The following is a 72,089-nucleotide window of genomic DNA, read 5'->3' on the forward strand; positions in this document are numbered from 1 at the left end:
CAAAGGCTCATTATAGATATAGTAGGAGTCAGTGTTGTGAAGTGGAAAGAAGACAAGCATTTCTGGGCAGATGAGTATAGGGTAATATCAACAGCAGCAGGAAATAGTATAACGGGAGATGGTTCAAATGGCTCTGAGCACTATGGGACTTAACATCTATGGTCATCAGTCCCCTAGAACTTAGAACTACTTAAACCTAACTAACCTAAAGACATCACACAACACCCAGTCATCACGAGGCAGAGAAAACCCGGGCGTGGGAAACGAGAACGCTACCGCACGACCACGAGCTGATACGGGAGAAGGATTCGTTATGAATAGGAAGATAGGGCAGAGAGTGTGTTACTGTGAACAGTTCAGTGATAGGGTTGTTCTTATCAGAATCGACAGCAAACCAACACCGACAGCGATAATTCAGGTGTACATGCCGACGTCGCAAGCTGAAGAGATAGAGAAAGTGTATGAGGACATTGTAATACAGTATGTAAAGGGGGATGAAAGCTTTCATGGGGGACTCGTATGAAGTTGTAGGGGAAGGAGGAGAAGAAACGGTTACAGGACAGTATGGGCGTGGGACAAGGAATGAGAGAGGAGAAAGACTAATTGAGTTTTTTAACAAGTTTCAGCTAGTAATAGCGAATACTCTGTTCAAGAATCACAAGAGGAGGAGGTATACTTGGAAAAGGCCGAGTGATACGGGAATATTTCAGGTAGATTACATCATGGTCAGACAGAGATTCCAAAATCAGATAGTGTACTGTAAGACGTACCCAAGAACAGACATAGACTCAGATCACAATATGGTAATGAAGAAGAGTAGGCTGAAGTTTAAGACATTAATCTGGTAGAACCAACTCGGAAAGAAGTGGGATACGGAAGTGCTAAGGAATGACGAGATAAGGTTGAAGGTCTCTAAGGCTATTGATACAGAATAACGAATAACCCAGTATGCAGTACAATTGAAGAGGAATGGACATCTCTAAAAAGGGCCATCATAGAAGATGGGAAGGAAGACAAAGTTACAAAGAAGATAACTGCGAAGAAACCATGGGTAACAGAAAAAATACTTCAGTTGATTGATGAAAGGAGGAAGTAAAAAAATGTTCCCGGAAACTCAAGAATACAGAAACACAAGTAGCTGATGAATGAAATAAATGGGAAATGCAGGAAGCTAATACGAAATGGCTGCAGGAAAAATGTAAACACATCGAGGAAGAAATGTTTGTCGGAAGGACAAACTCAGCATACAGGAAAGTCACAACAGCCTTCGGTGACATTAAAAGCAAGGGTGATAGCATTAAGAATGCACTGGGGATTCCACTGTTAAGTGCAGACGAGAGAGCGGATAGATGGAAAGAATACATTGAAAGCCTCTATGAGGGGGAAGATTTGTCTGATGTGATAGAAGAAGAAACAGGAGCTGATTTAGAAGAGATAGGGGATTAAGTATTAGAATCAGAATTTAAAAGAGCTTAAGAACAAATAAAGCAGAAGGGATAGATAACATTCCATCAGAATTTCTAAATCATTGGGGGAAGTGGCAACAAAACGGCTATTCACGTTGATCTGTAGAATGTATGAGTCTGGCGACTTACCAACTGACTTTCGAAAAAGCATCATGTACACAATTCCGAAGACAGCAAGAGCTGACAAGTGCGAGAATTATCGTACAATCGGATTAACGGCCCATGCATCCAAGTTGGTTACAAGGATAATACAAAGAAGGATGGAAAAAAAATGAGGATACGCTAGATGACGATCAGTTTGGCTTTAGGAAAGGTAAAGGCATGAGAGAGACAATTCTAATGTTGCGGTTAATAATGGAAGCACGACTAAAGAAAAATCAAGACACATAGGGAGAGACGGGACATGTACAATATGTACAACATTGGCTGTTCTATCACATCAGACAAATCTTCCTCCTCATAGAGGCTTTCAATGTATTCTTTCCACCTATTCGCTCTCTCGTCTGCACTTAACAGTGGAATCCCCAGTGCATTCTTAATGTTATCACCCTTGCTTTTAATGTCACCGAAGGCTGTTGTGACTTTCCTGTATGCTGAGTCTGTCCTTCCTGAGGGAATAAGTAGAGTGGTCGACCAAGAACGAAGTGCTCGTATTAAAAAAGAGTGTAAGACAAGGATGAAGCCTTTCTCCCCTACTGTTCATTCTGCACATCGTGGAAGCAATGATGAAAATAAAAGAATGGTTCAGGAATGGAATTAAAATTCAAGTTGAAAGGACATATATGATACGATTCGCTGATGACATTGCTATCTTGAGTGAAAGTGAGGAAGAATTACATGATCTGCTGAATGGAATGAACAGTATAATGAGTGCAGAGTATGGATTGAGCGTAAATCGAAGAAAGACTAAATTAATGAGAAGTAGTAGAAATGAGGACAGCGGGAAACATCAGGATTGATGGTCACGAAGTAGATGAAGTTAAGGAATTCTGCTACCTAGGCAGTAAAAAAACCAATGACGGACGGAGCAAGGAGGGCATCAAAAGCAGACTAGCAATGGAAAAAAAGGGCGTTCCTGGCCAAGAGAAGTCTACTAACATCAAACGTCGGCCTTAATTTGAGGAAGAAATTTCTGAGAATGTATATTGTATGGCAGTGAAACATGTACTGTGGGAAAACAGGAACAGAAGAGAATCGAAGCATTTGAGATGTGGTGCTCCAGACGAATGTGAAAATTAGGTGGACCGATAAGGTAAGGAATGAGGAGGTTCTGCGCAGAGCCGAAGAGGAAAGGAATATGTGGAAAACACTGATAAGAAGAAGGGACAGGGTGATAGGACATCTGTTAAGACATGAGGGAATGACTTCCATGGTATTAGAGCGAGCTGTAGAGGGCAAAAACTGTAGACGAAGACAGATATTGGAATACATCCCGGAAATATTGGAGGACGTACGTTGCAAGTGCTACTCTGAGATGAAGATGTTAGCACAGGAGAGGAATTCGTGGCGGGCCACATCAAACCAGTCAGAACATTGAAATCCATACTTCGCCTTCATGACGACCTGAACTGTACTCGGGACACTTTCAGTGAGGTGCTGAATAAGTGCAGAAGAACGGTAGCCTATTCTTCCTCAAGTCCTCACGAGCATAAACCAAAGAAGTTGGTGATTTTGGATACTGGCAACTGGAGAGAAGTCGATTTTCTAATTCATCGAGGTGGTTTACCTTTGGGTTCACGCATGGTCTCCGGCCAGCCCAGTCATTTCAGGAATGTTACTGAACGCGTACCTTGGCTCACAGGTGCTGCTTTATGACAGCGTTCACTGTCATGCAATTACAACACTGGCCATTAAAGTGATACACCAAGAAGAAATGCAGGTGATAAACGGGAATTCATTGGACAAATATATTACACTAGAACTGACATGTGATTACATTTTCACACAATTTGGGTGCACAGATCCTAAGAAATCAGTACCCAGAACAACAACTCTGGCGGTAATATCGGCCTTGATACGCCTAGGCATTGAGTCAGACAGAGCTTGGATGGCGTGTACAAGTACAGCTACCATGCAGCTTCAACACGATACCATAGTTCATCAAGAGTAGTGGCGTATTGTGACGAGCCAGTTGCTCGGGCACCATTGACCAGACGTTTTCAATTGGTGAGAGATCTAGAGAAGTGCTGGCCAGGGCAGTAGTCGAACATTTTCTGTATCCTGAAAGGCCCGTACAGGACCTGCAACATGCGGTCGTGAATTATCTTGCTGAAATGTAGGGTTTCGCAGGGATCGAATGAAGGGTAGAGCCACGGGTCGTAGCACATCTGAAATGTAACGACCACTGTTCAAAGTGCCGTCAATACGAACAAGAGGTGACCGAGACGTGTAACCAATGGTACCCCATACCATCACGCCGGGTGATACGCCAGTATGGCGATGACGAACACACGCTTCCAATGTGCGTTAACCGCGATGTCGCCAAACGCGGATGCGACCATCATGATGCTGTAAACAGAACCTGGATTCATCCGAGAAAATGACGTTTTGCCAATCGTGCACCCAGGTTCGTCGTTGAGTACACCATCGCAGGCGCTCCTGTCTTTGATGCAGCGTCAGGGGTAACCGCAGCCATGGTCTCCATGCTGCTGCAAACGTCGTCGAACTGTTCGTGCAGATGGTTGTTGTCTTGCAAACGTCCCCATCTGTTGACTCAGGGATCGAGACGTGGCTGCACGATCCGTTACAGACACGCGGATAAGATGCCTGTCATCTCGACTGGTAGTGATACGTGGCCGTTGGGATCCAGCACGGCGTTCCGTATTACCCTCCTGAACCTACCGACTCAATAGTCTGCTAACAGTCATTGGATCTCGACCAAGGCGAGCAGCAATATCGCGATACGATAAACCGCAATCGCGATGGGCTACAATCCGACCTTTATCAAAGTCGGAAACGTGATGGTAAGCATTTCTCCTCCTTACACGAGGCATCACAACAACGTTTCACCAGGCAACGCCGATCAACTGCTGTTTGTGTATGAGAAATCGGTAGGAAACTTTCCTCATGTCAGCACGTTGTAGGTGTCGCCACCGGCACCAACCTTGTGTGAATGCTCTGAAAAGTTAATCAATTGCATATCATAGCATCTTCTTCCTGTCGGTTATATTTCGCGTCTGTAGCACGTAATCTTCGTGGTGTAGCAATTTTAATGGCCAGCAGTGTACAACCATCGTTACCGACCTGCTCCTCTACTATAAGCAGTGGACAAGGCTGTAAGATGTGCTCACTTCCTTCCGCATTTAGCGTTTTATATGCAGCAATAAGGGGACTACACGCTAATCACGAAAAAATACTCCCTCACCGTAATATCAACCCCTCTGTGTTTGACTTTGGTATTACAGTTGATGGCAGGTAACGTCCTCCAGGAATTCACAATACCTTCGGACTGCCACAGGATGTACCTCCACCAATTCTTCCATCGCTCCAAATCACTCGTTTACAGTCGTCCCCTGTCCAGTAACGTCGCTCTTTACAGCACCTCAAACGTCACGTATCACTGACTGTAGAAATGTGTGGCTTATGAGGAGCTGCCCGACCATTGCACCCCGGTCTATGCACAGTCGTTGCGTTAGGTGGACTTCTGGGAACACTTTGCAAGTCACGAGTGATTCCTTCCACCGATTTCACGCGATTTTTTACAAACCAACCACAGCAATTTTTTAGTCTCTGTCTGTTAGTAGCAAAAATGTGGAGAGGCCAACACTGTCAAAATCATAACAAGCTACGTAGCGGAATATGCAATGAAAGAGAAAAAAAAGTAGAAATGACAGAGCGTTGCCAGTTGTTACGTAACGTGGACTTTGATCTGCCCCCCCCCCCCCCCCCCCCCCCTCCAACGTCAACCGGTCCTACGCGTCAGCCTGACTATCACATCCTGTTGGCTCACGTGAGACGGCAGCGCTTTTATCTGCCGTCTCGCTGCGTCCAAGCTGTCAGTGGGTAACGCACGCCCGGAGCAGTCGCATCGAATATCATTTCCAGGTTAGTACGTATTTACGAGTGAAACTGACCTATTTCGTGCGTAGAGGCGTCGCAAAAATATGCTGGAGCAGGCAGTTTCATAAATGTAGCGCCACTGAGTACTAGCTTTCATTCAGGTTCTATTACCACCAAATTGTGTGTGGCGTATGAAAACAGCGTCCTACTTATTTACGGATTATACTTCCACTAATTCTTCACGGCAAGCGTGTGTTTATTTGAAAATTAAAATTTTACGGTATTGAAGGTACCTGAATATGGCCACCAGACCTCCTTCGTGGGCCCACGAAACGACGATTTCCTGTGTCTTGTCGATAAATTTCTTATTATTAGTGAAACAATCGCCGGAATAATTTTCTGCCAAGTCATCAGGGCATGGATTAGGTACCTTCTAACGCAGAGAACCAGAGAGATCTTGTGTCAGAAGCAGTGTATTACACTTTCTCACCAAGTGAAAAGTAATTACAAATATTTCGTTTTTCACACTTTCGTATACGACTAGTGCTGCACACTTAAAGTGCGTTGTTTTGGTTTGCACGGTTTGCAGCAGTAGTTTATTGTTTTCAAGAAGAGATTGTCCTTGTCCGCATCCTTAGTCAAGAAACTTTTAATTTTTCTTCGTGTCCAATTCTCTTTGAGAGAACGACTTACCTCTTCTCTAAGCGGCAGGTGTGAAAAAACTCTGAATATGAGGTTTTAATTCGCTGCTTGTCAGAGATGGCAAAGGATCTAGAATCTAAACAGAACGGATTAGACAGTATCTTAAAAACAGGTTATACGATGATCCTTACCAGAAGTAAAACAAGGGTAATGGAATGTAGTCAAATTAAATCAAGTGATGCTGATAGAATTGGATTAGGGAAGGACACACTAAACGTAGTAGATGAGATTTGCTGTTTGGACAGCAAAGTAACTGACGATGACCGAAGTAGAGAGGATATAAAATTGAGCATGGCAATGGCAAGGAAAGAAATTCTGAAAAAAGAAATTTGTTTATACCGAATATAAATTTGAGTGCTAGGATCCATGCCACCTTATGAGACAAAATGAGAAGCTACTTGATTAAATGGGCAACTAAACCTACTACATCCAAGCTGCGGAGGTGACGTCTAATCGTAACGCTTATACCCGTGTGAAAATCACACAACATTTAATTAACTGCACCGAAGAAAAAGAATCGCAACAGTGTAAGTCACACAACACTTAGATAACTGCAACAGAGGAAAAAAAATCCCAACACGAGAAGGAGCTGTGTGACATAAACGAAAGTTGGTAGGTGTGTTGTTACATCTGAAAGACGACGTTTATTCAGATTTAGCACAATTCGCGTAAGAGCGGCACATCTACCACCACCATTAGGATGCAAATCAGGTTTGCTTTAAACACATGCTGCAGCGGTCGTGGGCGATAGTTACCTTTGAGACTGGATGTGGTGAGTTGACGTTGGTTAAGAATGCCTCTAAAGGGACGAAGGCGCCATTATCAACACCTCACTGACCTTGAACGAGGTCTTATAATAGAGCTACGAGAAGCTGGATGTTCCTTCTGTGATTCTGCAGAAAGACTTGGCAGAAATGTAGCCACCCTACGTGATAGCTGGCAGCGGTGCTCACGAGAATGTAGAGTCGGAAGAAGACCGGGCTCCGAACGGCTAGGAAGTCTTTTCTGGAGGTGTTTGTATGGAGTGTAGCCATGTGCGGAAGTGAAATGTCAGACAAAAAGACAATAGAAACTTTCGAAATGTCTTATAGGAGAATCACGAAGATCAGGTGGGTAGAACGAGTAGCTAATGAAGAGTTACTGAGTAGAATAGAGGAAAGAAAGAAATTTGTAACACAGCTTGACCAAATAGAAGAAATTGGTTGATGGCACACAATATGAGGCATCAACATCTCTTCAATATGGTATCCGTTTGGAACGTGGGTAGTAAAATATGGATAGGGAGGCCAAGGCTTGTGCACCAATCACATACCTCTTTCATACCGCGCCTGTGTTATGGGTTATGTGCTGCCTCAGTACTCACGGCTTGCAGGTAATTACTATTTTTTAGTTTTCCAATTAATATTACCGCGGTCGGGCGGCATGGGGGAACCGTTGCTATGAAATTTATGTAAGTAATCCCTCACAGTACGTGGTTTCTCTTTCCGTCTTCACCACATTTTACGTATCTCATGATTCTGATAACATGCGGTGTCCGGTCGTGATGTCGGTTTTTTCGGATTTTTCTAGATCCCATATTTTATTCTTTTGAGACGGAACTTTTGTTCCATGCCAGTAGGGTGAGTATGACCTCAGATGGTTAAGTGATTTCGTTTATAAGAAATATCCTGTTGTCTTTTTAATTTATTTCGTTTAATTTTAGAAATTTTAGCTGCAGAGTTCATTATCTAAAATTTTTTTTAAATTTGAGGATCCCTCCCACAGTGTTGTAGTACAATATTTTCATTACTTCAGTTTACACCAGACGATGGAATTTTAAGTATTCAGAAATTGGTCGTGGTCGTGTGCGAAAAAGAAAGGATTATTGATTCACCAACTGTTGCACGGTTTCTCCATTAACAAAAAAAGAAAAAAAACTGTAAGCAGGTTCAAACGACTGTAGGTTGCAACAGCTATGGAGAGGTGAATAGCCTTGCTCAAGATAAGATTAGCATGAACAGCTGCAGTGTTATCACTGAAGACGACGATGACGACGACAACAACAAGAACAGCATCAACAATAACACAATTCTCTCTATTGTCACTTCCAAAGACCGTCGCATTTTCTGGTACAGAAGATATATCTAAATTGTTGCTGACATGGTTCTAGGAAATAATCGCGTGAGGAAATTTCAATACGAGTGATAATGAAATTAAGCTGATGAAGGCTTAAAATGGCTAGAGTCAGTAGTGACCGTCAGAGGAGGATGAAGATTTTCTTGCTAGTAACACTGAGATTCAGCTTTCAATTCCTGGTGAGCGTCTCAAATTATCAGGATCCATGCCATCTTATGAGACAAAATGAGGAGCTACGTGATTAAATGGGCAACTAAACCTACTACATCCAAGCTGCGGAGGTGACGTCTAATGGTAACGCTTATACCCGCGTGAAAATCACACAACATTTAATTTCCAACAGCTTCTTCGCTTGGTGCCTCGTCAATAGAAAGTTTAATTAGAAAACGTAATATCAAGTTTTTTCAGCTCAACAAAACAGGTAACTGCCGAAATTTTAAGGTGCGAGCACAGCGTCATGCTTCACATTTAACTCAGATTATCTCATACAGATTTCCGGTTTGGTGCAGATGAAAAAACTGATGAAGTTTTGATATGATCTGTTCACCTAAGTCTAAAAATAAATAGTCTTCCTCCACATAGAGAATTCGGAAAGTTTCCATATGTCGATTTAAAAATATAAGACATCTCCAGAATGAGATTTTCACTCTGCAGCGGAGTGTTCGCTGATATGAAACTTCCTGGCAGATTAAAACCGTGTGCCCGACCGAGACTCGAACTCGGGACCTTTGCCTTTCGCGGGCAAGTGCTCTACCAACTGAGCTACCGAAGCACGACTCACTCCCTGTCTCACAGCTTTACTTCTGCCAGTATCTCGTCTCCTACCTTCCAAACTTTACAGAAGCTCTCCTGCGAACCTTGCAGAACTAGCACTCCTGAAAGAAAGGATATTGCAGAGACATGGCTTAGCCACAGCCTGGGGGATGTTTCCAGATTGAGATTTTCACTCTGCAGCGGAGTGTGCGCTGATATGAAACTTCCTGGCAGAGGTCCCGAGTTCGAGTCTCGGTCGGGCACACAGTTTTAATCTGCCAGGAAGTTTCATAAGACATCTCTTTTATAGGACATTTACGAAATACAATTTCGGACAGTAAGTTTCATCGAGTTGAAGCAGATGTGAGATTACGCATGCAGGGCGTGCTAACTCTGCTGTATGCCTCCATGTGTTCCTGCCTGAGTGTCAATCCAAAAGGAATTTTGAACAGAGTTATACATCTACATAAGTAATCCACAGTTAACCATACAATAAAAGGCTAGCCATTTCCATTCCTGTTTCACTCTCAAATAGAGCTAGGGAGAAGCGACCGTCTACATACTTCTGTACGAGCCCTGATTTCTCATGTCTTCGCGACCCTTACGTGACTTCTATGTTGGTGGTAGCGGGATCGTTCTGCGATCTGTCTCAAATGCTGGCTCTCTGAACTTCATCTTCAGGGGTTCCCAATACGGATCATAGTACTTCTTCTTCTTGTGCCTATGTTTGGCATCGACGCAGGGTCGGCATTGTTACTAACGGATTTGTCACGGTTTTTAGTGATGGCCGGATGCTCTTCCTGCCACCTCTCCTTTCCCTCCCGGGATGGAATATGTGTACCCCAACTGTCTGCGTGTAGTGCAATTGGTGTGAAATGCGGAGCATATATCTGAGGCGGGACCTGGGTATCATCCCGGTATTCACCTACAGGAATGGAGGAAACCGACTAATAATCAAAACCAGACTGGTCGCACATCGACCCCCATCCGGGTGGGTGCAATACGAGGCTAGTGAACTCCTCCGTCCTGAAAGCGGCGCTTTAACACGCACGGTTATCCAGGCGAGTTATTTAAGTTCAATGTGCATTTATGTAGCATTAGGATGTTGATCGAACCTACTGCTAAAAATATAGTAACACGCCTCTGTTGAAATTGGTTCAAATGGCTCTAAGCACTATGGGACTTAACAGCTGAGGTCATCCGTCCCCTAGACTTATAACTACTTAAACCTTACTAACGAAAGGACATCATACACATCCATGCCCGAGGCAGGATTCCAACCTGCGACCGCAGTAGTAGCGCGGTTCCGGAGTGAAGCTCCTAGAACCGCTCGGCCACGCCTCTGTATTGCTACGATGTCCTCCTTTAAGCAGATCTGTTCGGGATCCCAAACACCCTATCGGTACTCAAGGATCTAATAAAATAAGACATAAAAATATAAAATAATCCTCGATATTCTAAACATAATTAAATACACACAAGTAAAGTATCAAATACAACCCTTTAATAGAAATGTCTCTTTTCACAGTTTACGCAGATACATGTTTTAAGCGAAATGTCTCACAACAAACAAGTAGGAAACCTTGCTCTTTTAGTTTATTTCTAATTTTTATGTTTTATTTTTAAGGATCCGAAGATGGCCCTAGCGCAAAAACTCATTTCGCAACTATGACCGACATATCTGAACAAAAACCCTTTCGGCTGTTAGGCCGCGACATTATAAAACACTAACGAAACTACACAACGGACGTTTCGACCGCCTTTGCAGCCGTCCTATTCAGAGCAGTTTAACTGGTGCTCTCTAGGTATGATTCTCCCTGTATACAAACCGTCTTATTTCGTGTGACAGGTGACTACCGACGTCATATTCTGCTATGTCGTCGGACAGTTTGAAGTAAAGGTGCCTATGGAGGGGTATCCGGCTGTGCTATTCTAGCGGATGACTGCCACACAACAACGTATCAGCTGTTTATACCAGAAGGATTTTATTCAAATTGACACCGGCCGTGGAAGCCTAAGAACTTATATGTGACTAACATAAATGTTACGTTCTGACTCTTTAACAGCTGCTGTACTCGTCAGAGACCATACACTGATCAGCCAGATGTTATGACCACCCACTAAATAGCTGGTATGTCCACCTTCGGCACGGATAACAGCGACAACGCGCCGTGACATGGAAGCAGTAAGGTCATTGTAGGTCGCTGGAGGAACTTGGCACCACATCCCCACACACAAGTCACAAGTCACCTCATTCCCTTAAAATCTGGGGAGGGGGCGATGAGGTCTGACACCACGTTCAGTCACATCCTAGATCTGTTCAATTGAGTTCAGATCTGGCGAGTTGGGGAACCAGTACATCAATTGGGACTTGCCACTGAGTTCCTCGAACCACTCCTGGTCTAGTGACATGGCGCTTCTTCTTGCTGAAAAATGCCACTGCCGTCGGGAAACATGATCGTCATGAAGGGTGCACGTGGTCTGCAACCAGTGTACGATAGTCCTTCGACCGTCATGGTGCCTCGCACGAGCTCCTCTGCACCCATGCATGCCCACTTGGATGTTCCCTAGAGCATAATGGAGTCGCTGCCAGCTTGTTTCTGCCCCACAGTAAAAGGTGAGAAGGAGCTGTTCCTCTGGAAGACGACGAATTTGTACCCTTCCATTGGCATGATGAAGAAGGTATCGGAATTCATCAGACCATGCAACGCTCTGCCACTGCGCCAACGTTTAGTGCCCCTGGTCATGTGCTCATTTCAGTCTTAATTGTTAACATTGGCACATGCGTGGCTCGTCGGCTTTGGAGGCCCATCGTTAGGAGCGTTAGGTGCACTGTGTTCTCAGACACTCTTGCGTTCTGCCCAGCGTTAGTTTTTCCACAGTTCGGGCGCCTGGTCTGTTTTACCAGTGTGCCCAGCCTACGACGTCCGACATCTGTAATTGGGGGTAGCTACCCAACCCCACGATGTCTAGACATCGGCACATGTTAGGGACACTCACCACAGCTCTCCTCGAACACTCGACAATTTGTGCAGTTTGCAAAATGCTCGTGCCGAGCCTCCGGGCCATCACAATCTGTCCTCGGTCAAACGCAGTCATATCGCACGCATTCCCCATTCTACGCATGGTCAGCACTGATACTGCATACACCGTGCGTGTGTCTGACTAGCAGTCATTCCTCTCCAGGTGACGCTGCTGTCGCCTGGACGGATTTATATCGACAGCAGACCGATGGTCATACTATTCTGGCTAATCAGTGCATGTCTGCCCTTATAAAACTTCACAGATATGTTCTGACCTAGTGCAGTAAAAACTGGTTGATCAATGGAAACATATTACCTTGTCGTAAGAATGAAGTCTATAGACGTGTTCGGGTACGACGTCTCCAAGCAGACAGCTGCTCGAAACATGCAGCGCGCCACGAACGCACGCCGGTGGATGCCATATTATGCTATTTGCAATATTTATTTGGGTTTCCATGGGATCTGCAGTGCTAATCAAAGACACCCTGACAGCTGCAACTACGTCTACATTATTGCTGACCGGGCTTTCCGCAACTATAAATATGATGCCAACTAAGAGCTCAGAAACTAGCGGTCTCTAATTTACCGGAATTGCGTGGCATCTGGTGCCACATACCTCCGGCAACATACCAGGGACTTGCCGAATCCAAGCCACAAACAATCGCTGGTGTATGACGTTTCGAAGGAGGACCAACACACCTTTAACAATGTGATCATAATGTTTTGTGAGATTAGTGAAGGTTGCTACCACTGTGGAGGTTAATCATTTTATTAAGTGTAAAGCAAAACGTTCTTGTAATTTCCAATGCTGTTGCTTATCGTAAATAATGCACACATGCACAATTTGTACTTATGACAGTTCAATAATGACGGAATTACTTTCAGATAAGTACCTGAGTGATCCGTCGATATGTCTGGGAATGCGGACTGGAAGTCAGCCTCCACGATCTACGACTTCACGGCGAGAGACATCAAGGGCGAGGAGGTGTCTCTGGAGAAGTACCGAGGACACGTCTGCATTATCGTCAATGTCGCCTCCAAGTGCGGCCTCACTGCCACCAACTACAAAGTATGTCACATTCCGGCCAGTTAAGCGCAGATGGTTGCTGGCTCTCATTTTGATATTTCGGTGGATCGTTAAATCGTGCCACAGGACTACTGATTCCAGTGCCAAATTTTTCTTGCCATTGAATTCAACTACACATATTTTTAGATGTTGATGTTAACACCAACACAAGTTCATCAGATGCCATCATTCTCAGATTGGTTCAAGGAAAAGTTGTAGGTATGTGTATGTATGTGTGTGTGTGTTTGCGTGCTTGAGTGTGTGTGTGTGCGTGTGTGTGTGTGTGTGTGTGTGTGTGTGAGAGAGAGAGAGAGAGAGAGAGAGAGAGAGGGGGAGAGAGAGAGAGAGGGAGGGAGAGAGAGAGGGAGGGAGAGCGAGATCGAAAGTGGGTGACAGTGGTAGAAAATACGAGGGGTTTAAACAATAATAACAGACCAATTTTATAATTAACAGAGATATTTGTGGATGAATTAGGTGGTACTGACCACTGGTACAATATTGTTTAATAACATTCACAAGACACTGAAGACAGTTTGATATTTACCTTTTATTTATTTTATATTGTTTTTATTGCACCAATTCACTGATGTGCGAACCTGAACAGTAATTTCTCCATCATGTATTATTGCTGCATTACAGCGGCACCTGCAGATTGCGAATTAAAGCTTATATACATCTGATTACGATTAATAACGAATAAAAGCCGAATATATCTGATGTACATTGATGGCGTACTAGAACTGAACAATGTGTTCATCGTGTCATTCTTCGGAGAGAGGGAGACAAAGGAAAGAAAGCACAGATGATATATCATCTGTAGTATCTGTAATCTTAGACTGAAGTTACTCATTGATATTCTCTTTAATATTTATTGATAAATTAGCGATCTAATTCGTAATTACCATGGAAGCTGAAAATAACGAAGGATTACGCGACTCGTATTGTAGAACTTTAGAACAGCTCGTAAAGTATTTCAGTATATTTTGTGCCTTTCTCCTAAAAAAAGTATGAATGTACTTAGACGCGTATAATGGCAACAATATCTAAGAATACTTCTAAAACAATGGTTGATATGCTCCTCAGTACTTCGATAGGTGATCCTGTCATCAAAACAACCCGACTGGATGACGTGGCGAGAGTTCGGAACTCGCGCCGTCAGCGATAGCGAGGCTCGAAATACGTGGAAACAAAAGGATAACTTTGTGCAATATTAGGATTTATTCAAACGTAAATGACAAATGAAAGTGTACTATTCAACTGAAAGGAAAAGGAGCGGTATGAAAGCTCAATCTCAGGTCGACAAGAGACAAGTGAACAATGACTTGCATATTGGCTGTATTGGTTTTCCACGACAGCGCCATATTTAATCCTTAATATAAGCAAATACCACAACAGATCACGATGTTTGTATGGCACTGTCTATATTAGTTTGTTATGCTGCATTTCGAGCACGTGGGGCTCATCGTTAGGGAAAAAATCTGATACAAACTACTAAAGACTACTTACTTTAACAAATTGCCACAAACTGAATTCATGCGGGTCTACTGCAGTCTCCCAAACCAACGTAACTCTGTACATTCCACGGTAATTTGCAAGGCAATAATTGTAATAAATACAGTTCAGTCACGATCCCTTTTAAATGTTCTACTTTCCAACACAGTTCATCACAGTAGGATCGCAAGGTGTTCTCTACCTGTTCGATATGTAGGTGCGTTCAGGAATTCTTGACATATCTTGCTTTCACTGTTTCTCGATCAGGTTGCCTTTTCACACCAGTGCAAAAACTCCCCTTAAATGTCATAACATACTGTAGTTCTAACTGCCCAGTTTCGTGGATCGCCACTAAGCTTCACTTCTGCTAGCAACACTTTCTCTCTTTCAGGTAATTCTACAGAAAATAACACTTTGCATGCTTTCATAAAATTTACAAAATGTATGTTACCTTTTCTTCAGCCACTTGATTGTGGTATGGCCTTCCTAATGGCAAAACAGTGGATTTCAATGCGTTTGTCTAAGTTACTGATTTTAATTCCTTGACTGCCATAATTTTAATTTCCGTGGTTTGTTGACCTTCTGTGTCTCTAAAGCTTTGTTTTCGCCTTGGACGTTGCCTTTCGCTGCCGATGCAGTTCTGACAAATTTGTCATCGTTGCATTTTCGAAGTCTTTTGAACCTCACTTTAGTGTCTGCGCCGGCCGGAGTGGCCGAGCGGTTCTAGGCGCTACAGTCTGGAGCCGCGTGACCGCTACGGTCGCAGGTTCGAATCCTGCCTCGGGCATGGATGTGTGTGTTGTCCTTAGGTTAGTTAGGTTTAAGTAGTTCTAAGTTCTAGGGGACTGATGACCACAGCAGTTAAGTCCCATAGTGCTCAGAGCCATTTGAACCATTTAGTGTCTGTCTAAACGTGATCAATCTGATCATTTAACGTAATCATAGCCTGCTTCAGTTTTGTTCGGCCCTCGTTAGTTACAGGGTGTTGTTTGCCATTTACAATTTCGGTTTTACGATGTACTTCCTAATTGACGTTTTGACAGAATGCTTCTTGATCCTGCGAAAGCGATTCAAATTTATCTTTGACTTTATTATGCCCCTTTAAATTAATCTGTTCTTTCGTGAATTTCATCTATGCTGTCTTTCATTGTCTTTTTCATGTTACTGTTCAGCGAATCGATTTTGTCGCCCAATGATCTATTCAGCGAACATTCTATTGAATCGATTTTTTCACTTATCGAATTATTTCGTTGAGTGGCCCGTGCTATCAATGCCTGCATCGTGTTCATGAACGCACTTAACGATACATTTCTGAATCAATTTTTACCTCAGCTCTGTCAGAAGAGTAATTGTTCCTTCAGTATCTTACTGTTCGGAATATGTCACTTACTGTTATGTAACCTACATTTCTCTTACCTAATACACAATCTTCTTCACTGGTAATGTTTGCATTCTCATCTGCCAAGTCAACGTTTGGCTCCTTATCTGATAGCGACCATTCAGCAGTCATTATTTTCGTCATCCAAAATAAACCCAAAATTTTTTGGTTGATTCGCGACACTAATGTGTATTTAATGTCCTGTTACCCACAGTTGGTATGTGCGATGCCATCACTTTTGCTTTTTACTTATGCTATCTAATCCCAGTTAGAAATGACACGGACGCGGCCGTGATGCATCGAATAAAAGCGACAGCACTCGCGTGTGTTAGTTACTTAAAGTTCCATAATGTAACACGTATCTTACGCTAATACAATGTATTGAAGTCACTGCACTTGTGAAATTTATATCGAAAAACAATGGGACTGGGAGGGAGACAGCAGAAACAAGTCAGTACTTGCACTATAACCTTCGCTTCAATGACGAAGTGGTTGGGGGTGGGTTGAATACCATATGGAGGAGACACTGCTTTTGATAATGCTGCCCACTGCTAGACACACACCATATCAACATACACATCACGCACCATGAAATAGAAATAACGCAAAATGAAACACTGTAACTTCACCTATGACTTCAGTAATATACGCTTTACAAAAGGTATGTTTTGTGATGGCTGGTTATTAGTTTAATAGAGTAAACAACATTTGGAATCGTAAATAATGTATTTAATTTTAGCATTGTCGATATACAGGGTGGAGAAAAACTGTGTCACGAAATTTTAACCCTGGATAGTTGATGCCTGTAGGAACCACAGTTACTAATGTTGTGCAGGTCGACAACGCTCAATTTTTAAACTACGGAAACTTGGCGCCATGTGCTCCGATTGGCCGTGGGGTTGCCCTGTTGCCGTTGTCGGTTGACGGGCAGCGCTATAGTTGTCGGTTCATACATACAAACGTCCTTCGCTACGTCTCTTCCACAAGTTATACGCACACGTGTCGACTAGGTCTTGCTTGCTGTTTGTCTCCACCTCACGTCAGAGGCATTCGCACGTAAGCTTCGCTTCGGAGCGCACACACGTCACGTGCGATTTAGCCTACAGTAGGCGTGGCGGCACAATATTCGTTTGAAGAATGACGAGGTATGGTTTTCGTTTACGGACTAGTCGACGGTAATGCACATGACGCTCGACGGTTGTATGAGGAACAGTACCCAGCAAGACGCCACCCACACCCGCAAACGTTTACAGCAATTCCCCGGCGACTTGGCTAAACAGGCTCGTTAGCGGGATATCATGGTGATGCTGCAAGACCTCGAACACGACGGGATGCTGCATTTGAACAGACTGTTCTCGAGCGATTCGGGGAAGCACCGACGACAAGTACTTGAGCGGCTGGACACGACATGGGGGTGGGGGGGGGGGGGCCCGCCGCTGGTGGTCTCGCGGTAGCGTTCTCGCTTCCCGAGCACGGGGTCCCGGGTTCGATTCCCGGCGGGGTCAGGGATTTTCACCTGCCTCGAGATGACTGGGTGTTTGTGTTGTCCTCATCATTTCATCATCATCCAGGAAAGTGGCGAAATTGGACTGAGCAAATGTTGGGAAATTGTACGGGCGCTGATAACCACGCCGTTGAGCGCCCCACAAACCAAACATCATCATCATCATCACACGACATGGGGGTCACTCATCGGTTAGTCTGGGAGGTTTTGAGGGATGCCTGCCAACGTCCATTTAGTTTCCACCCTGTCCAAGACCTAAATCCTGTGGCGGACTATGAACACAAGCTAGGTTTTTGCCGGTGGTTACTGCGGCGTGTTGCCCGAGATTCCGACTTCCCCGCCACGGTGTTGTTTACCGACGAGTGCACTTACCATCGGAATGGCCTTTACAACATTCGAAATGTTCATTAATGGGCAAGGGGAAATCCTCACGTCACGTACGTCGACGGACACCAGGAACGACTTTCGCTCAACATTTTGTCAAGTATTGTGGGTAACCATCTGATTGCGCCGGTCCGTCTACCTCCTCGACTTACTGGGGCAAATTATCTTCACTTTTTGCGAGAAACTCTACCCGACTTGCTGGAAGATGTTACCCTGGACATACAGCTACACATGTGGTTGCAGCTTGATGGGTCGCCCGCACATTACAGGCGTACTGTGCCCAGATATTTAAATGAACTTTTCGACGGCCAGGTAATTGGCAGAGGTGCTGGTAGGATATGGCCCCTCGCGATCACCGGACCTCACGGTGTTTTTTTCCTGTGGGGATTCTTCAAGGTTCTAATTCAGCCACTCGGACGCAATCCACCTAAAAACGAAGAGGAATTAATGGATCGCATTAAGAGTTCTGCAAAAACAGCGTTACCAAGCTTGTGTCACGTCAGAGGGTCGCCAGTTCGAGCACCTGCTTTAAGTAAACAATGTCCTAGCTACAAAAAAAGCCATTTTAGGGCCGACACAATTTGTAAAAGACTTCCTGTACGCAATTAACAGCTGTTGACGGGTTTGTTCCCAGTACGTCTTATCATGAAACTACATTGGATGTGTCGGGACTCCGGCGGATTCGCCCCCAGAGTGGAAGGCTGGCGCGCTACCACCGAGCCTGCGGGCCGCCTTGGATATATTGAGATCTCCGGCAGGCAAAGTATTCCAGATCGTGCGTTGTCCAGAGCATCCGGCAACAGGGTCCCCGCGGCCAGTCGGAGCTCGTGGCGCTAAGTTCCTGTAATTTAAAAATTGTACGTTGTCGACCTACACGACATTAGTACTTTTGGTCTCTAATGGCATCAGCTATCCAGGGTTAAAATTTCGTGACATAATTTTCTCCACCCTGAATATGTTGTACGAAGCAGAAGTGAAATAATATGATTAACTGAAATGTAAGATTTGAGCACTAGATGATCCAACTTCAACTCATGTACCTAATAAGTATAATTTGGCTGTAATTAGCTTCCTTACTATGTATACTCTATTTACTAATGTGAACAGTGACCTGTAATAGTAGGAGCTACTATATTATTCACCTACCCGGTTAACACGCATTGACAGCCAGCTAATTTTGGACATATTTGAGGAACGCCTGTTATCTGACATATTACAGTTTACCTTCTACCGGCGTTAGCTTGCAGGTCTGTGAAATGCGAGCAGATTCTAGAAGACAGAACAAATAGAGGAGCGGGCTTCATTCACTGGTTGAAGAATAAGAATATGGAACGGCAGTCCACGTGTGAGGGAGAGTTTGGCTTTACGAATCAAAAGTACTTAATTGTGCGCAGTACCATCGAGTGAACACTTTCACCGTCCAGAACAACTCTAGTTACAAAAATACTCGAGTCCAATTATCTCGTTATCATGTTGTCTCACGCCTTTACAGTTATTGCTACTTAAATCATCCGCCTTTTGCAACAACTTCAACATGTATTACTCTCCAATAGGTGTGATTCCAGACAAGTCATTGCTTTCGTCGAGCTGTTAAACATTAACCAGAGTCAACCTATGATATCCATTACAGCATTGTGAAAGCTGGCTATCAAATAATTGTAGGACAACTTGGCTACCAATACGCGTAGTAATTCTGCAGAACTTTTGCCCGTACCAAAGTAGCGTGTTCCGATGACTTTTTATTTGAGGTTCCCTCCAGAAGCTCTCAAAGACGAGCTAGCGAGACACGTCTTTAAGGACTCTGAAATGGTCGTACGGGAAAATCTCCAAATCGTCGTTACCTCGGTGATGCTGTATCCCATTGCTCATGCACCGACTACAACACCATGCAGCAGTAACCATTCTAATAATTGCGACAGACACTAGTTGTTGTATATAAGCGTTGCCGACCGCAGTGCCGTATTCTTTCTGTTTACATATCTCTGTATTTGAGTACGCATGTTTATACCAGTTTCTTTGGCGCTTCAGTGAACATTTAGTTGTATCTATAGTAACATTTGTTTGTTTCCACGACACATACTACTGCTTAAGTACCAAATCCTCGTCCGCAGCTCGTGGTCGTGCGGTAGCGTTCTGGCTTCCCGCGCCCGGGTTCGATTCCCGGCGGGGTCAGGGATTTTCTCTGCCTCGTGATGACTGAGTGTTGTGTGAAGTCCTTAGGTTAGTTAGGTTTAAGTAGTTCTAAGTTCTAGGGGACTGATGACCATAGATGTTAAGTCCCATAGTGCTCAGAGCAATTTGAACCAAATCCTCTCACAGTTAATAAACATGATTTTAAGCATAATGGTCAGTATGAAATTTAATCAATTTCACCATTTACACATAGAACAGAAATTGCAGTTAAATAATTACAGTAATCGCTTTCTGATGGCAACGGCTTAGAAGAGCTCACGCCTCGGGTGTTTCCCGTCTCAGTTAGTTGAAGTGACTGTCACTAGTTGCTGTGAAGATTCTCGACCCTGAAATTGACACATGGGTTCTGTATTGTGATAAACTAACTCACTGATTATGCATGTAAAGAACGAAAAATAAATTTGGGATATTATGAAGAAGATAAGTGGGTCGTTACAAGCTGCAGTTTGAATTTAATAAAGTCCTGAAAGGAGGAAGTGAAAACAAAGCTTTCGATTATCTCGGGTGGGTTCGAAGAGCGAAAATTGCATTAAGTACGGCTGTCTTTTTTGTCAGTACTGTCATACTGTTCTTAACCGAAGTAGTGACATTTTAATACAAAGTCCTATTGCTGGACTGCCAGAAGGATTTGAATCACTGGCCTCCAGAACAAAAGTGCAGCACTACGATCACTGCTCACCATATACAGTCCGAGTAGCGTCGTATAGCTTCTTCTGTAGTGCTCTCTCTCTCTCTCTCTCTCTCTCTCTCTCTCTCTCTCTCTCTCTCTCTCTCTCTCTCTCTTTTGTATGCGATTCTGCAATGCACGGTGGATGTTACCATACTTCGATACACACAATCTGTTAGTATATTTAAAACAACAAGACCAATTTATTTGTCAAATGGTCCTTTGACTAGATGTAGCGTCCATTCACAGGCACGTCACCGTTTGTGGAAGTGGCAACGGTTTGAAGAAAACCCACAAACGGTGTCAGCCTTCGAGGAGGCCATGGACTGTCAATAAGGGGATTATAGAGCCGAAGTACGAACATGGGTGGAACTGATATTTCAGCATATTCGTGTTAGATGTATATACAATGGACCGAACAGGAGCACTGAAGGTTTTAGTTTTTCTTGCCAGATGGATGCCCATGCGCCGGAGGTGCCCATGTCTAATCCATATCAGTCGACGCAAAGCGAGCAAATTCCACTTTATCACAAGGAGCGATGCGGAAGGTGTAAGGTATACTTCAAACATTTTGTGTTTGCAGTATTAACCAGCAAAGCAAACTGAAGACATGAACTGAGCGGCAGCACCGCCATGTTTGCACCTAACAAGGGAACCTCCTCATCGCACCCCCCTCAGATTTAGTTATAAATTGACACAGTGGATAGGCCTTGAAAAACTGAACACAGATCAATCGAGAAAACAGGAAGAAGTTGTGTGGAACTATGAAAAGATAAGCAAAATATACAAACTGAGTAGTCCATGCCGAACATAGGCAACATCAAGGATATCGTGAGCTGAGGAGCGCCGTGGTCCCGTGGTTAGAGTGAGCAGCTGCGGAACGAGAGGTCCTTGGTTCGAGTCCTCTCTCGAGTGAAACTTTTACTTTCTTTATTTTCGCAAAGTTACCATCTGTCCGTTCATTCATTGACGTCTCTGCTCACTGTAATAAGTTTAGTGTCTGTGTTTTGCGACCGCACCGCAAAACCGTGCGATTAGTAGACGAAACGACGTGCCTCTCCAATAGGAACCGAAAACATTTGATCGCAAGATCATAGGTCAACCGATTTCTCCACAGGAAAACACGTCTGATATATTCTATACGACACTGGTGACGGCATGTGCGTCGCATGACAGGAATATGTTGTCAACCCACCTAACTTGCACATCTGGCGAACGGGTAAAAAGATTCTTCTACCTTGCCCGATTTAGGTTTTCTTGTGGATGTGATAATCACTCCCAAAAAAGTGATGAAAACATAAGAGTTTGTCACATAAACTGCAACAAATGAATGCAACAGTTTCACAGTCGCACAGTTTTCCCTGTGCTCTGTCAAAACATATGTTTTTTATGTTTTCAAATATTTCCGTGTGTAGACCGTCAAATCCTGCATATGTCCAAGCAAATCTGAACGTGTCCTGGAATTTTGGAGAGCGAAGTTGATTATGTGTGAGTGCCTGAACTTTGATAATTGTCAGAAAATAAAAAATTAAACTTTTCGCTCGAGAAGAGACTTGAACCAAGGACCTCTCGTTCCGCAGTTGCTCACGCTAACCACGGGACCACGGCGCTCGTAAGCTCACATTTTCCTTGATGTTGCCTATCTTGCGCATGGACTACTCAGTTTGTATATTTTGCTTATTTTTTCATAGTTCCACACAACTTCTTCCTGTTTTCTCGATTGATCTGTGTTCAGTTTTTCAAGGCCTATCCCTGTGCCAACTTATAACTAAATCTGAGGGGGGTGCGATGGGGAGGTTCCCTTGTAAGAAACAGGGAAGGGAAACAGCAACAGCACACGCTCACTCTCACAAGTGGAACACTGTTACGCGCTACACGTTCACATATAGGTGACCTGTATAGGCACCAATTAAACAGGGGTCATCACATTTGTTGGACAGTATCCCTTACACAATTTCATTCCGAAAATACTTATTCACAGGGTAAAGTCCGCGCATCCACGTTTCGACTGAACAAACCACCCGCCGCTTATTTTTGTTGATTCACTTTTTCACGAAAGTTGAATGTTGACTTGCTATTTCTGACACCTCTTAAAACCAAATTCTGAAGACAGAACAATTTTTCCCAGCTCCCTTGCTAACTGCAGTATCGATGACATCTCCTGCGACTGCCCTGGTGTGTCGCACGCCGCTCACAGCTGCGTGAGAGACGGCACTTTACACCTCCCATCAGTGCGCCGCTCTTTCATCGCTCGCTGTTCTCCTTTGGTTGGCGCCTCGTATGCACGCCATCAGAGGGCGCCAGATTCATATGACGCCGCTGCTTGCGACTCTGACTGGAAGGCTCGTCTTTTAAAGCCCCTGTCACACGAACGACTTTCTGGTCTAAGTGGACTTCTCGAGAAAGTGAATCTGCTGCAGGGTAATTCACACGCAGGCACAAAAGGAGGACGCACTTCGAGGAGCTGATCCTGAGCAGGAAATCGCTCGTGTAAAACGGCTTTTTAACCAGCCACACTCAGAATTTCGCTCCCAGATCGAGTGCATCTGTAGACTTATCAAAATTAGTACGGAAGACCCCAGTGAGGACGATTATATCGACGTAGCACGACACTACTAAATATTAATATTCGTCATTAAACTTGACCTCCTGTTCTATGCAATACGAACTGTGAAGTTTCCTTGCTAATCTAGACGCCAGTTTCAATATGAGAAATAGTATCAAATTGACATGAGGTTCTGAAGTGACAACGTGAGTAAATAAATCTGTGTACCAATAAAGTACTTATAATACTACAGGTGATGCCACTATCAGTGACAATAATAGTAGTAATAATAATAACGATGACAATAATAATAATAATAATAATATAACAAATATACAGAAGAAAACAAGAGAAAAAATTGAAAAATACATCCAACTGGCTGAGGAAATCAAGGACATGTGCCATCCGGATAAAGTTGACATTATACCAATTATACTGTCAACTACAGGAGTCATACCACACAATATCCACCAGTACATCAGCGCAATATAGCTACATCCAAACGTATGTATACAACTACAGAAATCTGTAATTATTGATACATGTTCAATTACCCGAAAGTTCCTAAATGCAATGTAACATATACCGTACAGTTAAAAGGAAGTCACGCTTGATCAAGGTGCGCGTTACTTTCCATTTTTAACTAGACATAACGTTTGAGAAAGGAAAGAAATAAAATAATAGTAATAACAGCTGATTTAAAAAGAATTTTATTGGTATACAAGACAGATGGTTTCTGCTGTGGCGAGTGCTGGGGAAGAGAAATTAAGGAGACTACAGCACTTAAGAATATTGGGAAATGAGGAAGCTCTGGCCGCAAAGAAGAATGTACATGGGCAATGAGTGCGTTCGGGGACAATGGTAATCAGTATTGTTACTTTAGTACATGTCATTAACTGTCTTCTGAAGCTGGAAATGTTATTCAGTTATGTAAGTTAATGCGGGAGGTATTCCAGGGTCTGTTCCTGTTACTCAGAAGGCCTTCAGGAATATTACAGAACGATGGAGGCGTACAGAAAGGTCGAGGAGACATGTGAGGGACAGTGTACGTTGATAAGACAGTAGGGAAGACAGAGGATATGGAAATATCTACACCTGCCTGGACGCAGCCAGAATAGCTGTGTATATGATGGCGACATATGATCAAAGAGTTGAACACCTCAGATATAAGGAACACAGGCATCCATACGCAGTTCCAGGCGCCGTAAGCTCTCCTGAGAAAGACCTTGAGGATAACATCGCTGTGTGGTACGACCAAGTCTTTTGAGTACTGCCCAAGTGTTTGGAATCCTCGGCACGCGGATTAAAGAAAGACGACGGTGCAATTCAGAGACGGACTGCTGATTCTGTTGCCGGTAGATTCGATCAACGCGTGAGTATTACGGACATGCTTCCTGAACGTAAGTGGGAATTCCTGGAGGGAAGACGACTTTCTTTCCGCGGAACACTACTGAGAAAATTTAGAGAATCGGCATCTGAAGCCGACTGCAGAACGATTCTACCGCCGCCAACGTGCATTTCGCGTAAGATAAGAGAAATTAGGGTTCATATTGAGGCACATAGTCGATTTTCCCTCGCTCTATTTGCGAGTGGAGGAGTTAGGGAAATGACTAGTAGCGGTGTAACGTACCCTCCTCCATCCTCCATACAGTGGCTTGCGGAGTAATGTATGTCGATGTAGATAACACTAGACACAGACAGATGGGGTGCACAAATTTCGTGCTTGGAGGTACGCCGTGGCAACTGGAAGGGGATCCGGCTTCCCTGTGCCTCTAACAGATACACATGCAGATTACCGAGCGAGGTGGCGCAGTGGTTAGACACTGGACTCGCATTCGGGAGGACGACGGTTCAATCCCGCGTCCGGCCATCCTGATTTAGGTTTTCCGTGATTTCCCTAAATCATTCCAGGCAAATGCCGGGATGGTTCCTCTGAAAGGGCACGGCCGACTTCCTTCCCTAATCCGATGAGACCGATGACCACGCTGTCTGGTCTCCTTCCCCAAAACAACCAACCAACCAACACATGCAGATTAACATGCAGACTTCATGGAGATACGGGATAAGACCAGGAAAAAGAAAAACACATTTATCCATAACTCAAGAGGATGCTTTATTCCTTATGCTTCTTCTTTTCTTCTTCTTCTTTGGAGTACATACTTGAATCCTACTCATCCCGGTATGGTGTCCCTCATACAACCAGCTTACAAAGTTTCGTCTGCCTGCACGTTCCGTAACCTTTTCCATTACCTCTGTCACTCCTTTCGCCTTCTCGACGTCTTTTAAAGTGGCCACGCACGAACACGTTACTGGCGGTCACTTTCCACCCTCGCAGTGTGAGGAATCACTACTTGGAACTGCAACTTGATTGTTTCTAATCACGTGATAAAGTTAGTTCTCACAAAGGCCGATCTGCAGTTTGCATCATCATCATCATATATCCGGGGAAAACAACTGACTCGGAGAAGTTTGAGAAGCTTAAGCTTTTTGTGAGGCGCATTGGTCGCAAGAGGGTAGAAAAGTACGAGCACGCAGAGTGCCGACCCCCCTGACGTTGGCTGGGTAAACCGACTGCAGGTGACCCGCACCGAACAGCTTATGAGCCACGCTGATCGCAGGTGTGTACGTCCCTCCTGAGAAATGGAACCAATATCTGTTTGCTTTGCGCTGGAGATAATTACGCACATTAAACGGGCTGGGCCTGGGGAGGGGGGGGGGGGTGGAGGGGGGAAGGGGGAGGAGGTAAGACAAGTTATTAGTTACTGAAGATTTATTAACTGTGTACAGTGTTCTATAGGAAGGATTGCTGATAAGTAATGAGTTATGGCAGCAACGTTGTACACGTATGATGTTTATGTTGATATTGCTGTAAATGTCAAAAATATACCTCAATAAAGCAAGTGCGGTTGCAGCCAGTGTGGCAACATTATCAGTTTCACTAGGTTCAAATGGCTCTGAGCACTATGGGACTTAACATCGATGGTCATCAGTCCCCTAGAACTTAGAACTACTTAAACCTAACTAACCTAAGGACAGCACACAACACCCAGCCATCACGAGGCAGATAAAATCCCTGACCCCGCCGGGAATCGAACCCGGGAACCCGGGCGTGGGAAGCGAAAACGTACCGCACGACCACGAGATGCGGGCATCAGTTTCACACAGCTACTGCTGCAAGTAGAGTGTTCTCACGCACTAAATCTTTAACAGCAGCCCAACGTTAATCAGCGCAACGCCTGTTGTCTTCACAGAATACTCATTTCGTGGATGTAATATTTTTGTATTGCTACGTACAGTTTTCTCTCTTCTTATCAATGTAGATCGCATATGGATGAAGTTTCATTCATTCCTGATGATCGACTCGTGGTATTACTGTAGCACTGAGACTGAACTGTTCCTGGTATCTTATTGCGTTCAAAGGTGTAAGCGTGTAGTTAAGTTTGAAGCCTCTACGATTAGGGAATGCAGGAAGAGGTTAGGTTTGGGTAATAATTGTGAAGTGTCAAAACTCCACTCCCGTATGTAGATCTGCGATCTTCAATTGGTTTTATTCATTATTACTGCAGGAAAATAGTCTCTCTCTTACGGTACTGTCCTACAGTTAAGAATATTCAAGAAAGGAGAGCATATTTTCGCTACATGGAAAGGTGGAAGATTAGGTTTTAACGTCACATTAACAACGACGTTATTAGAGAAACTTCGCACTAGGAGAGGAAATCGGGGGTGCCCTTTCGAAATAACCATCCAGACATTTGCCTTATGCTATTTAGGGAAATCAAGGGAAACCTGAATCAGAACGGGCGGACGTTGACCTGAACCATCTTCCTATGTTTCCGCTGCATGAAGACGGGAGAGCTACAAAACAAGCTAAAGCTTAATCACACTTCGTTTAATTTACTGCGGTTTCCAGAATGTGTATTTAGAAACGGTATAAAGATATGTCACACAAAGAACTCCTGAAATCGGAAGATCCTTTCCAAAACAACGAAATAAGAAATAGTGGACGCTACTCCATTACCGTGAAAGAGACACACATATTGTCAATGTCAGAAACTGCGGAGTCTTCTGTACCTCTAAGCACTGTAGGCAGCCGACTTGTAGATATCACTGTGTTTCGTCATGTAGTTAAGGTTAGGCCCAATCCAGGTAAGGAGAGTTTACTTCTTGTCGACTATGCACTGGCCTACGACGAACATTTCCTCTGTTTCGGATCCACTCTGCCAGTCTTGAGATTAAACATTGTGGCCAGTGTCTCTTTGGCTCACGGATATCCTCAATCAAGACAACCTTCTGATGTCCCGTGTTCCTTTCCTCGCATCACGAGCTCAGTAATATGTTTAATATTGTTTCTGTATTATGAGTTTCCTTACCCGGTCTTGACTTTCTTCGTGGCTGAACACATTCAGCAAATTTCTTTACACAATATGACAAAAGAAGTATGGGTAATGATTCTCATTCAGTAAGAGTCTTTTATTCGTACTGTACCACTGAAGATCGGCACAACACTCAAAAATAGTTCTTTAAAACTGAGCTGCTTTAGCAGCTATTATTAAATTAAAATGAGTTTCATTGAGAGTTATAAAATTCAACAATAAATTACAAATAAATACAAAATGTGATAAAAGCAACAGACATTTTTGATCATGCAAAAATTTGTATATCAGAAAGAAACTTTGGTCAAATACATTTAATGAAGAATAAGAACGAAATTAAAAAAAAAAAAAAACGGGAGCATATGCATCCGAAATAAATCAAAGCGATTATTACCAAGTAAAACACACCTCTGTAAGTAGAAATACTTCACGGTTCACCTCACATCAGCTCTTGCCAGAGACGAAATATATGTAGCAGCGTCTCTGCAGCTATAAGAATAACAGAAAATTATACTACAAAAACAAAACTAAACAAATGTAACAGAAACAACTCTAAACGCCACTAAAAAAGATCCGAAGAATCTTAATCGTGCCCATGAAACATCTCCTAAGGCACATAAAGGTTGGCTATGAAAACGTAACAAGAAAGAACAAAACATGCAATATAAATCGCCAAAACAGGAATAAAACAATTCCACGAACACTAACAAACTTCCAAGACAACACTGACAATAAATTACTTACAAATACTTTTTCGATGTATGAGGACTTCAAATGAAGTATTTACTAAACTGTCAATTACGTTAGCACTGTTTCAATATTCTTAATACATCATTTCAGTTTTTTTCGTTAACAGTATATCACGCGAGCTACATTTTGTAAACAAAACTATGTTTTGGTGTTAGTTGATGAAATGACCTATTGCGCATTACTTTGACTGACTTAATACTAACTGCATCGAATTCGTAGCATAAAGTGATCAAAGCCGACTCGTCATACCACAATCTACATCACACCCTGTATTACATTTTAATTCAAATAATCGGAGCGTTGAACAAAACGGAGAAAGTATGCTCACCGGAAGAAGAACCGTATCCCATCAGATTATGAGCCTTGCGTTCGTTCTCATAGACGCTTTGCTCAGTAAACCACATCATGTAAAACAGACTACCGAAATCTGAACTAACAATGTAATTTATTTTGACGGGGAGAACAGATTCCTACAAGTGCCATCTTTTTTTTCAACCTCTGATCGGTCGCGAAATGGAAACCACAGTGAAAATCAGAAATGTTTTATTTGCAACATTTACTTCTCTACACAGTCGCCGCTCCTATATAGGTTTTTGTCGTAGTGTGGTACCAACTTTCCAGTACCTTAGTCACAGAATGCAGCCGTCTGTGAATTCCAGCAGTTCCCTAAGCCGGTCTGCAGCTCATAATCTGTGCCAAAACTCTATCGTTGAATCCAGCGGTTCATGTGACTGAAGAGATGAAAATCAGAGGGAGCCAAGTCCGGGTTGTGTGGAAGATGATCAAACACTTCCCATCGAAAACGCTGCAGAAGCGTCTTCATTGCACCTGCAGTGTGCGGCCGAGAATTGTCATGAAGAAAGAAACATATGACTGTTACTTTGTGTGGGCTGTATAGAGGCAGGCACTGCGCTCTTGAGGGGAGAGATTATTGTTCTAAAGCATCTTTATGCGCTCACAGCGAGCTCAGAATTGAAAAGGGTGACGTGACGCAATAGACGGGCGTACTAGAAACATTCCGAAATAGATCTGTGCAAAGCTTCACCGGATTTTCTCTGTGGTTTTAATTTTGCGACAGACTGGAGGTTGAAAAGAAATAGCCATCGTTTTATAAGATGCGAAGTACAGACTGTCTGAAATTATCTTTGTGTATCCCAGGCTAACTGATTTAACCGAGTGGCCCCTAATGATTTAATGACCTTTCTGTGCAGGAATTGGAGGATCTGAAGAAGGCTTATGGCGAGAGTCAGGGCCTGCGCATCCTGGCGTTCCCGTGCAACCAGTTCAACGGCCAGGAGCCGGGAGACAGCGAGCAAATAGCCTGCTTCGCGCTCAGGACCATGGGTGCCACTTTTGACCTCTTCGAGAAGGTATGTTTTGTTTCAAGGTAGTTTATTCAACAGTAATAACTACAGCTATGCAACGACAATAGTCAGATAAACCAGAGCCATTGAGAAGGGCCATCGACTTTCACAAATGACGTTTAAACAAACCCCGAAATGTAGCAAATACATGATTTCAAGATGACGACCATGACACAGGAAATTGGAGTTCTGAGAAGGGAAAAACTGAAATTTAAAATAATAACCACAAAATCATCGCAACAACTACAGAAATACGATACAGTGGTTGGTGCGAAAAACACACTCAGCTGAAAATTCTGATACCAACGCAGCAAGTCATACACGATAGCAACACAGATAACGAAAAATCGCGCCAATTAACGGAACGTGGTATCGACAACATCACTTGATCTACACTCCTGGAAATTGAAATAAGAACACCGTGAATTCATTGTCCCAGGAAGGGGAAACTTTATTGACACATTCCTGGGGTCAGATACATCACATGATCACACTGACAGAACCACAGGCACATAGACACAGGCAACAGAGCATGCACAATGTCGGCACTAGTACAGTGTATATCCACCTTTCGCATCAATGCAGGCTGCTATTCTCCCATGGAGACGATCGTAGAGATGCTGGATGTAGTCCTGTGGAACGGCTTGCCATGCCATTTCCACCTGGCGCCTCAGTTGGACCAGCGTTCGTGCAGGACGTGCAGACCGCGTGAGACGACGCTTCATCCAGTCCCAAACATGCTCAATGGGGGACAGATCCGGAGATCTTGCTGGCCAGGGTAGTTGACTTACACCTTTTAGAGCACGTTGGGTGGCACGGGATACATGCGGACGTGCATTGTCCTGTTGGAACAGCAAGTTCCCTTGCCGGTCTAGGAATGGTAGAACGATGGGTTCGATGACGGTTTGGATGTACCGTTCACTATTCAGTGCCCCCTCGACGATCACCAGTGGTGTACGGCCAGTTTAGGAGATCGCTCCCCACACCATGATGCCGGGTGTTGGCCCTGTGTGCCTCGGTCGTATGCAGTCCTGATTGTGGCGCTCACCTGCACGGCGCCAAACACGCATACGACCATCATTGGCACCAAGGCAGAAGCGACTCTCATCGCTGAAGACGACACGTCTCCATTCGTCCCTCCATTCACGCCTGTCGCGACACCACTGGAGGCGGGCTGCACGTTGTTGGGGCGTGAGCGGAAGACGGCCTAACGGTGTGCGGGACCGTAGCCCAGCTTCATGGAGACGGTTGCGAATGGTCCTCGCCGATACCCCAGGAGCAACAGTGTCCCTAATTTGCTGGGAAGTGGCGGTGCGGTCCCCTACGGCACTGCGTAGGATCCTACGGTCTTGGCGTGCATCCGTGCGTCGCTGCGGTCCGGTCCCAGGTCGACGGGGACGTGCACCTTCCGCCGACCACTGGCGACAACATCGATGTACTGTGGAGACCTCACGCCCCACGTGTTGAGCAATTCGGCGGTACGTCCACCCGGCCTCCCGCATGCCCACTATACGCCCTCGCTCAAAGTCCGTCAACTGCACATACGGTTCACGTTCACGCTGTCGCGGCATGCTACCAGTGTTAAAGACTGCGATGGAGCTCCGTATGCCACGGCAAACTAGCTGACACTGACGGCGGCGGTGCACAAATGCTGCGCAGCTAGCGCCATTCGACGGCCAACACCGCGGTTCCTGGTGTGTCCGCTGTGCCGTGCGTGTGATCATTGCTTGTACAGCCCTCTCGCAGTGTCCGGGGCAAGTATGGTGGGTCTGACACACCGGTGTCAATGTGTTCTTTTTTCCATTTCCAGGAGTGTATATATACTGCTTGACAAAAAAAAAGTTAGGTCATGTTGCTTTAGGGGAATGAAGTCAAATTTATGAAGAGCTTGCTGTTTGGTTGTTGCTGCCTACGGACGCTCAACGCCGAAGTTATCAGCCGGACCAAGACACGAACTCTTCTTCCTTTCTTCCAGGAGTGCTAGTTCTGCAAGATTCGCAGGAGAGCTTCTGTGGAGTTTGGAAGGTAGGAGACGAGGTACTGGCGGAATTAAAGTTGTGAGGACGGAGCGTGAGTCGTGCTTGGGTAGCTCAGACGGTAGAGCACTTGCCCTCGAAAGGCAAAGGTCCCGAGTTCGTGTCTCGGTCCGGCACACAGTTTTAATCTGCCAGGAAGTTCCACATCAGCGCACACTCCGCTGTAGAGTGAAAATTTCATTCTATCAGCAAAGAGCTTGCTAGTATGAAGCCACATATCACAATTATGTTGACAACCTTCTGACCCCGATGCAATCACTGATGCGGTTGGGAAGGGAGTAATAAGGCCGTTATATCCTGTCCTCAGATAAGTTGGCCCGCAACTGTTATACCTGGTTCTTGACATCCTGGATACTGCTACTGGGACACAGCTGACGTCCAGGCTGATCCCACACACGTCAGCGACTGGTTCGGGGATTTTGCTGGCCACGGGAGTAACTCAACTTCAAACAGACAGGTCGTAGAGATCAGTGTCATATGTGAACGAGCATTTCGCCATTGAAAAATGGCACCACTATACTGCCATATGAGAGGCAGGATGCCCGCCACATACTGTTGAGCCGTCAGAGTTTCCTCAGTCACAACCAAAGAGTAACACCGCTCCCTCTCCAAAACATTTGAAGAATAAGACCTCTCCCCAGGTCGCCACCATGCTTAGCGTTAGCGTTGAAACGGCAGTTAGCGTGGGACTGGGGGAGTGGATGGTGCTGGTGGTTTTATTGGATAATTCAACTTCACCATTTATTAATAAAAAGAAAGAATGAACAATACGCATCATTGATAAACGAACTCACGCTGGCTGATCGCAACACTTAGATCTCGAAATATATTTATTAAGTTTGGCTGTAAGACAGCTAAAGGCAACGGCTTTGCCGCAGTGGATACACCGGTTCCCGTGAGATCACCGAAGTTAAGCGCTGTCGGGCGTGGTAAGCACTTGGATGGGTGACCGTGCGGGCCGCCATGCGCTGTTGCCATTTTTCGGGGTGTACTCAGCCTCGTGATGCCAACTGAGAAGCTCCTCGACCGAATAGTAGCGGCTTCGGTCAAGAATGAAGAATACCATCATAACGACCGGGAGAGCGGTATGCTGACCCCACGCCCCTCCTATCCACATCCTCCACTGAGGATGACACGGCAGTCGGATGGTCCCGGTAGGCCAATCGTGGCCTGAAGACGGAGTGAGTGTAAGACAGCTAATCTTTAACCTTATAACTGATATCGAAACGTAGGGCTGAAAACTGTAATGCGCATTATGTTAAAACACTAAACAACAAACTCGGGCATACAAGTGAATCTTCCTGGCAGATTAAAACTGTGTGCCGGATCGAGGCTCGAACTCAAGTCCCGAGTTCGAGTCTCGGTGCGGCACTCAATTTTAATCTGCCAGGAGGTTTCATATCAGCGCACACTCCGCTGCAGAGTGAAAATCTCATTCGGGTATACACGTATTATCAAAACACAAGGATACAGAAAAGACGATAACTGAATGCTGACTGCTAATGTTAACACTCAAAATATTAAGACAATTGTTTCAGACAATTCTGTAAAGTAAGTATTCACGGAAAATTTTACACAAGAACACGCAAGATACATTCACATTACTACGACCACCGCCTATGTTTGACGCCAACGCCCAGTAACCACTCACAGATGGTAGGTCGCAGCACTGGTAGTGAGGGTCGTATATGAAGGGCTTATTTCAATAGTGGTACAAGTCCATTTTTGTTCGTTCTGAGATACAGATATTCATACTTGAATATTTCTGGTATCTCAACTGCAGATTTTTCAGCGCTCATTTAACTTTAGGACTTTGTATCTCAGAATGAACAAAAATGGACTTGCACGACTACTGAAATAAGCCCCTCATATAAAGCGTGTCGCGGTGGAGGGGGTGGGGCGGGGTGGAGAGGGGCGAAGGGGGCAGGCGCGATAAACAGTGCAGTCGTCGTAATGTGAAGAAGGACCGATTTCTCTGACGTCCAAAAGGGCATGATTAGCTCTTGCGCCAGTGTATGTGGACCAAAACTTTACCCATTGGATGTAATAATTATGCTTTATGCGCATACATTTTAATACATAGGCACACATTTAACACAGATTACTTCGTAGAGGACCGCAAATAATTTAAATAGTAGCAGGGTGTGGCGTTTCGTTGAGATTCGTGTTCTGCCTGCCATATAGGTGAAGGGAGGGAGGAGAGTTAACGGTGATGTTCTGAAGTCTGGCGCTCCTCCGTCAGGGCGAAAGCTGCTTACTGAAAGTCGGCAGCGGCCTTTACGGACAAGCCTCACATCATGTGTTTGGATAATTTTTTGGGACTCGTGGAACATTATATTGTAAAAAGTGGGATCTAAGCTATTGGCCTAAGTTTGGGGCAGCAGAGGCTTCTCGATCCACCTAAAGTGAAATTCTAAAATGTATAATTGTTTTATTGGCATTAACTTTGACCAGTTTATCTGTCCGAGCGACTAGCAAGACGCACCCTACAACTGCTATCGATGTGAGGTAGTAGTAACAGATTTGTGAAAATTCTGACACCCGTATCTTTTCTTTTCTTGGGCAACTTTCTTACCAGCTGAGACATCCGAGTACTAGTCTCATACCGACATGAGTTAAGAAAGAGAGTGCGGAGTCGTCAATAACATACGTAGTGTCAGACCTTTTTTTTTTAGTTCACGGTGCTGAAAAGAGTTTAGGAAGATTGGGAGTTGTATTAATGAATAAAAAGCACTTTAACTATGTAATGTCCAGTTCCATTTCCAAATAACATTTTCAACGCATCTTCCTCACCCATGTGGTCATAGCTACGAGTAGGTCATTTTCAGGCCTGTCTGGATACCAATTTTTCGTAAACTTCTAAGTGAAGTATGGCAGTATGGTTCAAAATTAGACTCGAGACATAGTAGCTTCGTTACTGGTAAATTTTGTTTTATGGACATTAGAACGCCCTCAATGCCGTAGTAGCGAGAAGGAAGTACTTCTCTGGGAGGTATCACTAACCTGGTGTCTTGCTGCTTCGGTAAGTCCCTCGTAGCACAGTAGTAGCGCTCAATCTCCAGGTTCCATGTAGGTGGTGATCCTGCTGAATGGGAGTGTTTAGGGATGCCAGTTGTAAATTGTCAACAGCTTTTGTACTATACCTGTTTTAATACAGAAATTGCTTTGTTACACACGTCACAGAATCGGCATTTGCAATATGGCGGCTCCGGACTACGCCGTTATATTCGACCCTTTACACACATTAACACCGTTTTTTGGCTTCACATAATGATAGACACTGCCCACGACCCATGGCATTCTGATAACTAATAACGTCGCTTTATATCTTGTTTAACATCTGAAATATGTACTCGTGGGTGTTCTTTTAGAGCCGCCCCGGTTACTCGAACGTACGTTTTGAGTGGCACCTCGCGACTAACTCGCCCTGTCTTCCCGAAGGACAAGAGAGACCACCCCACCTTTCTCTCTCAGCCAATGAGGACACTTCTCTCGTTTCCTATGGGCGTTCAGATCGCTGTTGCTATGCGGATCTGACGTCACGTTTGCGGACATTGTGACGCAAGTTTGTCTCGGAAGACTGTCTCAGATTGTAAGATCCTACTCCCGGTTAGTCGGATCTTGTCCCTACTAAGGTTGCACAACATTGCCTCCTATGATTTCATCAGCTACAAGTTGTATAGGTTAATTGCTGTCTTTCGCAAGTGTGATAAAAGTCTTATGAAGACCAGACGCGTTTCGGGTTGTTTAAAAGCATCTTCAGTGGTCAGGTTTTGTTGTTGTTGCTTATTGCATTCTTCTTCGTCTTCTATGTGTATGTGTAGAGTTTTTGAACTCAGCGATTACACTGCACTTAATAAATTTACATTTCTATGTTGGGAAATATCACTATCCTCCAGCATGGCTGCACATTCCACCCACCGATACGGCACACTGTTTGAACGCGAGGAGGTGGAAGAGGGGAAGCTGCGAAAGCGTCGCACCTGAAGGCCAATGCAGCCGCGCTGCATATCAATTTGTTTTATAGTTCACATTTCTCAAGAACACAGATGAAAAACAGAAGTAGTTTTCTGTATTATTTCATTATATTTGGCGCGCTGAAGACGCAATATAATTTTAATCTGCTACAAACTGTCGCCAAGCAGGCGCAGGCAGTATCGCAGGTTTTCGGGCTCAGGTTGTCACGTAATCGTGACTTAATTCCATAGTGGGAAAAAGTATTTCACACACATGTGTTGGTCGAAATATTATAGCACTTTTGCAACCTCATTACGGAGACATGGGAAATGTACATGACGAAAGCAGTGTAGACGTCTTGAACAGTTTAAAGTAAAATGATTTGTCTTTAAAACTGGAATTACAGTGCAGATCAGTCAGTTACACCTGAACTGGGACGCTTTTAACTGAAACGGCAAACGGTCTTGCAAAGAGCACGAAGACTGGTATAAGTCTGGCAGTGTCCTCAAGGCGTTAGAAAACTATTCTTTTAATTCTTTGAAAGCACAATAAATTCTTCAGACCTCACGTTTTCTTTGATGCCAGTGAGCTTACGCAACTGGTCGGTGTTTGTCAGAATTTGTCCCTTCTATAGTGGAGTCGTTTTTCTTAAATGCATCCCTATCAAATAAGAAATAAGTTGTTTGTTACCTCACGATATCTAACTTTGTGCAGTGTACACTCAAGTCCACTTAAAATGAGAGATCTGCAATCCATTCCGGATGTTATAATTTTCGTCCCTGCACTCTTGTTTCCTTAATAAATTCAACAATAGCGACTTTTAGATCGAAAAATAGTTCCAGCATGCTTCTTGACTTAATCAGTGTACTTTTCAGTAATATATAAAGTCTTCAACACTTGCAACTGACAGTGCTGTTCTTACTGCCAATTTCTTCACGGGCTCCATGCCTGCAAATTCATAGCAAAGTGCTGCTTGAAGTAAAAACGAAGAATCCTGTCTGTTGATCGTTGTAATATTTTTTATTGTCAATTAAGCGTTTAAATTCTTCTTCCTGCTATTGCAATGCCATTTATAGCAAATTTGCAGTGCCCATCGAATATGTAATTGCGTGATAGGTATTGAGAATTCTCATTCCTCTCTTCTGTCATTCCCAACCAGTTTTGAAGGCTTGTGCAGACAGCCACTTGACTTTTGAACGTCCTCCATACCACGAATTAATGGCAAAGGCTTAACAGCCCTGACACCACGATTCTCCCGAACAGGAGAGACTTACACCGGCCGAAAAATGCCACTCCACAATATTAAATGAAATGTGGAGCTAGAAAGGGTACTTTCGAGAAGGTCCGTGAAAAGCTGAGACAGGCCGAGCCACAGCCTGCATGCGATCGTCACACCCTGTGTCCTACACCCCCTGGCGTCCCCTGTCCTACATCCATCAAAAAAACGTGATGCGCTAAGAGAAGGTTCTCGAATACCAGGCAGTCCACAGGACTAGCCAAATGGCACGGTATTAAGAACGGTGGGAAAGTTCGATTCTGCCGTTAAAACCCTTTTACACGATCGACTTTCCTGGCTCAGTTGACTTCTCAAGAGAAGTGAGTCTACTGCAGAGCCCTTGTCCTTTCATTTCTGTACTGAAAATAGTCTGTTTTGAGTGTTAGTTTTCGTTTTCAAGTTCACCCATAACTGGGTGCGTTCTGAGAGCTGCAGCATGTTAGTGGCGAAAGTAAGGTAACGAGGAGCTACACGTTTTTACGAAAAGATCGAAATATAAAAAACAAAACACAGTGACAAGCAATCATAATAGAGTTTATTAATGATCAAAGCAGAATTAATACTGGAAGTTCTTGCCGGAGGTCGTGTGGTAAATTATTTTCACTCACGGAAACTGAAAGAACGGGACAGGTGTTATCGAAATATTTCAAGACATGTTTATTTATTTGGTAGAGAAAACATATACTTGCAAACTCATCGAACGACATCTGGAACGCAATAAACGGGGCATTTTTGCGTTATCCTTTGTGTACTGTTTTCTTCCTAATTACCAAGTAGGATCGAAAATTGTTTTTCTCGTCAAATAGTTCCGATTTTTTCATTGTTGAAATAATTTTCATTAAAACACGGTTATCTATTTATATTCTTATTTATGCATAGTGTATACCTTTCCTCTGTAAAACGTAAATACCTTCTTGCTTCCCGGTATTACGTCTCCCTTGTAGGCGAACACCAGTAGGAAAAAATACCAGGACAATGTGCATTTTTTCAGTGTTTCACGAAAACAAAGGACAGAATACAATAAAGATTACGAAGACACGAAAGCACAAAATCCATTTCAGTAGTAGGAGTTAGCTCGGCCAGAACTGGTTCACTTCTGATGTCAGCAGGCGCTGCCAGGGTCCCCTGTTTCTGCATATGACCAGGGTGCAGCATACTCGGAAATTTAGAACTCCAGACTCAACACAGTCTAAAGATCGTGGACGCCACAGACACACTCGCGTCGTGGTTGGTTGCTGATTTACAAGAAGGCACGAAAGGCACACGTACTTCTGCTCGTGTGGGTCGGGTTTAAGATGCGGCCCAGCCAACTAAGTAAGGAAAGCCGATCGATGTCTCCCTGGTTTCTCACGGAGAGAAGAAAGAAAACGTCTCCTGGCTACCTAGTCCACTGTCATGTTCCCATTTAATGCAGGCTACCAATCCAGGGTTTGGTACAGCACGCGGCATGCGGCTGCTGATCACAAATGGCTACAGAGAATAAAAAACTCCTACAGAAAGCCACCTACAAGCATCGGAACCTGAAAGAAAGGCGTATCAGATGATCATTATTACTGTAGAATACTGATAAGTCAGTGAATGACACTGAAGAAGAGGTTCGAAAATAACGTACCTCTTTCGAAGACTTTTAGCAGTTACAGAACTGTGTTAATGTAAGCGATCTGATGTATTTTTCATATTATAATATAACATTGAACTGTTAGTACGAAGTTGGCTATGTATTTAAGAGATGGATGCTTTTCCCCTTGCCTCTTGAGCCTGGACAGTTTTGCTTTATTCGTTTCACTGTTGCAAGGCATACTAAGGTTAATGGCATAATTTGTTAATTTAGTACTTCAAGGAAGTAGCGACAGTTAATGTGCAAACTTGAATTACTTTTATAACACATCTCCAGCAGCAGGTATTTGCTTTCAATTTCCAAGAGCACTTGTGTTGCATCACGGCTTGTGAGTAGTTGCATTTCGATGCCCGACTGCATACTGAGACCCGTTTTTGAATGTTAACTTGAACACTGCTCCTGCCTTTTTTTGTCAAACACAAAACTTAAACTCAGTTCCTTTTGTCGTAAGAATCAACTTGAAGTTTGGTTTAAAAAGATTGCATTAGTTGTTTGAAGAATTAATGATATCGTCCACAATATTTATGTTTCTGGTTCATTTGCAGCAACTTTAATTAAATGAAGCCACAACGGATTTATGATTCCACGTGGAAATGGTATTATTTTCTCGGACGAAAATATATAATAATCCAACAACCTTTCAGAAGAATACCTCTAAAGCAATTCACTTTGACTACACCATTCTTACTACAAGTATGAAGGTATTGGTATGACAAATCATAAAATATACAAAATAAATCGAGTTATCAGATAAGGAACAGCCGATCAGATTTTGTTCCGTCGATGCTTGGCCGTCGCCTGCAGTGCCCTTCGTCGATCAATTGTGTAATTTTAGAAACCAAACTTGCTGGAACAGCCATCTCACAATCCATGGCGCCCTGCCTATTTTGCCAGCCACGAGATTAGCTACTAAATAAGAAGATGCAAGTAGAAAAATATAACAAAATTTTCTTCAAAAAAAATTTAGTCGCTCAAATGAGATATTTTACTCCCGTAAAAAAAACCAACAGGACTCAACCCCTTGGGAGGCAAACTGCGGAGCTACTTGACTGAGAGGTAGCGGCTGCGATCTCGTAAACTGACACACGTCCGGGAGGACGGTGTGCTGACCACATGCCCCTCCATATCCGCATCCAGTGACGCCTTTGAGATGAGGATGACACGGTGGCCAGTCGGTACCGTTGGGCCTTCATGGCCTGTTCGGACGGAGTATAGTTTTTGAAAAAACCCACCAGGGAGAACCGAAGCTAACACTGATAATGCAATAGCGTTTACTCTCTGACACAACCGGTGTATCCCCTCGGCATGGACTTTGACAGATGATGAACTCAGCAACACACTGAACTAGTAATAGAAAGCTGCGGAGTTCAAATCCCTGTACAGCTATTCAGATTTAAGTTTTGCTTGGTGTCCTTAAAGCGATGAAGATGAATCACTACAACATTCCTTTGAAAAGGACGCTGTCGATAACCATCGCCTGTACGAACTTGTGCTCCGCCTCTAATAAGCTATTTGTCGATGGGAGGTTAAGCCATAATTTTGTTCTTCCTTCTGAGGTTACGTTTTCGTATGTTCTGCTTCCAGCTTTCTCATGAGTGAATTTTATTATTTGTGTATATATGCATCTTTACTTTGAAAATTAAAAATTTAGAAATTTAAACGGTTCTGCATTTCTGCATAAAATAAATCACTGTTTACATTTCCTGGAAAAGACTTCTTATGTCCTTAACAGTCGATGAGAGACATTCACTTTGCCGATTAGTTAAATTACACTACTAGTCAATTTATCTGAATCAAATATTAAAGAGATGTCAGTATACTTTCCTGGTCAGCCTAGAAAGAACATTCGTTATGAGCAACTATTGTTATTATTCAATTCATTGCTAAAACTAAGCATGATTTGCCACACTTTGTTTAGGCTACTTCAGTGGTTCCAAACCAAATTTGCATTACACAGATGTTACTTTCACAATTATTTGGTGAGCTGTACAACTTGGAAACGAAATGTTCTCTAGCTCTTGTACATTATCGAACAATTGAAAACTGCTTTATTTGCAAGAGTGTGAAACAGTCGTAAAATTTACGTTCTCTGCTTTTATAGCTGTATTATTGTGCTGACCCGTCTAATAAACCACATCAAAAAGGTTTTCGAGTTCGTATTACAAAAACTCCTATTTACCTCTGCGGCTACGTCAGCTGGAAAATGATGGGAAAGAATGAATTTAGAGCAATAACTTGGAGGGGGATTAGTGGAAGGTAGTGTCTGCTGGGGAATAATATTGGTGCTAACTTGTGTTTTCTGTTATAAAGGTTGACGTTAATGGCGATGATGCGCACCCCCTGTGGAAGTTCCTGAAGAAGAAACAACCTGGAACACTGGGGAACGCTATAAAGTGGAATTACACCAAGTTCGTCGTGGATCGGAACGGAATACCCGTCGAAAGATTCGCTCCTACCACCGAGCCCAAGAAGATGGAATCCACGCTGAAAAAATACTTCTAAGGCGGGAATCCCGCCTGCACTGCTGAAAAGAAACTTCATTTTCATTATTCAGAACCAGTATTGTTATAGTATTTAAGGAAACGTGTTGCATTTAATTTACTAACTTCATCATATTCAGTTTCGTACAGGTTCGTACCCCAGAGGTGTTATGCCTGTACTCACCTGAATAAGCAATGTTTTACCTCTCTTGGCCCTTCGTGTTGTGGAAGGGAATGAGTTTGTACCTCGCTGTCGTATATTAGGGGAAGGTGAGAGGGAGAGATTCCTTCTTATCATGACAGGGGTATTGGTAGAAAGTCCGAAGGTAGAAGGAAGAGCTCTTGCTCGGAATTATGGGATCAGTTTAGCGGGTATTAGTCATGTATGTATGTATAATGCTTAACATTTAGTAGAAAATCATACAGAACGGGAGAGGTTTCCAGTCTTTACCATCTGTTCTAATCATTGGAGACAAAAGCTTTGAGATACAGTTTGTTCCGGGTACCACCAGAAAAAATACAGGATTCACTATTCATAGCACATAAACGCACTGCCAGATGTCTGTGTATGCTCCGTGATTTGCCTAAGTCCATAGGCTACAATCTGCTTCCTGCTGTAACTCTGCTAGAGTGTCTGATATCATACTGCTGTCTACTAATAATTCCCGTAATCAATACTGAGTCTATTTTCACTCTTTTTTTTTTTTTTTTTTAAATTCATGGTAGATCCTTTTTACCCATTGGATGATGCGGTATTTGGCACCTTAAGTGTGACGTGAAACTTCTAATGACGTGATAAGGCCTCGAAAATTTCTTCGTTGTCCGTCTTGTAAGCAGTTCTCTGTTGCATACTGCTAGCTATGCCGGTGGCTGCATGAGAATTCCCTTGTCGCAATGCCTGTTACAAGTTAGCTCCGATGTAACAAACCACTTCTTATCTGCGATGAGTAAACGCTACTGGTAACCACATGATACTAGCAGAGTTGAGAGAGTTAATGAATCGAAAGATATTCGCTTGTGTTAATATTCTTCGTGGCACACATTAATGTATGGCTATTTGCCTACGTACGTGATCAGTTTATCTATAGACGATACAAGACATTTTGAGCACAAGACATAATATGTGCAGGAGAACTGTAGTGCTCCGAGACTGAAATAGTCCCTGGCAAAAAAAGACTGAATGAATATGTTAGTTTCTGAAAATGCTGCATCGCTTATGAAGCTTCGTGTGATATCTATTGTAATCAAATTCTCCAAGCCTCCAACCAAGTACAAAAGAAATTTATTAAGAAAGGAAGTCACTATACGAGATTCTGAGACGTAGAAATAGTTAATGAATTCGTCTGCACAAACATATGAATGGCTTCAGTATATGCCTTTTTATCGTGCAAAACTTGCTTAAAGTATTTCCTACACACAACTGTTACTTTTAAATGTAAAGACTTATAACATTAATTATGTAACATAACTACTTCAATATTACTTTCCATGTATGTAATTTAAAGACTGTGAAAAATATTTCAGAATAAAATTTTCTATCATAGAACTTGACTGCTACGAGGGCTACTCGGATGGTAGGTCCAATCGGCGCGAAATGGAAATTGCAGTGAAAATTCGATGAATCTTTGCAGAGTTCGCCCGTCGATCGCGTCACGTCACTCATTTCAGAGCGCAGTGAGAGATGTCACCTGATGTAGTGCAGCCAGCATAACTGCCATGAGTTTCCTTATTCAGGGCAATTGTCAGCTGCACTCTGCAGGGGTAATGAAGATGATGCTGCAGCGTTTTCAATGGGAAGTGTTTGATCAGCCACAATACAGTCCGTAATTGGCTTCCCCCCAATTTCATCTCTGCTCGCATGAACTGCTGGCTATGAAGACAACATTTTGGCACTATGACCAGGGTATTGGAAAGTTGTTACAACCCAAAGACAAATGTCAAGTCGGTGCGGCGGCTATGTAGAGAACTAGCTGCACGGTGTAGCTAATTGTCACAAATAAAACATATCTGATTTTCACTGTGTTTTCCATTTCACACCAATCGGACCTTACTTCCCGAACAGCCCTCATGTATTAATTAGATTTACGTCAACAAGTCCAGAAGTTTTCTATTTTGAAAGTATTCTGGGCAGTGGCACCGCTGGACTTCAGCCGCCTGTAATGCTGTAACATCGTCAGCGATATCTGCGGAGACTGCAAATACACTCAGAATGTAATCCAAACAATGTACATTTATTTTACAGGAGTGCTATAAATAATTGATGCCTTTTCAAAGTTCTACGAGTATATTTTCCAATGTGTTAAATGTGAAAATATGATCAATGTATGAACAGAAACGTAGTCACCGTGTTTGCATTGTGCCCATTACTTGGCTGGCTCTGAGCACTATGCGACTTAACTTCTGAGGTCATCAGTCGCCTAGAACTTCGAACTAATTACACCTAACTAACCTAAGGACATCACACACATCCATGCCCGAGGCAGGATTCGAACCTGCGACCGTAGCGGTCGCTCGGTTCCTGACTGTAGCGCCTAGAACCGCACGGCCACTCCGGCTGGCCCCATTACTTGGCATTATGAGTGTAGTGCCCCGACAAGATGGCGACAAAGCGAGGGAAGACTTTTGTGCGTTGTAATACACGACGTATTTATCCGTTGGAACAGTGCAACGTGCGTTCAGAAGGAATTATGGACAATAGCCGCCATGTAACTAGAGAACTGTGAATAGTACGTTGGTATCAACAGGGACGTTGGTTGTCCTGTAAACAGAAAAAAAAACAACAGAAAAGTGCCTCTCGACCAGTTGTGCTAGATGCAACAGTGGAGATAAAAAAAAAAAAAAAACCTGGGGTTCGAACAAGCCACGAACTTTGAATACCGCAGAGAACTGTGTAAAGGATACTGCGAAGGAGCTTACACTTGAAGCCGCACCATCTGCAGCTCGTGCCACAATTATAGTCGGATGTCGAATGATGATGACGATGTTTGGTTTGTAGGGCGCGTTGAGCGGAATCGGCGCACAAGTAATACTAGGTGGGCTCGATTCGCTTTCTAAAGGGGCCCCCACTGGGGAGTCACTCGCAGCGGATGGTACTGGAACTCCGAGTAGGCGCCCGAACAAAGTCCCAACTTTTTCACAGTCCAGTTTTTGTACACAGTCCAATCTATTCTCTGTCACGAATGATGATGATGATGAAATGATGAGGACAACACAAACACCCATTCCCCGGGCAGAGAAAATCCCCATGCCCTCCGGGAATGGAACCCGGGACCCCGTGATTCAGAGGCAGCAACGCTAGCCACTAGACCACGAACTGCGGACATTATAGTTGGAAGCTTATGGCCAGCGCCTTCAGTTTTGCCTGATAATTTAGGAAGCACTTGAGGATGAGCATTTTCGCCTCCAAGCTGATGTTCGGCGACGAAGCAACCTTCCATTTATCTGGAGTGTGGAGTAGAATACCATCAGAAAACTGTGGCGCAAGAATGAGATTTGCCGAGGGTGAATGTTTTCTCTGCTTTGTCACAGACGAAGCTGTATGGGTTGTTTCGCGCCTGTGAGAATACTGTGACGGGTAACTCGTACATTGATTTGTTGTGATTGTTTCCACAACTAACTGCTCATTCCGAGTATTTCATCTTCCAACAAGACGGGCCACCCCCTCGATGGAGCACCGGTGTTCGTCGCTACCTAAACTACGAACTTCTGCAGTGCTGGATTGGATGAAACGGTGAAGATATGATGTGGCTCTGTTTCCTTGGCCCCGCAAGTCACCTAACCTAACACCCTGTGGGTGGCGGGGGGGAGAGGATACAGTACGGACTTAGAGAACATTTGTAGTGTGCACATTGCAAAGTTGGTGAGTTTACGGTTCTATTCACGCATCAGTCACATTAGCAGTTGTAATACTTTAGAAAATATACAGCTCTGAGCATGAATAAATCATCTAAAGTAGCCACTATGATAAACAAACATTGTTGATATGGAAAAAAGTGGAGTACATTCATAAAAGCAAATGGTACATGGTAACTCTATTGAAATTATGTTTGAAACAACCTCCCCTTAGAAAAATTAATGAATTACTGGGCTGGTAAACCCCTTACGTTATTTGATTTTCAAACAGCAGAGCAAAACTAAACGTACTCAGATATTTCTCTCTTTACTTATTCTGACCATCACTAAACTGACACACAATATTTTTAGCGCAACGCAATCTGACTTTCAATAATCCCTACAAAACAATGGCCCTGACTAAGAATAACCTATACCTTTCATGAATCACTTACCTCACAAAAATCTTCGTTACTCGAACTCCTGCAATATAGCGAGCGCCAATACTGCAAGCTAAATAAAAGATTCTAACTACTGAAGGCACTAATTACTGATAGGCAAACTTAGCAAATGAAAGATTTTGATAGAGAACAAACAATGTATTTACCTTAATGGTGTTCTAAAATCATTATATATATATATATATATATATATATATATATATATATATATATATATATATATATATATATTTTTCATGACAACCAGTTTTACAAATTTACTCTTTCTGATGGACACACGTCCAGATCATCCGCTCTCAAAATTCTGCCATCTCTCTCCCCACATCCACACTGCTGGCGACTCACCTCCAACTGCGCAGCGCTAGCGCTGTTCACATCCAACTGCCCAACACTACAATAGCGACTATTCCAACAATGCCAACCAGCCACAGACTCACACAGCACAGCCAGTGATTTTCATACAGAGCGCTACGTGACGTTACCAACATAAAAACCTAAACAGCCTACTTACATGTTCTGGAAAAACGATTGTCCCTGTGTAAAAAAAAAAAAAAAGTATTTATTTTTCTACCTTGGTCATTACACATCAAGTGGAGAAAATGATCAGTTCTTGTATTGGACAGGGAATCAGCTCCGGCATACTAGATGTCGGCAGCTGGCATCGTCATTGGACCAGATTTAAGGCTGAAATGGTCTATAGTCATCTTTTTAGACTATCTGGCAGCCACAGGCGAAGCCTGTTGCAGGAGATATTGCGGTGGGGACTGGGGGGTGGGGGGGGGGGGAGGAAGAGGCGGGAGGGATGGGTAGGAATGCGAGCGAATCCAGTCGTGTCGCCTCGGGCTCTCTGTCGCCTGTAGTGCGAAATACCGGCCAGGCTGGCGCGCGGCTAGCTAGAGTAATCCGTGACAGACAATAGTAATTGCACAAACGGACTGGCGACCGAGGCGAACGCGAATTCCCTGGAATGCGCAGCGCTAACTGCCATATGCCCCGCGGCGGAGCGTATCCGTCCATACGGCTTTAGGTACGCATTGCAACTGGTCACCGGTTGATCGCACACTGTCTATTGATGTAGCAGGCCCATTCCGTACGGCTTCCTATCTGGTACACCATGGCGCGACGGGAAGGCCGGATTATAATGGAACCTATCGCTAAGACGTCATAAGTAAATAAACACAGAACAGCCTCATTAGAGACATTCTTGTCACGCAGTTTGCAGCATTTCTTCATTTTAACTCGACATCGCATATTTTTTACGTAAACTGTTCATTTTACAGGACTCTAATTACTGTTTTCGTACACGGATGTGAAGACTCATTCTCCTCCTCTATAAATCACGTAACCGTCACAAATCACAAGAGACTGAGAAGCCATAATTTTCACAGTAACAAGTTATTAGTATCTGAGTGTGGTTTTAGCCATAAATAGACTATGCGTTTCTATATACGGCGTCCATTCTAGGATGGAATTCATTGTTATTTCGACTGGTCTCAAGAACAGTATGTCACAAGCAACAACTAGAAGTAGCATCATAATATTCAACACCGTATGCCATCTGTTAACCATTTTTGTGCTTGGTTTTACTTAACTTGTGTTCCACGCTATCGATATACAACCTATTTATGGTCGCAGGAAGGTGATCCTGACAAGTAATCGCCTTTACAGAAGAGAACATGTAACTTCCGTTGCGTTGACAGGTATTGCAGTTGGCAGCTTACAAGTGCCTGTTATTTGTTATTTGTGATACTAGCTACGGCGATAAAAAAACTAAAATTGCAATGTTTATGGACTGCGAAAGAGAACAGATTATGAATTCGTAAAATGTGATTTAAAACTATGACAAACCACAACTAAAAATAGCATTAACAGAAATCACTGTTATCGGAAAGTCACATTTTAGTTCGTCTCTATCTCCAGGTTACCAACTCGCCCCCCCCCCCCCCAAAGAAAAGGGGGGGGGGCTTGATTCCCCAGGTGGCGGCATACAAATGCAGTTACAAACTTTCCCACAGGGAGCAGGCTTTACTGAAGAGACTCAGTTGCAAAGACTGTGCTAGTTGATATTGTAAGAGGAAAATCTGAGCGAGAGAGCTCACTCAACCAATTCTCACTCTAAAATGAGTCTTCTTGTTTCATCAACTGAGCACAAATTTAAAACTACAAACTGAAAAATTTAATTAAGAACCAAGGAAAACAATAAAAATAGCGAACTTGTTAATAAAAATAAATATTACTAACGCAAGATCAAGGCATATGAAATGTGAAAGGCACTAACGTGTAAGGCGCACAAAAGGCCTTACTCCGTCTTCCACCATGCTTTATAGTGATAGCCCACTCCCCGCTGCTGAGAAGGACGACATTGCTTTACTCTAGATGATGGAAGTTGACCCGTGATTTGAACTGCAGACTGATATCAGCCTAAAGAAAGACTGATTACATTATGGTCAGACGAAGATCCCGGAATCAGATACTGGACTGCAAGGTGTTCGCGGGAACAGATATAGATTCTGATCCCTATTTAGTAATGATGAAGTGCAGAATGAAGTTTAGGACTGCAGGTTCTTTCATCGCAAGGAAGCGACGGAGAGGATGTTGTTATGGGTGGCCGGTTTCCTCTTTCTAAAACACAAATGCACACGTGGATTATATGGTTATTTATTTACATGAACATTTACTTAACTGGAATGGAGCTCATGTGTTGTGGTACGAGCTCATGAGTAATAGTCCTCTCGAAGGCAATATCGATAATCTTGGTATAGCGACTAATCTGGTCGCTATGTACTGTTGTAACCTGTTACGAACTCAGCCTGCTCTGCAAATGTGTGACAGACGCCAAACTGGAAGAGTGAGTCAGTCAGTGAGGCCCTCTGGCCAGCGGCAGCGGCGTGTGTACATACTGTCGAGAGGGCGTTGGCGGTCAGTTGCTTGTCGGTGAATCTCTGGCCTCTCTCGTGATAGGTGCGCTTGATCCGGCGCCTACTATCGATCTTCGCCCTACGTCTCTGTCGACCAGTACTCTGGCGACAGCTTACGTCAGGACATTCCTCCGCCACCATCTCTCCCAAAAAATGCCGCACCGTTGTCGTGTAGGGAGAATGCGGTCGACAACCGGGGGGGGGGGGGGGGGCGAGGCAGTACGTTGGACGCAGAGATCAGCCGGGAGCCGTGACTGTGGAGGACGGTGTGCTCGCGACCGCACTGCGCCATCTGGCTTGCGAGGCAGCAGGATCATCCTCCGGAAAACTGCTGCCAGGGCACACCTGTAGGCCTGAGGGCGTGTCCTGGAGCGATGACGGCGACGGCGACGGCGACGACCAGTCTAGTCCTCGGGTCGGCGGGGGCGAGGGCGCATCGTCCGTCCGCTCCTCCTGGGGCGCCCTGGTGACACCAGCGAGCGGCTGCGAAGGCCGCGCGGTCCCGTGAGGCCGTGAATGTGGGAGCAGAAAAGCAGCAGAATAATTACAGGGCAAATGACACGCATGAATTTAGTTCTGGTGGCGGCGTTGCAAACCGTCGGAACCAGCAATCAAGTACATAAAAGAACCGATGCGTTCCTGGATCACGCTGCTTTCCCAGCACCCACGGTTGCCATAGACCCTGACAATTAAAAGAACGTGCTGCGCAAAGCGATACTTGCGGACCATTAGCGGCGCAGGATGCTTCGGTAGGTGTGGCAAGTGCAGTAGCGTCCAATGGCGGCAGCCATTCAAAAGTTCCGCCGGTGATGTCCGTCTCGTGGGTGGGAGCGATAGGAGGCGAGAAAGAGTTGCCGTGGCTGTGCCCGTGTGTGCGCGGTGCCAATCTTGGCCATCTGTTGTTTAAAAGTGCGTACGAAGAGTTCTGCTTCTCCGTTGGACTGGGGGTGAAACGGAGCAATGCTATTTCGTTCACAAAACTGTTTAAAATCACGTGATGTGAACTATGGTCTGCTGTCCGACACAAATACTTCCGGCAAACTTTCTATGCAAAATATGGAGGCCAACGCTTGAATAGTGCTACTTCATGTGGTGGAAGCCATAGGCATCGCAAATAGGAACTTGCTAAAAGAGATAACCACTATCAGCCGAAGAGAGTTCCGAAATGGCTCTGTGAAGTCTGTGTGCAATCGTTGCCGTGACGATTGAGTCTTAGGAAAAGCTGAGGATGTCTATAGCGGAGCGGACTGGTTTTCCTCCCATGCGCGACACTGTGACGTCATCTGTTCACTGTGGACGTCCATGCCCTGCCAAGTACAGTGCCGTCACTCTGACTGTTTAGTGTGGACAATTACCCAATGTCCTTGGTGGAGCAATCGCAAAACATCCTTTTGCAACACTTTGGGAAAAAGCACACGCGATTGTCCACTGTCATTTAGAACTAGAATCACACTCTGTTGAACTGAAGGTAATGCCGACTGTTGAACCGAAAGATTACGCCGATGTACAAAATATCGGCGCACAACTGAGTTCTGGGTACTGTTCAATGAGCGATGACACGACGTTTGAATGTACTGCAACAAAATCTTGAGATCTGGCTCTGTTTCCGTGGCCTGTGAAATTTTTCTGTAGTGCATGAGAAAAATTCAAAGTTTTGCGCATCGATCCGTCAATAATACGCCCACACTCTAGATTCACGCTCTAGACTTGAAGAAACGCCTTAGTCCAGTTACATTTGCAGTACACATGATAGCAGAAATAGGTGATTAAAAAATGAAGAAGTTAGTTTATTCGGCCTACTTTCATTCACTAATGAGTTATGGAATCATCTTTTGGGAAAACTCCTCTCACAAAGAGAACATTTTCAAAATTCAGAAACGACTCATTAGAATTATATCTGGTGTCAGTCCTAGATCATCATGCAGAGACCTCTTTAAGAAACTTGGTATTCCAACTACTACTTCTCAGTACATATATTCACTGATGTCCTTTGTCATTTCCAACATGTCTCTTTTTACACAAAATAGTGGAAAACATGATTATAATACCAGAACCAAAAACAATCTGTATAAGGACTATAAAAGTTTAACATTAGGCCAAAAAGGAGTCAAATTCATGGGTACTCATATATTCAATAACTTACCAGAGCATATCAAAGGTCTTGTAAGATATATAGATCGCTTCCAGAGTGAATTGAAGAACTTCCTGTTGGCCGACTCCTTCTACTCCATTGATGAATATTATCACAAGGATTACAGTTCAAAACTCTGTCTGCGTTAGAATTGCCCAAAAAAACTACTTTGACTCTTTCCACATCCCAGAGACTTCTCATCAAGGGCTCCATGGAAAACGATAAATGTAATGTAAAAAAAAACGTAATATATGCAGCAGATACATCAAAATCAGAGCCTGCGCCAATTGGAAGGCGAGATGGGACGTCTGCATTACCACGCTTTGCCTTAGGTCTGTACATAATTGCAGCCGGCCGGTGTGGTCGAGCAGTTCTAGGCGCTTCAGTGTGGAACCGCGCGACCGCTACGGTCGCAGGTTCGAATCCTGCCTCGGGCATGGATGTGTGTGATGTCCTTAGGTTAGTTAGGTTTAAGTAGTTCTGAGTTCTAGGGGACTAATGACCTCAGATGTTAAGTCCCATAGTGCTCAGAACCATTTGAACCATTTTGTACATAACTGCATACCATTACTGCCAAAGCAACGAAGCCCAATTTGCAATTTTTGTGCAGTGCGTGTAGGAACCAGCTCTGAGGGACGAAACATGGACTGCAAAGGCTTGTGACCTTTCACCACAAAGAACTTGCAACTAAGCAGATAGTGATGGAATTTTGTCACACCGTACATAATAGCGAGAGCTTCTTGTTCTATTTGAGCATAATTGCACTGAGTTTGAGTTAACAACTTTGAGGCAAAAGCAATGAGTCTGTCATGTGCATCAATTCTGTGCGAAAGCACAGCGCCGATTCCCTAGGAAGAAGCGTCGACTTGCAAAACTACAGGCTTGGCAGAGTCAAAAAGCACTAAATATCTGTCACTAAGCAAAGCATTTTTGGGTTTCTGAAATGCGTCGTGACACTCTTTGGTCCACACGAATGGCACATTTTTGAGACGCAAGCGCTGCAATGGAACCGCGATCTGAGCGGCATTCGGTATGAACCGAATGTAGTATGTCATCTTGCCTAGTACTGACTGCAATTCAGACGCATTTCTAGGAACAGGCAGGTCACGGATTGCAAGCGAATGAGACTGGAGGGGGTGCACACCTGACTGTTGGTCACACGACACAAGTTTGAAAAAAGTCACACTTTTCGGGACGGCACTTGAGGTCTGCTTCTGACAACACTGGAAAAAGGTACGCAAATTGGCGATGTCTTACTCTGGTGTACGACCTGAGACGACAATATTGTCAAGGTAGTCTGAACAAAATGGCACTTTTGCAGTCAGCTGTGCCAAGTAACGTTGAAAAATTGCGGGTACGAAAGCACTGCCGAAGGGCAAACTCAAGAACAGTCCTAAGCATGTATTTACAAGAAACATTTTCTGTGATTCTTCATCAAATGGAACTTGCAAATAAGCATCACGCAAATCCATCTTGTATGTTAACCGGTGACCTAGAAACGACGGAGAGGCTCCGTCCCCGCCGCAGCAGCAGTGGTCCCCAATCCCACGACGACTACCGCAGTCTACTCCTCCACCCCTCCACTGCCCCACACCGAACCCAGGGTTATTGTGCTGTTCGGCTCCCGGTGGACCCCCCAGGGAACGTGTCGTGTAACTCCTATGTTTGCGTGGTAGAGTAATGGTGGTGTACGCGTACGTGGAGAACTTGTTTGCACAGCAATCACCGGCATATTGTAGGTGAGGCGGAATAAGAGGATCCAGCCCTCATTCGCCGTGGCAGATGGAAAACCGCCTAAAAGCCATCCACAGACTGTCCGTCTTACCGGACCACGACAAATGTCCACCGGGCGGATTTGTGCCGGGGACCAGGCGCTCCTTCCCGCCCGGAAAAATCTATCTTAGAAAATTAACGTCCTGCACCAAGCCCGTCCATGAATTCCTCCGTGCGAGTTAGGGATAAGTGTCAACCGCTATCTGTGATTTGACTTTAGACTCGAAATCAACACAAATGCGAATGAGACCAGAAGGCTTAGGCAACAAAACGAGAGGACTTGCCCACTGACTGGGTTGAATGGGAGCATTTACACCATTATCTTGAATTTTTTTCAATTCACTGGCTCCTTTGTCTCTTAAAGCAATTGGAAGGGGCGGGCTCGGAAATCCTTAGGCTGTGCATTGTCTATCATCGTAAGACGCACTACAAAGTTATTAACTTTTCCCATTCCTTCTGAAAATAGTTCAGGAACTTCTTTAAGCAAGCTAGCTACATTGTCTTTTGGATCTAAAGCAGACACTGAGTGTACATTGTCCTGGATGCTAAGTCCAAACAAATCAGAGGCATTAAAACCGAATATGTTTTCACTGTCTCTTGTTTTCAACACAGTAAAATTCACCGTCCTATTGAGAGATTTGTAAGTGCCAGGTAAACTACACTGTCCAAGCACTGGAATTTCCAATCCGTTGTAAGCAGTGAGGTGCTTCCTAGATTTATAAAGACGTGGTGAGTCTAACTGGTCGTACACTTCACTCTTAAACACCTGTGTCTAACTGAAAGTTCACACGACGGTCAACAATTCGTAATGATACATAAGGTTTGTTAGAAGGTCGTTGCACAGCACTAGGGTGAGACGGAAGTAAAACCTTAGTGTTACTTTTGTCAGAACCTGTTTTAGATTTTGAAAACACAGAGTGCACTGGATGCGCACGAGCCTGTTTTCCTGGGAGCGGGCAAAATTGGCGATTTTGTGCTATTGTAAACAAACTGTTTGGACATGGCCTGTTTTTCTACACGTGTAACACGTTGCGTTATGTGATGGGCAGTCCTATCTTTTATGGCGAGCAAAATATCTAGGGCAAGACTTCACTGAATTCACAGGCCTGTTTACCTGTCTACGTGGCTGTCAGCGTGGCTGTGTAAGTGCTCGTTGTTGTGGCTGCTTGGGGCGGTCGCGAACAAGGGGAGACTCGACCCGACGTATCAAGGCCTGGTCAAACTTATTGGCCTCTATGGCACCCGAATAATATTACTCTAAGATCTGTAATGCTTGGGAAACTGATGAATCAGAGCACTTTAAGATCTGTTCCCTTATTTTAATATCTGGGACATTGAATGTTATTGCATCAAGTATCATCAAACCACTGTAAAAGTTGCCACAACGACACTTAAATTTACACTTCCTAGCTGCGCGGGATAGCCGAGCGGTCTATTGCACCTTATCAAGATCCGTGCGGCCCCTTCCGTCGGAGGTTCGAATCCTCCCTCGGGCATGGCTGTCTGTGTTTTCCTTAGCGTAAGTTAGATTAAGTAGTGTATAAGCTTAGCGATCGATGACCTCTGCAGTTTGGTCCCATAAGACCTTACCACAAATTTCCGGACAACATCCTAGTCATGCCCGTTAATTCTATGTACCATTGGCGGGACGTCTGTTCCGGATTTTTCTGCAAGCGAAAGAACTGATAATTAGTCGCAGCTGTTTGGACTTGCTGGTCACAGTATTTAGTTAATGTTGCGATTACTTGGTCACTGCTGAGTTCGTCCGGAGATGCAGCTGGGAATAGTTTTTATATTAACCTGAACAATTAACGCGAACACTTTGGACCCCGCAATCGAAAGGATGTATTGTAACTTTATAATACCTTGAACACGATGAACTTGACAATGTGCTTGGAACTGAGTCACGTATCAATTCATCCCTCTTCTATTTTGTTAAATTGCAGGTACTTTGGGATACTGGTCGGCGGCATTTGTTGGGCTGGTTGGTTGGTCGGATGTCGTTGTGCGGCCAACTCAGTTTGTGAAGCCAGTGGTTATTGTTCCGTTGTCAGTAAGGCAGCGATTTGTTGGTTTTGTAACTGGAAAGCTTGTGTTAGATCCATCACATTGGCCGTCTGAGCCTGAGGCTCTGGGGCAGGGAGTGGAGGGGGTGGGGAATTAATGGTTTACTCAAATACGTTATATCAAAAAGCAAACAAAGCATCTGAAAACAGAAATGTGATTAGTTCTTTGGCTCTTCTCTTGGAATACATGCAGGAACACAACAAATGAGCAAACAGAAACACTTGAACATGAGCACCCCTGCAAGGTAAGACACAAGAGAAGCAAACGAAGTCTTTGGGCAGGATGATTATCTCCGACCGTCACTGAATTATCCTCGTTCGCCACTGTAGTGTCCTCATCGCCACTGTAATTTCCTCATTACCACTGTAGAGTCTTGTACCATAAGGAAGCAAGGGAGAGGATGTTGTTATGGGTGGCCAGTATCTCCTTTCTGCAACACAAATGCACACGTGGATTAATACGATTCTTTATTTACATGAAGTTACTTAACTTGAGCAGAATCCACGTGTTGAGGTACAAGTTCATCAGTAATATCGATAATCTTGCTACAGTCACTAATCTGGTCTCTATGTGCTGTTGTAGCCTGTTATAACCTCAGCCTGCTTTTAGAATGAACGACAGACGCCAAACTGGAAGAGTGAGTCAGTCAGTGAGGCTCTCCGGTCAGAGGGCGTTGGCGGCGCGTTGCTTGTCAGAGTGTCTCTGGCCTCTCTCGTGATAGGCGTGCTTGATCCAGTGCCTACTATCGGTCTTCGCGTTATGTCTGTGCCGACCGGTGCGCTGGCAACACCTTACACCAGCACAAAGACATTAGTGTGGAAGAATCAGTCTACAACGAAGTTGCATATTGAAGTACTGGAGAGTAATGAGACACATTTGAAGTTGCGTTAAGATGTGGATACTGCAGTAAGGAAAACAAGAATTGACAGTTCAGGTGAAGAGGGGTGTACGTTTCTAAGAAGTGCAGTCACAGATCTTGTAAAGACACCACAGTTACTAGGAAGATAATTGCGGAAAAACCTTGGGTAACTCAAGAAATACTTCAACTGATAGATAAAAGAAGGAAGTACAAGCATGTTAAGCAAAAGACGGGAATATAGGAATATAAAACACTTAGTAATGAAATAAATAGGAATTGAAGGGAAGCTAAGGCGAAATGGCTGCTGGAAAAACGTGGAGAAATCGAATAAGAAATGAACTTTTTAAGGATTGACCCAGCATACAGAAAAGTCAAAACAGCCTTCGGTGAAATTAAAAGCAAGGGTGGCAACATTAAGAGTGCAATGAGTATTCCAGTGTTAAACATAGAGGAGAGAGCGAATAAATGGGAAGAGTACATGTAAGGCCTCCACGAGGAGGAGGAATTGGCTGATAGAAGGAAAAGTTGGAGTCGAAATGGAGGAGATAGTGGATACTGTATTAGAGCAGAATTTAATTTTGGGAGATCTGAGACCAAATAAGGTGGAAGGGACAGATAACACTCCATCGTAATTTCTAAAATCGTTGGGGGTAGTGGAAACCAAACGACTATTCATGTTGGTGTGTCGAATCTATGAAACTGGCGACATACCATCAGACAGGTAAATGGGAGAACTATTAAAAAATAAACTTATCAGCTCATCCATGCAAGTTGGTGAATAGAATAATACACAAAAGAATGGAAAAGAAAACTGAGGATTTGTGAGATGACGATCAGTTTGGCTGCAGGAAAGGTGAAGGTACCAGAGAGAAGGTTCTGATGTTTCGCTTCATAATATAAGCAAGACTGTAAAATGATGCAAGATGTTCGAAATTCTGAGAAAAAAGGAAACTATGGAGAAAGGCGGACACTATAGAACACCTACAAGAACTAAGAGCGAATAATGAGATTGTGAGACCAAGAGCAAAGGGCTCCGATTAAAATGGTTCTAAGACAGAGATGCAGTCTTCCGCCCTGCTGTTCCATCTGTACATCCAAGAAGCAGTGCCACAAATAAAAGGAAGGTGCAAGAGTGGAATTAATATTCAGGACATGAGGATATCGATGATAAGATTCCCTGATGACACTGCTATCTTTAAGAGAGTGAAGAAGAATTACAGACTGTATTGAATGGAATGAACAGTGGAATGAGCGAGGATATGAACTGAGAGTAAATCGAAGAAAGTTGTAAGAATATCGAGAAACTTAACACAAAAATTGGTGATTACGAAGTAAACGAAGTTAAGAAATTCTACTACCTGGACGGATGAGTCAAGGGAGATATAAAAACCAAACTAGAACATGCAAAGAGAGCTTTCCTGACCCTTAATTTGAAGAAGAAATTTCTGAGAATTTACATTTGGAGCACAGCATTGCATGGTAGTGAAACACGGACTGTGGGAAAATCGGAACAGAAGAGAGTCGTAGCATTTGAGATGTGGTGCAGCAGAATAGTGTTGAAAAGTAGGTGGACTGGTAAGCAAAGGAATGAGGAGGTTTTCCACAGAATCGGCGACGAAAGGAACATATGGAAAAATTGACAAGAAGAAAGGATTAGATGTTGAGGACGTAGTGCGCATATGCTACTCTGAGATGAAGAGGTTGGCACAGGAAAGTAATTTGTGACGGGCCGCATCAAACCAGTCATGAAACTGACGACTGAGAAAAAATTAAATAAAAATTAAAATATGCCACTGTGATCCCTACACGACAAGCACCAGTCATTAGAGGATCCTCTCGCTGAAGCAAGAAGTCATGAGTTATTGGGCTATGTCCTATGCGAAGACGACTGAGAAGACCTCATCCTGTCAGTGAGACCGGAAGTTGCGGACTCTAGCAGACGCAGGTTATTGTCTATCGCTTCCAGGAACTCTTCTCCCCAGCTATGCAGACTCTAGGCCCCGACAGTGAGAGCACCGCATGTCGAGACGAGTTATTAGACGTACAGGAAGTATTTGGTGCGTTATGTGAGAGGGAAGGTAGGTTGCTGTTCAAAACGGCTCTGAAACAGTTTCATCAGTCACGTTAGATTCATAGCAAGGGTCGCCAATGGGATGCATGACAGAACGAGAACGTCGCCAGCAAAATACACATTTACTGAGATGCTCATCAAACAGATATTCACATTACACAAAGAATCACGTCTGGGAAGCAAAGGAAAGACAACTTACCGCACATGTTAAATGTGATACCTACTGATACACTAAATGGTTTAATGAAAATACTGACCAACATATCAAACCGTTAGCTACGACTGCCAATAATGACTAAGTCAGAGCCTAAATTTTGCTCTTTCCCTTCAGTCTGAAGCACGTCCTTCTCCATCCAGATTACGAAGCCAAGTGATCGCTCTAGTCGTTCTAAACGGTCCTTCTCCTTCTCCCAAGAAACGAGGTGTCATCTCGTCAACCAGACTTGCAATAACTTCTGAGTTGAACATGTGAGAACCATACTGCATCCTTCCTCCACGGCTGTTTCTACTTATTAATGACTAACTGAGCAACGCGGCGTTACCCGGATATGTATTGGTAATTTATTTACAGCTGTGCATCCTCTCCTTTATCAAGCAAAGTCTGTCGTTGTCCTTAATGTTTATGATGTCGTATCTCCTTAACTGTGTGTTGTACAATGATGTAATTTTAGAGGAACGTTCAGTGGATATGTGAATACTGTCTGCAAAATATGATGCGAATGGAATTAGTAGCCAGGAAATAATAAATCAAGCACAATGCGGCAATTTTCCACGCATCACACTGTTTATGACCTTTATCCTGACCTATGTGTCGTACAACAATTATAATATTGTAGGTGCATACAGCATCATACGTGGACACTGTCTGTAAAATTTGTTGCGAAGAAAGTTAGTAACAAAGAACTAGTAAATTTACACGTAATGCATCATGCGGCGTCTTTTCACGGGTTTCATTAGTTATGTCATCATATCTCTGAACTACGTGTATTAAATGATATAATTTTGCACTTACATTCAGTGGTATATGTCTGTAAAATGTGTCGTGCATACAGTCAGTAGTAAAGAATTAATAAATTATAATGCCATGTCTCATGCGGTACTTTTACTGCATGAAGAATGGAAAAGTAGTAACCGATGAACATTTTTCCTTTCATTATTTTGTAGGAGTTCTCAGCGATTAAAAAATCTTTGTAAAGGTTTGAAATTATGCAGTCCGTTAAGTTGAGATTTTCAAATATTGGATGAATAAAGTCGGGGAATTCACGTGGCACGGGCTACGATTCTTTTTCAACTCTCCTCCCTCCCCTTTCGTAGGGAGTTGATTCTTACCCCCACATTGATTGTCACCTGACGTTAAGGTATATGTGTTCCAAGCTTGGTTGAAATCGATCCGTTGGTTTGAGAGGAGATGTAGAAAGACATACACACACACACACACACACACACATAATATATATATTGATTACTATTTCTCCTCTTTTGCGTCGTGGAGGTACGTACCGTCTATGCAACAAACTGAATGCAGTTTGTTTAGTTGCCACACGCGTTTCGCTTCTTTTACGTATTTGGGAAGCATCATCAGTGGCCTGAAATACATGTTTTCTTTTATACATACAATTAACGTATTATGTGGTAGATATAACATGCTGCTATATTACATTTTGTCGTGTCTCGCACTTGTTTTTAGGTTAAAATCAACTTTTGTAGCACAAAAGAACAACAGAAAAAAATGACTCTTCTTTTACGTTTTATCATTGTCTAAAATAGGAATGAGATCAACTTTTTACTAACAGATACACTAAGTATGCTTTAACCTCTTTTCACACTTTATTTTCGATTTATACTCAGTCACTGTATCACTATGACTGCTCATAATTCACTGTTTGTTTTTATTCACTCATTATATTGCTTTTTCGGTCTCTCTCTTCGTCACTGATAAGAAAGTGGAGTCCCAACCCAAGATGTGTCTTGCTTTATGTAACCCTACCAATCGGTAGCCCCGCCAGGGGCGAATTCGAGAACGTACCAAAAAGACTTCGAATGCTCCATAATGTTCCAGAACATTCCACAACATTCGACAGTGTTTTGGAATGTTCCCCAATGATATAGCATGATTCATAATGTTCCCGAACGTTCTGGAGTCTTCCCGAATGTTCCAGACTATTCCCGAACATTATAGAATATCCCGGATCGTTGTGGAACATTCCGGAAAATTCTAGAATGTTGTGGAATGCTCTCGAATACTCTTGAATGTTCTGAAACGCTCTACAAAATTCTTGAGGGCGAAACTTACCAGCCCTTATGTCTTCGAAAGCACGCCCTTCAGGTAAAAACGGGAATCTTCTTCATGGATGAGGGCTGGAAGACTACCACATCATGTAACTTCCTTGGTCACACCGAGACTCGTTTTTAGTGGCTCGCACATTGTATAGTTACTTTTATAATATATATTGATTATATTACATTTTTGATCATAGCCTTGTACCCGAAGTCATGCTGTAGAGGTCGATGGCATGGCTTGTGTTCCACCCCCGGCGACCTTCCTCCTTGAGGCTGTAAGATTCACCCTCGCTACAAACATGAAAGCAGCCGCCGTTCTCACTTCAGTTCCTGTCGCATGCGGCCGTTGCCTCCACTGTAATGGTCAACTCGGGGCCACTCAGCTTCGGAACATGCCCCCGTAGGCTCAGTTGTTAGGTGATATGTCACAGAGTGTAGAAAGTTGCCTCAAAACCACACAGATTTGCTTGGAGAACTCGAAGCTTGATCGTTAGCATGGTGAGGAAATTTGTGAATTGCGTTTTCTTCCTGTCTCACAACCATAGTTTAAACTTTTTCATTATACCTTCCATTCTCGTGAGAGCATGGCGGGCAGTTGGGGAATTCGCCTTTTCTTTCAGCCACACATTCACGTAGGCTGGGAGTTGGGCAGAGGGAATCCAAACTCAATACCTTGCCTTAAAGGATGTGAACAATTTGCGTATAACATTACCGCCGGAGGGGAAATACAAAGTGATTACAAATTCGTGAGTGGTTGCAGAGGGGCGCATCTTCACTGAAAGAGGTTAGCCGTTAAGACACTTGATTGGAGTTGGGCGAAGGCTTTTCAAACAAAACAAGTTTAGCATGTGACACTTTAACCGACGAAATGTCGTTAGTATACGCAAAGAAAAGAACGGCACTGATATGGAATCTTGTGGAACGTCATACTTCATTATTTCTTCATTTGATGACGAATTTAACGAAAGCTCTTTGAGTAAATTGCAAGCTGGTACCCTCCCAAGAACATTTCTGTCGCATATTATTGGCCTTAATGTCATATTTTAGCACAGGAGAGGCACGTGTGTCTTTCTCGTTAGAACGTCATGTAAACAAAGAAGAATCGTAGCTGTGTTGCAAGAGCACTAATACTAGTGTCCAATGAGTCACTATAATGGGTTTCGCCGAACGGAATTATCCCTCTCAAACTTTATTTTATTTTGATTTGTTTTGTTATACTATCGTCTTTGTTACCAGGCAGCGTTTGTTTCTTCACCATGATATAAAACCATGCTCGCCCAAAATAAGAATGCTAATAAATTTTTAAAAGGAGCCTGTTTCAACGAGAAAGCCTTGATTACCATCTGTTAGCTGATGATGCTGGTCATGTAGTGAGCGTTGCAAGTGTGCGGAAGTGCGAATTTCTTCTCAAAAAATGGTTCAAATGGCTCTGAGCACTATGAGACTCAACTGCTGAGGTCATTAGTCCCCTAGAACTTAGAACTAGTTAAACCTAACTAACCTAAGGACATCACAAACATCCATGCCCGAGGCAGGATTCGAACCTGCGACCGTAGCGGTCTTGCGGTTCCAGACTGCAGCGCCTTTAACCGCACGGTCACTTCGGCCGGCAATTTCTTCTCCTTATGATGGATTTATTACCGGAAGACTAAAGCATTTGAAATTTTTCACTTTTGGATGGTTGTCACCTTCATGTAAGTTACGAGTCCAGGCCTTAAAGAAGTGCAATAATCTCATCTACTCTCGTGGTGAGTGTGTTTAGGGTAATTCTCTACTTAATTTAGACTTTTCGAGTAGACATAACTATAGGAAGTCAATTTTCCTCAATACATTTTTTCAGTCCTCTAAATCTGTAATAGCAAATTAGTCCTTTGTGGAAGCAGATTAGTTGGTTCTCTCATTGTCGGAAAGTCAGCAAATCATCTTTAAAAGAATAGAATTTATCGGATATCCGAGTTGTTATAAAAAATAGGGTGAATAATTTTATTTGAAACAAAGTAGTAAGCTTACACGGAATTTGATCTGATCTCCTTATTTTTCCAGCAAATGCACTTATCCCAACGTTGCATCCATGACTGGAAGCATTTCTGGATGCTTCTTTCGTAAGGGCGTTCAGCCGCTCTGTCATGGCCCTCTCATTGTCAGGAGAAGCAGGACTTAATGTTCATGCGTTGTTTGAAATCCGCGATGCGTGACAGACATGGCAAAAACAACCTCACTCTAACGTCCCTGGCCGCTGACTGCCAAGTTAGAACCCGATGCAACTAGACGCTGTCTGTCTCAACGGACCAGGCTATCAGACAAATTATATTGGATGGTTGTAACGTCAGAAGTCGCTGCTAAAAACAAAAAATCATTCACTGTATTTTTTGATTACACTTCATAATTTCATACCGTAAGTAGCCAAAGTAGCTGATGGAATATTTCGTGGTAGTACATGAAAACGTCACAAATTTCATTCACTTGCCTTTGTAGGTCTTAAGAAAATACAGTAATCAGAAAGGAATTGTTGTATTTGCCATAAGACTTGGGTGGGAGTTCTACGCAAGAACATTGACTTATAATTAACTGGAGCGTAGGATCCAGGGAACTGTAGCAGTTTGAAGACTAAGAGATGAATAGCAAACAATTAATCTTTTCATTTCAGTAAATAAGTCTGAGTTTCGTAACTAGCGAAATATGTGCGAAAAGATACAGGCACCACGTAGACTTTGGCACTTCATTTCGTTTAATTGTAAGCAGAAAATAAATTCACTCCAACATTCGAATTTGAATGTTACAACTGGATTAGTTATCTAATTAACACTGTGGCAAACTTACATGATATTGCGCTAAACATTCGAGGAAACCGATAGTCATCTATATTATTAGATGAAAATACTAAAGCGGCTATACACATCAACAACTGTTGTAGATTTCATAGCATGTACTCGGAATATGGAAATAATTTATTTATCTGCTTAGGGTGACCAGAAACATCATCTCACTGAAAAGCATTTTTAGTCGTTTTATGAAGATAGCAAACGAATAATGACACATAAACTGTACAATGTTGTGCTATCAGTGTAGAAGTACAATGACGTGGCGATGAGCGACTGTTTCACCCTCTGCCGTAGGTATCATGTTTTCGGTACGCCCTTTTCAGAACCGTAAATTTCGGCTTTCGAAACAGGGGCAGTTACTTCTCCTTCAAAAAGTTCCTCGCAAGGCTGAGAGGATCCCTTTCCAGACCCAGTCCTCTTAGAAAGAAAGCATTCCTTATTGCCGAGGGCCGGACACAGCTGACTTGCTGACCGCTCAGCCACTAAATAGACCACATATACAACAACAATAACGTTCTTCTTATGAACATTAGGCATGAAGCTGTTGACTGCAACCATATGATGTAGCTTCGATGAGCTTTATGTAGGTACCAGCCACAAAGGCATGTTACAAGATGCGCATGTCGACCTCCACACAAAGAGCATGACGCACAACGCCCTGCTTATAAAAGATTTCATTCTTGAACTTAAAGCGAGGCCGTTTAATTGGCATAAAAACAGCGACAATGAGGACGCCAGTGTCATAATTTATAAACAACTTTGCCCAGATGTACGGGCTTGCAGGCGGTAGACTTCGCAACTTGTTCATTTGATACGATATCAGGATGTGACTTAAAAAACATATTATTGTCATTTGATTAGAACTGCTATCATCAAGTCACTGAGTGCAAGTGACTAAAGAATTTTGAACTCTAATTTCCAAACAGTATCACAACTGATCTCGCACTCGAAAGGGTAACTTATAGCAACGTCACGCACTTTTTAATAGAATGCACCTGCACATAAAACTGAGTGTAGTTTCACGGAGAGCTTCTGTTGCGTAAGCTGTTTCTTACAGCACTTTCTTTACAGCTTCCAGATGTACTCATTATTTTATATTGTGCTGGCTGCGTGGTACTTATAAGCGACAGCCAAATGAAAACGAAACAGATGGAAAAAAAGGAAGTAAACAGTTTTTTTTCCAAAATCTTAATAATTATACAATTTTAACCCACTACCTTATATGATTACTGGGTCCATATGTTTATACAATGATAACAATTGCAGCTAAATACTAAATAATAAGTAAGTAACTAATTATTGAAGTAAGCTGCAGGATAATTGCAATGGACAAACTAGTTAATTTTAATTTTATAGAGATTACTTAATGAACCTATCTATATCTAGTTACTAATACCTGCAGCGTTACAGGTGTGTCAGTAAAATATAAACCTACTTATGAAGCCTTACTCATTGAGCTAAACCCAATGAGCGTGCCCCTGACAAATGACAGGTCAAGATGTTAGTCGCTGCAGGTTTCTAAAAACTAAGTTCCTAAAAACTAAGTCATACAACTAATTCTATCCTAAAGTCAAGTTCGGTCCTCGTCCTTGATCGGTGGTGTTGCACCCCACTCCCCCTAGTCCCGAACACGGTGGATTCCAGACTGTGGAAGTCGGCCTGTCCACGCTCAGGCGGTATGGGAATAGGTTACCGGACTCAGTAGGTGTTAGGTATTTCTCAAGTTCTTGTTAATTTAAGTCTCTCAGATATTCCCTTAAACTTTTCGTGATACCACGTTTGCCAGTTTGTTGATAGTCTGAAAAGTTTCGTGTTGTCTGAGTAAACTGTATGTGTTACGGTGTGGCAGTTGGTCACGTAACGTTGAAGCTACATCATTGAAAAGGGGGCACTCGTAAACAACATGGTCAGGAGTACCCACCGGAACGCCACAGTCACACGCGGGTATAGCCTTCTTCCCAAATCGACATAAATATGTCAGGTAGGGTCCACGACCAATGAGAAAGTGGAATAGTCCCTGGGTTGGTACGAAGTACTTCATACCCAGCCGTCCCTAATGTCCGGAAGAAGATCAAAAGTTCTACGTCCGGTTTCTTCAGCTTCCCAGGATTCTTGCCGTAACTGGTCTTCTCTTAGTCTGATCTCAACCCTGTTCCCAGCCCTGATGCCTAATCTCTTCTGTTTTTTCTATGTTCCCTTTCTTGGCCCAGTACCATGCAACCTGTTCACGAATTTTGATGTCCAGGGGGCAGAGCCCCATTATGACTAACAGGGCTCCTCCTGGCGTTGTCCTGTATGCCGCCTATGATCTCACTATCATATTCCTCTGGACTCCTCTCACTGTCATGGCAGGCACCACCCTCGTGAGTCTGTGTGCCCAGACTCCCGAGCCATAACCCACTATTGATGTGAGTATGCTACTATGGTATAATTTAATGAGATGTGGTGGGAGATGAAATCTTTTATGTCCAATGGAAATGAAGTTGTTGAGTACTTGAAGGCTCTCTGGGCTACGATGTCAATGTGCTTCCCAAAGGACGACCTTTCATCAATGACGATTCCAAGGTAGCGAGTCTCTCGTCGCCGGAGAACTGGTGAGCTCTCAATCCTCACTGTCGGGTTTCGAATTAACAGAGCTTTCAACAGAGGGAAGGTAGACTTGTCCGGTGAAATTTTCATCTTCGTCCTTTGGCACCAAAGTTGCAATATCTCTATAGCTCTTCCTATCTTGGGATCTATATCCTCTCGGCTACGGCCGCCGACCAGTAGGAGGAGGTCATCCGCGTAGGCTATCACCTCTAGTACTACATCGCTTTGCTGTAGTTTGTCCAGTAATGGCTCCATATGGATATCCCAAAACAGGGGACCTAGAACGGAACCCTGGGGACATCCCTTAGTAATTTTCCCACTCTTCCGCTAGGGGATGATAGTCAGACCTCCCGATCCTTGCAATAGCTCCTCAGACACCCATATAGCGGCCCTGGACACTCTTTCTCCCATAGACAGGAGAAGAAGTAAACAGTTTATAATTTAAAAGTAATCACCATAACTGCTAATACATTTATCCTATTGTGAGACAAGACACTCAATGCCTTCACGGAAAAATGTTCGCTGTTGCTTACGGAACTATGATTGTACCCAGGCTCGCAATTCTTCGTCCGAAGCCGGTCGACAAGTTGTCAAGGTTGCTTCGACGACACTGCAGCAGTTTCGCTGGGAAGCCTTTGCACAACCTCCACGAAGCCTCCATCTCTCCCTATGCGGTTTCCATATTTTTGGAGCTCTGAAGAAAGACTTTCTTGGCCGTTTGCTTTGGACAAAGCGGTGCAATCCTGGGTACAATCATGGTTCCGTAGGCAATATTTTTCCATGAAGGCATTGATCATCTTTTCTCACAGTGGGATAAATGTATTAACTATTATGGCAATTACTTTTAAATAAAGTTTATTTCCACTTGTCTCGTTTTCATTTGACTGCACCATTTACAACAAGTGCCGTTATCATATGTAATACTTACTTAATTTCACTGATGTTGTTGTGGTCTTTAATCCAAAGACAGATTTGATGCGGCTTTCCACACTATCCTGTTCTGTGCAAGTCTCTTTATTCCTGTGCAACCATTGCAAATGCTTCAAAATATCTATAACATCCAAGCTATATCCGCTAATTTTTCCGCCTTCCACAGTTCGAACTATAACCAAATTAACTATTCCTTGATGACTCAGCATGTAGTCTATCAACCTACTCTTCATTTAGTCAAGACCTGAAATAAAGTTCTTTTCTCCCAAATTCGATTTGATGCATCACCTCTTCAATAGTTACCTCACCCACGTAAGTAATCTTACCACTATTCTGTTACACAACAATTTAAAACTGCTACTTCTCCTCTTGTCTGTGCTGTTTATCGTCCATGTTTCACTTTTATTTAACATTACGTATTGGTCTAAGATTTTCAGAAATGATTTCGTAGAAACTAAATTTGAATTAGATGTTAACATATTTCTCCGTTTTCTTACAAATGTCTTTCTTTCTATTAGCAATCTACATTTTATATTCTTTTCACTTCTGTCACGCCAGTTATTTTGCTGCTCAATAATTTTAGAGTCTCTTTTCCCATAAACATGTCGCTGGAATAAATTATTCTGTATTCAGTTACCCTTGTTTTACTTCTGCCGATGCTCATCCTACAATTTCTTTGCGACACAAATTACAGTGTCAATGGTAAGCAATAAGGATTTTATTTCCTCTCTTTGAACTTTAATTCATTTACTTCAGATTTATCGTTGGTTTGGGTAACTTCGTGTTAAGTACGTAGCTTGAATAACATGGGTGATGTCTGATTTCTATATGACTTGCAGATAACATTTCCATGCTTGTCATATCCCTGATAGCTTCACAACATCAAATTATATTTCAAATTATGTTTGCACAAAATGAAATTTAGAGCTGTTAGAAAATAAATTTCATGATGTACAAATATAAAATATAACTGGTGTTTCCGGAAATTCTAAGCTATTTACAACGTCTTCAAATGGGGCCAAGATGTTGCGTCTGATAAAATTGTCTCATGCAGGTTTTGAATATCTTATCAGGTGACAAGTTTAGCTGCAAAATGCGAGTCATATCATACAGAACTGATGGAAGAAATCAACACATTCGCGTCCGATGTATCACCTTCAGTGAGCAGTAATTCTATGTCCTATTTGCCTTATGCAGGGTGCATTTCCAACTGGACTGGTCGAATTCCGAGGAAATAGGTTGTGAAATGTGTTCTTAGAGCACTATCTGAGAATACAGCTCTTTTACGTTCTTTAAAGGATGATATTGATTTGGGTAAGGAGAGAGCCTACCGTATGCCTTGCAGTTGTGACATGTCATCTATTGGTCAGACCATTAGAACTGTGGAGGACTGTACTGAGCGTACTGAGCGTAAGCGTCATACACCCTTAGAATAGACGAGCAAATCTGCTCTTCCAGAACAATGACTTGGCACCAATGAAACGTAACAACACAGAGATTCTTCCAGGTACTGGGATAGTGTTATTATAAGGAAACAGTTGTGATTAATTTAGTAAGTGACCTTAAAGAGGCGGAGGTTTTTGCTTATATTTTTCTTGTAGTCCTGCTCTCTCCCTCGTCAAACTACAGAGGAACAGCTGTTTGATCACCTACTGGTATTTAATATTCACTGTCGATAACTTCCGATGTTGCTCACCTTGGCTTGTGTGGTGGTGCTAGTTGTTTGTTGTATGTGTTGGCTTTCTGCATATGTCCTTGATACCGAGATTTTAAATCTCCATCGAAGAGCTCTCTCGTTACATTTGTGACTTGAAAGTGATGGGGTGTTCACGTGTCGAAATATCGGCTGTTGTTGGAGACATCATACCGCTACATTCCCGTTTAGTTGTTTGAACATATTTCGATGCAAAGCAAGCTTTGGATATGAAGTTTTTATTGCCTTGATCGTACGTAGATATAATGGATCACTAGTTTCGGCAGGGCTAAGCTGCCATCTTCAGATCCTCAGTGTACAGGTTATGAAATCATGCTGTGTGATAAACTACAGCTTTGTTTTTGTACCATCTTAACAGACTCATGATAAAAAGAGAGTAAACGTTAAAAAATAAAGCTGTGTCCTCATGAAAACACAGAGTCACACGGGTGACAAAACTACTGTGCTACATTAAGAAAGGTTATTAAAAAGTTCAGAAGCATGTGCATCATGTCTCAAATTAATACCTCTGATAACAAAATCAAAACAATTTGGAATATTATTACAAGGGAGACAGGGCAACCAAGAGTACAGGATGATGGCATCACCATCAAAGCGAATGGAAACTTGATAAACAACAAGCCGGAAGTCGAAAACATCTTGAATAATCATTTTTTAAATCTTGTAGAGAAAATAGGATCTGAATGTTCATTGGAAGAAGCAAGGCAGTTAATGGAAGAGTCCTTATCCACACCATTTGATACAATTGAAATTCCACCCACCTCTCCTGCTGAAATTAGGAAGATAATAAACTCTCTCAATAATAAAATCTCACATGGAATTGATGGCATTTCCAGCAGGATGATAAAAGCTTGTTCCCAAGAAATAAGTGGGTTTCTTAGCCACATATGTAATAGGTCTCTGAAGCAGGGTATGTTCCCAGATAGACTGGAGTATGTCATTGTTAAACCGCTGCATAAAAAAGAGGATACGTCTGATGTCAACAACTACCGCCCAATCTCTCTTCTGACTGCCTTATTCAAAAATTTTGAAAAAGTAATGTATTGTAGAGTAGCTTCACATCTTTGTAAAAATAAAGTTTTAACAAAAAGTCAGTTTGGTTTCCAGAAGGTTTTTTCAAAGGAAAATGCTATATACACTTTTACTAATGAAATATTTAATGCTTTGAGTAACCAGAAGTCACCCGTTCGGATTTTTTGTGATTCATCAAAGGCTTTTGATCGTGTAAATCATGGAATACTTCTAGATAAGCTCAAGTACTGTGGTATGAATGGGACAGTGCTCAAATGGTTTAAATCATACCTAACTGGAAGAGTGCAGAAAGTTGAAATAAGCAGTTCACATAATATTCAAAAAATTGGTGATTTCTCAAACTGGGGAACAATCAAGAATGGGGTGCTGCAAGGTTCGGTCTTGGGTCCTCTGCTGTTCTTAATATATATTAATGACTTGCCATTCTATATTCACGAAGACGCAAAGCTGGTACTTTTTGCCGATGATACAAGTACAGCTATCACACCTGACGGACAAGAATTAACTGGTGAAATTGTAAACAATGTTTTTCAGAAAATCATTAAGTGGTTCTCTGCAAATGGGCTCTCATTAAACTTTGACAAAACACAGTATATACAGTTCCACACAGTAAATGGAATGACCCCATTAATAAATATAGACTTCGATCAGAAATCGGTAGCTAAGATAGAATATCCAAAATTTCTAGGTGTATGCATTGATGAGGGGTTGAACTAGAAAAAACACACTGAGGATTGCTGAAACGTTTGAGTTCAGCTACTTATGCTATTAGGGTCATTGCAAATTTTGGCGATATACATCTGAGTAAATTAGCTTACCATGCCTATTTTCATTCTCTGCTTTCGTATGGCATCATATTGTGGGGTAACTCATCATTGAGTAAAAGAACGTTCATTGCACAAAAGCGTGTAATCAAAATAATTGCTGGAGCTCATCGAAGATCATCCTGCAGACATTTAAAGAGCTGGAGATCTTCACTGTAGCCTCACAATATATATATTCACTTATGACATTTGCTATTAACAATCCGAACGCATTCAAAAGTAATAGCAGTGTACATGGCTAAACACTAGGAGAAAGGATGATCTTCACTCTTCAAGGTTAAATCTAACTTTGGCTCAGAAGGGAGTAAATTATGCTGCCACGAAAGTCTTTGGTCACTTACCTAATAGCATCAAAAGTCTGACAGATAGCCATATAGCATTTAAAAGGAAATTAAAAGAATTTCTTAATGGCAACTCCTTCTACTCATTAGATGAATTTTTAATATAGTAAGTGAGTAATTTTTCCAACCCCCACAAAAAAATTAAAAGTATTAACAGTCACGTAATATTTTGTGTAATGTAATAATTTGTATAGACACATTTTATTAACCTGAAACGTTCCACATCATTACGAAGTGTCGTATTCATGATCTATGGAACTAGTACTAATCTAATCTAATCTAATCTCGCATGTATCTGAGTTGACTGCCAGCTGTCAGGTATTTATAATCAGTCAATGTACTTTGAGCATTAACTTATTTCTCAATATATTCATCATACTTTAATGTTACTTGTTGCCACATACAAAATAATTATTTTTATTATACCATTTTACGTCTGCTGAGAAGATGCAGAACTGACGCATGTTTAAAACCAGCGCCCATGATGGAGATATGTCTCGCACCCCAACACCACGAGGAAGCCGCACAGTCCTGGAACTTCTTTACCCACCTCGTCTATCTGCACTCTGTCCATCTCCCCCTCCCCCTCTCTCTGTTGATCCCACTTCTCTACTGTCTCAGTTCATCTTCTCCTTCTCTCTCTCTGTCCATCTCCTTCTCCTTCCTTACTCCGTCTCCTCCCCACTCTGTCCATCTCCTCCTGCCTCATATCTATGCCTCTGTCCTCCTTCTCTCTCTCTCCCCACCTCTTCCTTCCCCTTCTCTCTTCCCACTAGGAATTGCTGGTTCTCACACAACAGTATCTCTTTTCAGATACTAAGTAATACACTGAAGTGCCAAAGAAACTGGTATAGGCATGCGTATTCAAATACAGAAGTATGTAAACAGGCAGAAAATGGCATTGCGGTCGGCAACGAATATGTAACACAACAAGTGTGTGGCGCAGTTGTTAGATCCGTTATTGGGGTCGCAGCATCTCCGAGGTAGCGATGAAGTGGGGATTTTCCCGTACGACCATTTCACGAGATTACCGTGAATATCAGGAACCCGGTAAAACATCAACTCTCCGACATCGCTGCGGCCGGAAAAAGATGTTGTAAGAACGGAAACCAACGACGACTGAAGAGAATCGTTCAGCGTGACAGAAGTGCAACCCTTCCGCAAATAGATGCAGATTTCAGTGCTGGGCCATCGAGATGTGTCAGCGTGCGAATCATTCAACGAAACATCGTCGATATGGGTTTCCGGAGCCGAAGGCCCACTCGTGTACCCTTGAAGACTGCACGACATAAAGCTTTACGTTTCGCCTGGGTCCGTCAACATCGACATTGGACTGCTGATGATTGCAAATATGTTGCCTGGTCGGAAGAGTCTCGTTTCAAGTTGTATCGAGAGGATGTACGTGTACGGGTATGGAGACAACCACATGAATCCATGGACCCTGCATGTCAGCAGAGGACTGTTAAAGCTGGTGGAGGCCCTGTAATGGTATGGAACGTGTGCAGCTGGAGTGATATGGAACCCTTGATACTTCTAGATGCGACTCTGACAGGTGAAACGTATGTATGCATCCTGTGTGATCACCTGCTTCCAATCATGTTCATTGTGCATTCTGAAGGTCTTGGACACTTCCAGCAGGGGAATGCGAAACCCCACACGTCCATAATTGCTACAGAATGACTCCAGGAACACTCTTCTTAGTTTAAACACTTCCGCTGGTCACCAAACTCCTCAGACATGAGCATTATTGGCATATCTGTGATGTCTTGCAACGTGCTGTTCAGCAAAGATGTCCACCCACTGGGACAGCCCTGCAGGATTCATGGTGTCATTTCCCTGCAGAAATACTTTAGACTTTAGTCGAGTCCATGCCACGTCGTGTTGCGGCATTTCGGCGTTCTCGCGGGGGCCCTACACCATATTAGGCAGATGTACCAATTTGGCTATTCAGTGTATGTATACAAAGTTTGCTTGAAATCGATCCAGTGGTTTTGATGGAGCTTTTACCCTCGGATTTGCCCGCAGGCTCACATGCCACATATTTTTAACGTAGTTCACACATATTAGTATACACATTTATTTAGTACACATATAGCTAATTTCGCACTGAGTTTCGTTTTCACGCAGCTCAGTGTTAATGACGTCACAGCTACTGAACTACAGTGGTACACATAAATACTGTATTTAAAGTACGTTGCGAATAGGGTTACTAGCAAGGAAATAACATGCTAAAACGATATACCTGATGCGGCAGTTTCATTGCTTGCACAGCGAAAATATAGTAAGCGTTAATTTTTCCTTTCATC

At 43.2% G+C, this 72,089-nt stretch overlaps 1 protein-coding gene and 1 pseudogene across 1 annotated transcript; both read left to right on the top strand.

Annotated features, from left to right (window-relative positions):
* The first annotated feature begins 12,938 nt into the window (after positions 1 to 12,938).
* Positions 12,939 to 42,474, top strand: LOC126177123 (phospholipid hydroperoxide glutathione peroxidase-like). The gene is made up of 3 exons (XM_049924394.1): positions 12,939 to 13,127; positions 29,621 to 29,779; positions 40,971 to 42,474. Exons 1-3 carry the CDS (start codon positions 12,969 to 12,971, stop codon positions 41,160 to 41,162), a joined length of 510 nt encoding a protein of 169 aa, XP_049780351.1. The 5' UTR covers positions 12,939 to 12,968; the 3' UTR covers positions 41,163 to 42,474.
* On the top strand, positions 32,669 to 32,786 carry LOC126102397 (5S ribosomal RNA; annotated as a pseudogene).
* Positions 42,475 to 72,089: the final 29,615 nt, after the last annotated feature.

This window comes from Schistocerca cancellata, chromosome 1 (assembly GCF_023864275.1).
Source record: "Schistocerca cancellata isolate TAMUIC-IGC-003103 chromosome 1, iqSchCanc2.1, whole genome shotgun sequence".
NCBI classification, from domain to species: Eukaryota; Metazoa; Arthropoda; class Insecta; order Orthoptera; family Acrididae; genus Schistocerca; species Schistocerca cancellata.

Bases quoted from the DNA above. Each gene is read 5' to 3' on its own strand.
- LOC126177123 (XM_049924394.1), top strand. From the start codon at position 12,969: ATGTCTGGGAATGCGGACTGGAAGTCAGCCTCCACGATCTACGACTTC. The intron at 13,128-29,620 runs GTATGTCACATT...CTTTCTGTGCAG, and splicing joins TCACTGCCACCAACTACAAA to GAATTGGAGGATCTGAAGAA. The intron at 29,780-40,970 runs GTATGTTTTGTT...TCTGTTATAAAG, and splicing joins CTTTTGACCTCTTCGAGAAG to GTTGACGTTAATGGCGATGA.